A 72,089-nucleotide genomic window follows, 5' to 3' on the forward strand; every position below is an offset into this window, starting at 1 on the left:
TCATGACAATAAATCCCCCTTCTTGAGTGTGATTATGTCATACATTCATAATACAGCCAAATACATTTGTGTGCATTTCTTCCTGGCATTGGCTGACAATCTCATTAACTTTTTATAAATTTATATATGTCATTTAATCTTTGCAATATAAAGTTCTATGAATTTATGACAATTGTATAGAGTCAAGTAACAACCCTCTAGTGAAGTTGCTCAGTTGTGTCCGACTCTTTGCAACTCCATGGACTGTAGCCCCCCAGGCTCCTCCATCCATGGGATTCTCCAGGCAAGAATACTGGAGTGGGTTGCCTTTTCCTTCTCCAGGGTATCTTCCTGACCCAGGAATAGGACCCAGGTGTCCCGCATTGCAGACAGACACTTTAACCTCTGAGCCACCAGGGAAGCCCTGATAACAAGCAAAACAGTTCCTTCACCTTAAAAATTCCCTTAATGTACCTCCTAGTCAAATACTCTCTCCTCCCCAAAACTTTGATCAACTGAACTGAACTCTTTCTCCTAAAGTTTAAGAAATGGAAAGATAAAGATAAACCTTCTCCTGGGAAGAGTCTTTGTTGATATATATATATATAAAACTAATGTTGAAATAGCATTATAAAAACCCAGTACTAACAAGCTGTGGTTAATAACCTCTTTTTATTGTCATTTGAATTCAACCTAATGTATTTTTATGTGGGATTTATACAGAAGATTTCTACTTAGTTAATTTTCCATCATCCCTATACGAAGTAGAAGCCAAGCCATTTTACAATAAAACATAAATGAAACCAGAACAACTGTATTATGTTTGTCATTTAAAGTAAAATTAAGTATGGCATAGTTACAGAATAATTATGTAATTTACTAAGCATAATTCATATAATCCTGATTGATGCTGACAAATTGTAATTATGTCAAGCTTTGAAATGCAAGGATTTGCTGCTTTTCCTGCTTGCTGAACGACTATTTTAATGTATCATGTACAAACAATGTTAGATACTAACACTGCCACTCCACTGTAGTCATTATATTAAAGCTCATAGTTATTCCTGGAAATTGATTTCATAGAGAACTACATGGTAAATTTTACCGTGCAATATACAAAGCAGACTAATATGTGTCCTCACAAACTATATGCACAACAATCTGGTTCAGTTTAGTTCAGCTCAGTTCAGTCGCTCAGTCGTGTCCAACTCTTTGCGACTCCATGAATCACAGCATGCCAGGCCTCCCTGTCCATCACCAACTCCCGGAGTTCACTCAAACTCATGTCCATCGAGTCGGTGATGCCATCCAGCCATCTCATCCTCTGTCGTCCCCTTATCCTCCTGCCCCCAATCCCTCCCAGCATCAGAGTCTTTTCCAGTGACTCAACTCCTCACATCAGGTGGCCAAAGTATTGAAGTTTCACTTCAGCATCAGTCATTCCAAAAAACATCCAGGACTAATCTCCTTAAGTATGGACTGGTTGGATCTCCTTGCAGGCCAAGGGACCCTCAAGAGTCTTCTCCAAAACTACAGTTCAAAAGCATCAATTCTCTGGCGCTCAGCATTTGTCACAGTCCAATTCTCACATCCATACATGACCACTGGAAAAACCATAGCCTTGCTAGACAGACGTTTGTTGGTAAAGTAACGTCTCTGCTTTTGAATATGCTATCTAGGTTGGTCATAACTTTCCTTCCAAGGAGTAAGAGCCTTTTAATTTCATGGCTGCAATCACCATCTGCAATCATTTGGGGGCCCCCAAAATAAAGTCAGCCACTGTTTCCACTGTTTCCCCATCTATTTCCCATGAAGTTATGGGACCAGATGCCATGATCTTAGTTTTCTGAATGTTGAGCTTAAGCCAACATTTTCACTCTCCTCTTTCACTTTCATCAAGAGACTTTTTAGTTCCTCTTCACTTTCTACCATAAGGGTGGTGTCATCGGCATATCTGAGGTTATTGATATTTCTCCTGGCAATCTTGAGTCCAGCTTGTGCTTCTTCCAGCCAAGCGTTTCTCATGATGTACTCTGCATATATGTCGGGAGCCGTGTTAGGCATTACTGACAAAATGGAGACACAGCCCCCAGCCCCCTCTTCTCATTCCACAGGCACAGACCTGGGATTAAGGAGTTAGGCCTTGTAATTCTGACTTGTCTTTTCCTCTCCTCGGCTGAGTTGACTGAAAAGGAATATTAAGGTGCTTATTGTTCTTGAGAGGAGCATGAGAAGGCACAAAGCCTTCTGTAGCTGTGCTCAGAGAATAATTCATAAAGTTAATCATTGACATTTGTTTAAGGACTTTTACAAAAGAGTGTTCCAGAATGAGCACATAGGCCGCAGCTCGAGGCCATAGGAGAGATTGCTATCTGAAGCCTATTTGTGAGGAAAATGTTTATGGGAAAGGAGTTTACTGAATTTAGGGCATAGAAATAATTAAAATAGTTAGAAGTTAAAGATTTAAGGAATGTTGTAAAGTTATCATATTTTGTATAGCTTATAGAAGTTAGGAATTTTTAGAGACACTATAGCTAGAAGCCTTTTTAAGAAATAGTGAGCTCAGGATGTTAGGGGCAAACAGGATTTAAGAAGATAAGTAGTAAACTGAGGAATGTAGCATGAGTTACAATGTAACCACAAGTTAACTACAGGATATGTTAGAGGAGGTAGATAATAGATGATAAGGCTGATTCTGAGAGAATCACTGAAGCAGGAACTCTCTTTGAAGAGCAACAATTTATGGAGATAATAAATCTGGGAGAGGGGGAACTGAAAATGTCAAACCTCTGGCCTAATGTTTTTGTAAAAGTATAAAAGATAATCTTGAACTTGAAATAAACAGGCAGTCCGCAGAAAACTGAGAGGTTGTCTCATTTCTCATCTCCAACACCGTCCATCTTTTCAGGTTGAATCCCTGGTTGCTGGAGCTGGACTAAGCAGGGTGACAATATACAGCCTTGAAAAACTCATTTTCCTATTTGGAACCAGTCTGTTGTTCTATGTGGAGTTCTACTGTTGCTTCCTGACGTGCATATAGATTTCTCAAGAGTCAGGTCAGGTGGTCTGGTATTCCCATCTCTTTCAGAATTTTCCACAGTTTATTGTGACTCACACAGTCAAAGGCTTTGGCATAGTCAATAAAGCAGAAATAGATTATTTTCTAGCACTCTCTTCCTTTTTCGATGATCCAGTGGATGTTGGAAATTTGATCTCTGGTTCTTCTGCCTTTTCCAAAACGAGCTTGAACATCTGGAAGTTCACGGTTCACGTATTGGTGAAGCCTGGCTTGGAGAATTTTTAGCATTACTTGACTAGCGTGTGAGATGAGTGCAATTGTGTGGTAGTTTGAGCATTCTTTGGCATTGCCTTACTTTGGGATTGGAATGAAAATGGACCTTTTCCAGTCCTGTGGCCACTGCTGAGTTTTCCAAATTTGCTGGCATATTGAGTGCAGCACTTTCACAGCATCATCTTTCAGGATTCGAAAGAGCTCCACTGGAATTCCATCACCTCCACTAGCTTTGTTCATAGTGATGCTTTCTAAGGCCCACTTGACTTCACATTCCAGGATGTCTAGCTGTAGGTGAGTGATCACACCGTCGTGATTATCTTGGTCATGAAAATCTTCTGTGCATTCTTGCCACCTCGTCTTAATATCTTCTGCTTCTGTTAGGGCCATACCATTTCTGTCCTTTATTGAGCCCATCTTTTCATGAAATGTTGTCTTTGTATCTCTAATTTTCTTGAAGAGATCTCTAGTCTTTCCCATTCTGTTGTTTTCCTCTTTCTTTGCATTGATCGCTGAGGAAGGCTTTCTTATCTCGTCTTGCCATTCTTTGAAACTCTGCATTCAGATGCTTATATCTTTCCTTTTCTCCTTTGCTTTTCACTTCTCTTCTTTTCACAGCTATTTCTAAAGCCTCCCCAGACAGCCATTTGGCATTTTTGCATTTCTTTTACATGGGGATAGATGGTCTTGATCCCTGACTCCTGTACAATGTCATGAACCTCATTCCATAGTTCTTCAGGCACTCTGTCTATCAGATCTAGTCCCTTAAATCTATTTCTCACTTCCAGTGTATAATCATAAGGGATTTGATATAGGTCATGCCTGAATGGTCTAGTGGTTTTCCCTACTTTCTTCAATTGAAGTCTGAATTTGGCAATAGAGAGTTCATGGTCCGAGCCACAGTCAGCTCCTGGTCTTGTTTTTGTTGACTGTATAGAGCTTCTCCATCTTTGGCTGCAAAGAATATAATCAGTCTGATTTCGGTGTTCACCATCTGGTGATGTCGAAGTGTAGAGTCTTCTCTTGTGTTGTTGGAAGCCGGTGTTTGTTATAACCAGTGTGTTCTCTTGGCAAAACTCTATTAGCCTTTGCCCTGCTTCATTCCGTATTCCAAGGCCAAATTTGCCTGTTACCCCAGGAGTTTCTTGACTTCCTACTTTTGCATTCCAGTCCCCTATAATGAAAAGGACATCTTTTTTTGGGTGTTATTTCTAAAAGGTCTTGTAGGTCTTCATAGAACCGTTCAACTTCAGCTTCTTCAGCTTTACTGGTTGGGGCATAGACTTGGATTACTGTGATATTGAATGGTTTACCTGGGAAACGAATAGAGATCATTCTGTCATTTTTGAGATTGCATCCAAGTACTGCATTTTGGACTCTTTTGTTGACCATGATGGCTACTCCATTTCTTCTAAGTGATTCCTGCCCACAGTAGTAGATATAATGGTTATCTGAGGGTATCCATCATTAATCCAGAATCTTTAGGGATGCAAACTTTTTCTTGCTTTGGACATCACGGTTTGCATCAAATGTCTTACTGTTCCTCTCATCTATGTCTTTTAGGTTCACTATGTATAACTGAAGTTTTGTTTTTCACCTCCTATCTATTCAAAACCTCTGAAAGATATAATTAAAGTATGTGGTGCATCCTCACTTAAATGCTGGACACTGTATATTACTGAGAAGGTAACAGAAATTGCACTATATTGGAAAAATAAAGATAATTCCATAATTCCTTTCTCCCTCATCACTCCCTTCCACCAACCCAACAAAAACTTTTCCATTGTAGAAAATTACTGTTTCCATAAACATGCTGTCTTTGTCCATTCAAGCTACCATAGCAAAATACTATAAAAAAATCAGTGGTTTTTTCATAATAGAAAGTCATTTTCTCATAATTTTGGAGACTGGTAAGTCAAAGATCAAGGTCTTGACCAATTTGGCTCTTTGTAGGAACTCTCTTCCTGGATTGTGTATGGCTGCTATCTAACTGTGCTCACATAGCCTCTTCTGTGTGTGTATGACAGTGTGATGTTTGTGTGTGTTTATATGTAAATAGAGAGAGAGCAAGCTAGTGTCTCTCCTTATAAAGTCACTGATTCTATCATGAGGATTCCATTCTCAGTATTGCATCTAACACTACTTCCCTAAGGACCATCTGCAAATATCATCACACCGGATTTGGGGCCTCCATCTATGAATTTGGGGAGGATATAATTCAATTTATAGCAGACACATTGTTTCCAAATAAATTTTAAAGCCATCTTTTATCTGTACAACATTGTTGTAGACACAGAAGAACTAAGAAAGCTCTCTGGGAGAGTGCTCTTTAAACTAGGTCACCAAGGAAATCAAGTAATGATGGACAGAGACAACCTAAAGAGGAAATGAACTCTTCATGAACATTTCAAAGAATAGGGCAATGATGTTCAGAAATAGATTCTTGGGGGAGCTATATATTTATTTCTTTGAAAGAGATGTAGTTATAAAGTTCACAAGGTAATTTTTTTATCTTTCTTCCAAGGATAGATTTAAATCCTTTTGTTGAACAAAAACAACCACATAACAATTAAAACAACAAATAATTAAGAGCAATTTAAAAACTAGAAAATCTTAGGGGAATAATATCATAGGCAAAATTGTAGACCTGAAGTTCTTCAAAATGAATAATAATGCTAATTGATCTCCAGCCTGCCTTGGGATCCCTTTGGGGTGTGGGCTCTAAGCTTTCTGATTATTTTACTTGCATCATGCTCTAAGTATGAAAGATCCCTTAGGATATGTCAGTGACAAAACCTTTCAGTTTGCTGCTGCCTAGACTTATTTGGAGAAGAAATAGGAACACAATCTGCCCAGGTATAGTTTAAAAGAGTATATTTAAAAATTGGGATACAGATGAACAGTTTTAAAATGAATTGGAATAGAATATATTTTAGAATAAAATATTTTGGATGACATTTTCAAAACAAGGGAAAATAATATTCCCTCTAATCTTATTTCAGTTATGTAGACATGTGGTATTATATAAAATGCATTTTTAGTAGGTAGGAGTGAAAAAAACTTGAAATCTCTGAGATAGAATCTATTCAAACATTTAGACAAGTTAGGCACTTAACTGATTAGATTATAAACTATGTCAAAAGTCTCTTTTCCATTTTAGCAAATCTAGTCATTTTACCCAGAATGAGAGATGAGCACATTAAAATTAAATCATCATTGTGACCCTTAATATATTTGATACAAATAAAAGTATGAATTATGAATTGGGGCATAAATTGAAATAGTATGACAAAAATTAATATTTAATTCATTATCACCAAGAATGTAGAAGGGGCTATATTAAGAAATGAATTAAAAATTCATGGCTCCCACCCCTGGAGTTGACAATCTATCAAAAGAAGAAATATGGAAACAGATGGAAATCATAAATGATATGTAAATAAATGATGTATAAAACGTTTCCAGAACACAAAAATGAAAACGGGTAAGTAACAGAGGAACTGGAATTTAAAGAAGTCTCTTTTTAGGAAAGGTTGAGTTTTGATAGGCTTTGAAGAATAAATAGAAGCTTTTCTTCCAACTGTTTAATTATCATTCACCTGGTAGAGATAAGCATAGGATAAAACACATAAGAAGTAGGGGAAAATGGAAAGTCATACTGTAATTGAGGGTTGAAAAATAATTATTCTGTGTGTTGACTGCAACATAAGAGATGTGAGTGGAATATGGATATAAACTATCATGGGATAGATCATAAAAGATAATATATAATATAATTTCAAATATATTGTCAAATATATGCATGCTCTACCTTTAAGATAAAATACAATGGCATACTGAAGCACTTTCTAACTGCTAAACAGTGAAGTCTTAGCTGATGTCTTGGAAATAGTAAACAAAACTTCCAATCAAATACTTGCTTAACTATTTCAAAGTGGAATTTATCTATTTGTGGGACCACTAACTAGGCTTTTAAACACTCTGCTGACTCACTTCATGTAATGATCAATACCATCAAAAATTATCCTCTTCCCATAGAAAGTTGTAGAAACACCCACACATGCACACTTAAAAAATATTTCTGATTTTGATAAAATAGGCACCACTTTAAATTAGGAAAATGAGTAACAAATTGAATTTTTGATGTGCTAAAATTAATGTATTTTGAGGGTGACAGAGCATTCAGATAAAGATCTCCCAGTTTCATTCAGGGTTCTTCCTGCTGTGCTGTGCTTGGCATAAATCTCAATGAAATGGCACTTTTCAACAGTTGTCTCTTATTAGAAAATCAACTGTTCATTACTGAGACTCCATTGTACTTTTTTTCTTATAGATAGAATAAGTGAAATCAAATAGAAATTTTGCATTTACTCTTTAATTTTTATTGGAGTATAATTTTTATTGATTTACAATATTGTAATTTCCGCTGTTATACATATACATATATTCAATCTTTTGTAGATTCTTTTCTATATAGGCCATTTTGGAGTATTGCGTAGACTACCCTGCATTATAAGGTAGGTCCTTGTTAGTTATGTAATAGTGGGTGAGCTCCTGCATCAAAAAAACACAAGTTTGAAACCCCCTGTGCTACAGACAGGCTGTCTGAGCATACTTCAGTTGCTTTGTCTCTCAGTGTCTCTTCCCTGCATATAAAATGGGCATATAAGAAGCAAAGTAGGACTTCTCTCATATTTAAGTGGTTAAGAATTCACCTGCCAATACAGGGGACATTCCTGGACCTGTTTGATACCTGGTCCAGGAAGAGCCCACATGCTGTGGGACAACTAAGCCCATGTGACACAACTACTGAGCCTGTGCTCTGCAACAAGGAAAGCCAGCAAAATGAGAAGCCTGGGTGCCACACAGAGGAGTAGCCCTGGTCACTGAAAGCTGAGAATGCCTGAGTGCACTGAGGAAGTCCAGAGCAGCCAAAAAAATATATATATATATTATATTATATTATATTAAAAAAAATAACAACCCATGATGTGGGTTATAGTCTCATAAAGTTGCCCATTTTCAGCATTTGCATCATTAACAGATTTGTAAAGATTATGGAGCAATCCACGGTGGCCTCTCTGCAATAAGTAGTGATTATAGAATAGATGGTTAGAGCATACTGTTCATTGCTCTGTCAGCACTGCAGAATGTGGAGTTTGTATTATATATGCAAGTCTGTCAGAATGATGTCACTGCAGGGGGTTCATTTTCTTTTATATTATTAATGTTAGAATATTTTTAATAAAAGCAATGGCTTTAATGTTTTGAAAAAATAACGTTAAATTTTAAATAACATAATGCTGCTGCTAAGTCATTTCAGTCGTGTTCGACTCTGTGAGATCCCATAGACAGCAGCCCACCAGGCAAGAACACTGGAGTGGGTTGCCATTTCCTCCTCCAATGCGTGAAAGTGAAGTCGCTCAGTCGTGTCTGACTCTTCGCGACTCCATGGAGTGAAGCCTACCAGGCTCCTCCTTCCATGGGATTTTTCAGGCAAGAGTACTAGAGTGGGTTGCCATTGCCTTCTCCAAATAACATATTAGCTTTGAGCACAGATTCAATGTGGGCTGAATCCTATCTACAGCTGTTAATTTCATAAAATGCATTTGATTTGGGGGAGAGAAATATGCCTGGACTATAAAATATCTCAATTTACTCTTTATCCCATTGCCAGACTCAAAGATGGTAGCACTTTTACTGTTATCATTTCCATGTTGATAATACCAATTGCTTTAAAGGATAATAAGACTTGAATTTAATTAAGTTGGATTTCATTATCGTCTCTTCATCCAGACATACTAAAGACACATAATCCAGATAAATTGCATCCAGGTAACAGAATTTGTTCCTGTGGGCCTCACAGATCCTCAGGAGTTGAAGATGCCCCTCTTTGTCCTGTTCTTATCCATCTACTTCTTCACAATAGCAGGCAACCTAGGTCTGATCTTAGTCATCAGAACAGATTCAAGGCTCAACACACCAATGTACTTCTTTCTTAATAACTTGGCTTTTGTTGATTTCTGTTATTCTTCTGTCATTACACCCAAAATGCTGGGGAATTTTTTGTACAAACAAAATGTTATCTCTTTCAATGGATGTGGTGCCAGCTGGGCTTCACATGGCCCATGACTGGCCTTCATGACTGCCAAGTGTTTGCTACTGGCTTCCATGGCCTACGACTGGTATGTGGCCATTTGTAACCCTCTCCTTTATATGGTTGTAATGTCCCCAGGCATCTGCATTCAGCTTGTAGCTGGCCCCTATAACTACAGATTCCTGGTTGCTCTATTTCATACCATCCTCACCTTTTGCCTCTCCTACTGCCATTCCAATATCATCAATCATTTCTTTCTATTGTGATGACATGCCTCTTCTCAGGCTCACTTGCTCAGACACTCACTCCAAGTAGCTATGGATTTTTGCCTGTGCTGGCCTCATGTTCATTTTTTCCCTTCTGGTTGTCTTTGTCTCCTACATGTACATTATTTCTGCCATCCTGAAGATGCACTCCACTGAAGGCAGATGCAAGGCTTTTTCCACCTGTGGTTCCCACATGCTGGCAGTCACCATATTCTATGGGACCCTCATCTTTATATACTTACAATCAAGTTCTAATCATTCCATTGACACAGATAATTTGGCCTCTGTCTTGTATACAGTGATCTTTCCCATGTTGAACCCTTTAATCTACAGCCTTAGGAATAAGTAGGTGAAAGATGCCCTGAAAAAAGTTATCATGAATAGAAACCAGGCTTTTATGTTCATGAAATTAAGAAAGTAACTTGAATGAATAAAAATGGAATTTTCCTCACAGTCTGATTTTTTTCTCTTAAGCTACCAAAATGCCTATTCTTAATACTGGATTTCTACATGTCTGTTCATTGTGTAATAAAATTTTCTAAAGATTTTCAATTAGAATGAGATTTCAGATATAAAAGTGTCCATTAGAATTTTTGCCAATTCTCTCATTTTCAAATGAAATTATATTAAAAAATAATTCTTTGTTCCATAAGAATTTATACCACTTTTTTTAAATTTCTCAAATGAATAATTGCATAACAAACAATTATCTGGATATGTAACTAGATATAGGACAAAGGTTTCACCTTTCCACCACTTCAAAATCCCTGGGTCAGGATTCTCCAGTTCCATTAACCATATCCCATATGAACAGCAAAGATGCACATTGCACTTCTTTCCCTGATTTGCTAGTATCTCAGAAAAATATAACATTATCAAGTGAAGTGAAAGTGAAGTCGCTCACTCATGTCCAACTCTTTGTGACCTCAAGGACTATAGCATATCAGGCTCCTCAGTCCATGGAATTTTTCAGATAAGAGTACTGGAGTGAGTAGTCATTTCCTTCTCCAGGGGATCTTCCCAACCCAGGGATTGAACCCAGGTCTCCCACACTACAAGCAGACACTTTACTATCTGAGCTACAGGGAAGCCTCAAAACATAATGTAGAGGGATTTCTCATAGTTATTTAATACTCTCACAAAGATTAGTTTTATCTTTAAACTTTCCATTGATTAGTGAAAAGTGAAAGTGAGGGTCACTCAGTCGTGTCCAACTCTTTGAGGCCCCATGGACTATACAGTCCATGGAATTCTCCAGGCCAGAATTCTGGAGTGGATAGCCTTCCCTTCTCCAGGGGATGTTCCCAACCCAGGGATTGAACCTAGGTCTCCTGCATTGTGGGCAGATTCTTTACCAGCTGAGCCACAAGGGAAGCTTTATAAAACTGTTCCATAAATCAAGTATACTTCAATAAAAATAATTTTAAATTAATGAATGAATTAATAAAACTACTCCATATTTATACATTTAACAAATTGTCTTTATTGTTTTTTCAAATTGTCTTTATTGAGGAGAATAATACCAAATCCTAAGTTTACCTGAGTCACTGATTTAACGTGGCCTGGCATCTGGTCTGATCTCTGAAGACTAATTTTTAAGTGAACTCCATTTTTTAAAGCCTATGAGACCTTGTTATATTTTTTCAAAGTATCTAAAAAAGGTATAACTCAAGAATAGAATCCCAGGTGTATCATATATTCTAAATTAATATACATAAAATAATTGAAGCATCATAGATCATTTTCCAGTAGCAAGGATCCTATGCAGCTATACTGGGCAGATCTCAGGTTAGTTGGTCACCACTGGATAAGGTATAGCTTATAATATGATGACACACTAGGCAATACAGCCTAGCTTGGAAAAGAACACATGCCTTGTAATCAAAGGATGGACTTGAACTGTGTGTGGTCTTCCTGTAGCTTATTTGTCAATTAAATAAGGACAGTATTACAAAATGTGAAGTCTTCTAAAATATTGAACACACAAAAGAGTAATAATAAAATCATAAGCATTTGCATATGATCTCTCTTGCTAAAGAGTTGAGTTCTAGTCTCAACTACACTAACCTTGAGAGGTCAATTTATAAATGAAGATTAACATATACAACAGATAACTATGATATAGATAGCTAGACAGATATAGATATACAGATATGGATATATAATTTCAGATAAGCGTAATGATAATTTTGCAGTTTCAATTTCACAGAAAATGGTTTTGAGATTGTAATTTGCATAAAATTTTAATATATATTAATGTGTTTGTGTGTGTGTGTGTGTGTGTGTGTGCACACACTCAGGCACTCAGTTCTGTCTAACTCTTTGTGACCCAATAGAAAGTAGCCAACCAGGCTGCTCTGTGCATGGAACTGTCCTGGCAAGAGTACTAGAGTGGGTTGTCATTTCCTATTCCAGTGGATCTTCCTGACCAAGTAATCGAATCTGTATTTCCTCCATCTCCTGAATTAGCAGGCATATTCTTTATCAGTAGGGCCACCTGTGAAGAAGTCTATGTGTGTGCGTGTGTGTGTGTGTGTGTATGCCATTTAAACATAACCATGGAAAGGAAATACAGTATATATTTTGGTGAATCACAGAGATACAGGGTTGACTTAATCCACCGTTCTCTAAAGTTTTTATTTGTCTTTTCTTTGAACATATTTACCTACTATTTGAACATTTCAGTGTTACATATCCTCAAAACCTGTCATTAATGTCTTTGAATTCACACCGTCCTGTCTTGGCAAGATGCAGTTTTTACCATGACACACCTCTTCAATTAAAGATCATAGATTCCCTGGTGTCTAAAAGCCCGAATCTGAATGCTAGGTCTGACCTTTTAGGAGTCAAAACATCTCAGAAACTTAAGTATGCCGCCATCTCTTCAACAGTGTGAAAGTGAAACTAATAACAAATACTAAATCTATTGTGATGAGATCAACTATAGATAAAGTTCTTTTCTAAATGTCATAGTACCAAAAATAATGTGATACTATGAACAATTGCACTCATCTCACACGCTAGTCAAGTAATGCTCAAAATTCTCCAAGCCAGACTTCACCAATACATGAACCGTGAACTTCCAGATGTTCAAGCTGGTTTTAGAAAATGCCGGTGCCAGCCAGCAAAGTCGATCAGGTCCCGAGAACATGCATGGCGGGGCTGAGAAAGGAAACTACAGCAAGAGACTACAACAAAGATGGGGTCGAGAGGTTCAGACACGTCTCCACAAAGGGGAGCGGTCTGACACCGACTTTATTCAGCATCTTATATTTATACAGGAGAGCGTGAGAAAGACAAGACGGTTGACATTTTTTCTTGGTTGACCTATACATCTTACAAACAGTCACAAGAAATCTTGAGAGCATGGGAATGGCACCCTGTTATTATTTCTTACACCAGATAACATTTCTCTGTGCATGAGAAGTTTGCACAGAACTCCAGGTGTCTGCAGTAAATAAGCGCCTAATCTCTGGGGTGGCGGGACAGACAGCTATGTTTGCAAGCAAACCCTCAAGGACTGAGGCAGCTCCCAGAGCTGTGTCCTTCAGACAAAGGACCCCGTTCTCACGGGCAGCTCCCCGCATCTCCCCCTTTCTTTTTATATAGGCACACACTTATGTTCTTTTAACCACAGAGCATTTTAATAGATGGAAGCCTTTATCATCCATAGATTATCAATCAGTTTTTTAATTAAACAAGGTGCAAGAAATAAAACAGTTATGGACTGACCCTCCCAGTCCACCGGTTGGAGAAGGGGAGGGTCAGGAAAATAAGCCCAGTAAGCATTTGAATATTTTTCAGAATTTGCAGTATTAATCTGATTTAAGATAATTAATAAGGTTATCAGGAAGCTTAAAGGCGATATCGAATCACCCTGTACAGCAACATGATTTTGTGCCTCTCGCATCAATGTCTGAAGTTGTTGCTGAGATGGTAATTCATCATGTTCTTGAATCGTCAATCTCCTCATCTGGTTTACTAGAGATCATCTCCGCCGTGCGTACCAACCTTTCTGGCAGCCAGTGCGGTGCTTCAGCATCCTGTGGGAAAACACAAACATGCCCTTGTCCCCAGATTAGTACAGGACCTGGTCCATACCATTTTTCCCACAAGTGGATCTTTCTAAAAGACTTTAGGTCTTATTGTTTGTGCATCAAAGTTCCAAAATCGCTGTGCTGTTGAATGGCCACTTATATTCAATTGTAAAAAAATTAGAACAAGTAAAGCATGGTTTAGAGAGTTGGAGGGGGTATTGGGATTCAATTCCCCCTTCTTTAGTTTTTGTAATTGATGTTTGAGAGTTTGATGTGCCCATTTAATAATTCCTTGACCTTGAGGATTATAAGGGATACCTGTTTTATGTGAGATAGACAATTGTGTACAAAATAGTTGAAATTTTTTTTCAATGTATCCTGGACCATTGTCTGTTTTTATGGTCTTAGGGGTTTCCATAACAGCAAAACATTTAATGTAATGAGCTATACAATGTTTGTTAGCTTTTCTGGATTGTAGAGAGGCATGTAAAAAACTGGAGAAGGTGTCAATAGTAACATGAACAAATTTTTGTTTACCACATTTAGGAATATGGGTAACATCTATTTGCCATATATCGTTTGGCAACAATTTTTGAGGATTAACTCTATAATGGGGGACGTTAAAAAATTGAGGACATGTTTGACATTGTTTAACAATCTGTCTGGCAGCTTCTTGGGTAATATCAAACTGAAGTCTTAAGCTATTACTGTTTTGATGGTGTAAGCTGTGGGAAGTTTTTGCCATTTGTTCCAATGAAGGAAATATCATACGTGTAGCTTTGTCAGCCAAAGCATTGTCTTGTGTTAAAGGTCCAGGAAGTCCAGAGTGAGCACGAATATGACCAAAATAGCATTTATTAACTTTGGAGCAAATTAAATGTATATCACGAAAACGAGTTTGGATAGTAGAATTTAGGGTACCAATAAATGGAACAGTCTCAATAGTGTTTAAGGCTCTTATGATATATAGACTGTCAGAATATAAATTAAACGGAGCAGAAATTTGTAATAGAGCCTGAAAAACGGCAAATAGTTTTACTTTTTGAGCAGACTTATAATTAGTATGCCAGGTGGCAGTATTGTCCTATATAATCAAACTAGCTATTCCATTAGAAGAGCCATCAGTAAATACAGTTAGGGCATCAGCAAGGGGCTGAGAAACAACGGACTTTGGGGAAGAGAAATTGGTGATAGTGAGCAAATTGCAAAATTTTATCTGAGGGATAATGATTACCAAGCCGTCCACTAAAACCAGCTAAGGCAATAACCCAATTTAGCCAACACCATTCCCGCCTGCTCATCGCCTATCATTTTACTAATTGTCTCAAGCAGGCGGGCAACAAAATCCTGATATGGTTTATCTGGCCCCTGGCGAATTTTAGATAAATCTTTGGTCTTTTTATCAGAATTTGGAAGCTTTTTCCATGTTCGTAGAGCCGCAGCACTAATCTGAGGATAGGCTCCAGGCAAATAATTAAGTTGATTATTAATGTCTCGATAATCTCCCTCTTCCACCATCATTTCATAAGTGGTGTTTAGCCCCTGTTGTCAATTGATATCGGCTGTGATCCCACACTGTTCAGCAAACTCAGATTTCCATAATAAATAATCTCTTCCAGATAAACAAGCCCGAGCAACCTGTTTTTAATCATTAGGTGGCAGATTTTGATTTCTTAAAGCCTCTATAATAGTCTGAGTAAACAGCGCAGTCGGGCCGTATTGTGCACAAGCCATTTTTAATTCTTTTAGTTGTTTAAAGGGTAGCAGTTTATAATACCTCTATTGTTCAGCATTTTCAAATACTGGATAGATTCCTGAAAACCCGGGAATATGTTCTCCTTCTTCATTAGCTCGCTTAATCGCTTGTTGAAGAGGAGATAATAATATCTCACTTCTAATTTTTATGTTTTCACTGGGCAAAAAAGCAGGGATAGATATAAGCTCTCACGGTTCTACGAAAGGTGGAGGTGGATTGAGCCCAGCAAGAACCGAGGGAGGATATGCTGGAGGCACAGGCTGGCTGGAGTGGGAGTCTCCCTGTGCATCCTTTTTTACTGGTATAACAATCTTTTGAATTAAATTTTCCAGCTGTTTTTCGGAAAGCCCTGAATGTTTTAATTCCCCCTTTTCCGAGGGGGATTGTATGTTAACCATCATCTCCCAAGGCATACCCTCTCTATGGTACTGAGTTGCTTGTTCATTTAACTCTTTCTGTTCATCAGAGCTTAACACATCATCACTCCCTCCAGCCTTACAAGCTGTTCCCTCAGGCACAGCATAAAGCACCTCAGGTGGAGGGGCGGAAGGCTCTGCAACTTCGGGTTTTGTGGAATCCCTGAGAGCCGTTTGAATTTTATGTCCCTCATGTTCAGGATCCAGACAGTCTCTCTCTCTCTTTTTTTTTTTTTTTAATTTTATTTTATTTGTAAACTTTACAATATTGTATTAGTTTTGCCAAACATCGAAATGAATCCATCACAGGTATACCCATGCTCCCCATCCTGAACCCTCCTCCCTCCTCCCTCCCCATAACCTCCCTCTGGGTCGTCCCAGTGCACCAGCCCCAAGCATCCAGTATCGTGCATCAAACCTGGACTGGTGACTCCTTTCATACATGATATTATACATGTTTCACTGCCATTCTCCCAAATCTCCCCACCCTCTCCCTCTCCCACAGAGTCCATAAGACTGATCTATACATCAGTGTCTCTTTTGCTGTCTCGTACACAGGGTTATTGTTACCATCTTTCTAAATCCCATATATATGCATTAGTATACTGTATTGGTGTTTTTCTTTCTGGCTTACTTCACTCTGTATAATAGGTTCCAGTTTCATCCACCTCATTAGAACTGATTCAAATGTATTCTTTTTAATGGCTGAGTAATAATCCATTGTGTATATGTACCACAGCTTTCTTATCCATTCATCTGCTGATGGGCATCTAGGTTGCTTCCATGTCCTGGCTATTATAAACAGTGCTGTGATGAACATTGGGGTACACGTGTCTCTTTCCCTTCTGGTTTCCTCAATGTGTATGCCCAGCAGTGGGATTGCTGGATCATAAGGCAGTTCTATTTCCAGTTTTTTAAGGAATCTCCACACTGTTCTCCATAGTGGCTGTACTAGTTTGCATTCCCACCAACAGTGTAAGAGGGTTCCCTTTTCTCCACACCCTCTCCAGCATTTATTGCTTGTAGACTTTTGGATCGCAGCCATTCTGACTGGCGTGAAATGGTACCTCATAGTGGTTTTGATTTGCATTTCTCTGATAATGAGTGATGTTGAGCATCTTTTCATGTGTTTGCTAGCCATCTGTATGTCTTCTTTGGAGAAATGTCTATTTAGTTCTTTGGCCCATTTTTTGATTGGGTCATTTATTTTTCTGGAATTGAGCTGTAGGAGTTGCTTGTATATTTTTGAGATTAGTTGTTTGTCAGTTGCTTCATTTGCTATTATTTTCTCCCATTCTGAAGGCTGCCTTTTCACCTTGCTAATAGTTTCCTTTGTTGTGCAGAAGCTTTTAAGTTTAACTAGGTCCCATTTGTTTATTTTTGCTTTTATTCCCAGTATTCTGGGAGGTGGGTCATAGAGGATCCTGCTGTGATGTATGTCGGAGAATGTTTTGCCTATATTCTCCTCTAGGAGTTTTATAGTTTCTGGTCTTACATTGAGATCTTTAATCCATTTCGAGTTTATTTTTGTGTATGGTGTTAGAAAGTGTTCTAGTTTCATTCTTTTACAAGTGGTTGACCAGATTTCCCAGCACCACTTGTTAAAGAGATTGTTTTTAATCCATTATATATTCTTGCCTCCTTTGTCAAAGATAAGGTGTCCATATGTGTGTGGATTTATCTCAGGGCTTTCTATTTTGTTCCACTGATCAATATTTCTGTCTTTGTGCGAGTACCATACTGTCTTGATGACTGTGGCTTTGTAGTAGAGCCTGAAGTCAGGCAGGTTGGTTCCTCCAGTTCCACTCTTCTTTCTCAAGATGGCTTTGGCTATTCGAGGTTTTTTGTATTTCCATACAAATTGTGAAATTATTTATTCTAGGTCTGTGAAAAATACCATTGGTAGTTTAATAGGGATTGCATTGAATCTATAGATTGCTTTGGGTAGTATACTCATTTTCACTATATTGATTCTTCCAATCCATGAACATGGTATATTTCTCCATCTATTAGTGTCCTCTTTGATTTCTTTCACCAGTGTTTTATAGTTTTCTATATATAGGTCTTTAGTTTCTTTAGGTAGATATATTCCTAAGTATTTTATTCTTTCCATTGCAATGGTGAATGGAATTGTTTCCTTAATTTCTCTTTCTGTTTTCTCATTATTAGTGTATAGGAATGCAAGGGATTTCTGTGTGTTGATTTTATATCCTGCAACTTTTCTATAATCATTGATTAGTTCTAATAATTTTCTGGTTGAGTCTTTAGGGTTTTCTATGTAGAGGATCATGTCATCTGCAAATAGTGAGAGTTTTACTTCTTCTTTTCCAATTTGGATTCCTTTTATTTCTTTTTCTGCTCTAATTGCTGTGGCCAAAACTTCCAAAACTATGTTGAATAGTAATGGTGAAAGTGGGCACACTTGTCTTGTTCCTGATTTTAGAGGAAATGCTTTCAATTTTTCACCATTGAGGATAATGTTTGCTGTGGGGTTGTCATATGTAGCTTTTATTATGTTGAGGTATGTTCCTTCTATTCCTGCTTTCTGGAGAGTTTTTATCATAAATGGATGTTGAATTTTGTCAAAGGCTTTCTCTGCATCTATTGAGATAATCATATGGTTTTTATTTTTCAATTTGTTAATGTGGTGTATTACATTGATTGACTTGCGGGTATTGAAGAATCCTTGCATCCCTGGGATAAAGCCCACTTGGTCATGGTGTATGATCTTTTTAATGTGTTGTTGGATTCTGATTGCTAGAATTTTGTTAAGGATTTTTGCATCTATGTTCATCAGTGATATTGGCCTGTAATTTTCTTTTTTTGTGGGATCTTTGTCAGGTTTTGGTATTAGGGTGATGGTGGCCTCATAGAATGAGTTTGGAAGTTTACCTTCCTCTGCAATTTTCTGGAAGAGTTTGAGCAGGATAGGTGTTAGCTCTTCTCTAAATTTTTGATAGAATTCAGCTGTGAAGCCGTCTGGACCTGGGCTTTTGTTTGCTAAAAGATTTTTGATTACAGTTTCAATTTCCGTGCTTGTGATGGGTCTGGTAAGATTTTCTATTTCTTCCTGGTCCAGTTTTGGAAAGTTGTACTTTTCTAAGAATTTGCCCATTTCTTCCACGTTGTCCATTTTATTGGCATATACTTGTTGATAGTAGTCTCTTATGATCCTTTGTATTTCTGTGTTGTCTGTTGTGATCTCTCCATTTTCATTTCTAATTTTATTGATTTGATTTTTCTCCCTTTGTTTCTTGATGAGTCTGGCTAATGGTTTGTCAATTTTATTTATCCTTTCAAAGAACAAGCTTTTGGCTTTGTTGATTTTTGCTATGGTCTCTTTTGTTTCTTTTGCATTTCTTTCTGCCCTAATTTTTAAGATTTCTTTCCTTCTACTAACCCTGGGGTTCTTCATTTCTTCCTTTGCTAGTTGCTTCAGGTGTAGGGTTAGGTTATTTATTTGACTTTTTTCTTGTTTCTTGAGGTATGCCTGTATTGCTATGGACTTTCCCCTTAGGACTGCTTTTAAAGTGTCCCATAGGTTTTGGGTTGTTGTGTTTTCATTTTCATTAGTTTCTATGCAAATTTTGTTTTCTTTTTTGATTTCTTCTGTGATTTGTTGGTTATTCAGCAGCGTGTTGTTCAGCCTCCATATGTTGGAATTTTTGATAGTTTTTCTCCTGTAATTGAGATCTAATCTTACTGCATTGTGGTCAGAAAAGATGCTTGGAATGATTTCTATTTTTTTGAAATTACCAAAGCTAGATTTATGGCCCAGGATGTGATCTATCCTGGAGAAGGTTCCATGTGCACTTGAGAAAAATGTGAAATTCATTGTTTTGGGATGAAATGTCCTATAGATATCAATTAGGTCTAACTGGTCTATTGTATGGTTTAAAGTTTGTGTTTCCTTGTTACTTTTCTGTTTAGTTGATCTATCCATAGGTGTGAGTGGGGTATTAAAGTCTCCCACTATTATTGTGTTATTGTTAATTCTCCTTTCATACTTGTTAGCATTTGTCTTACATATTGTGGCACTCCCATGTTGGGTGCATATATATTTATAATTGTTATATCTTCTTCTTGGATTGATCCTTTGATCATTATGTAGTGACCTTCTTTGTCTCTTTTCACAGCCTTTGTTTTAAAGTCTATTTTATCTGATATGAGTATTGCTACTCCTGCTTTCTTTTGGTCCCTATTTGCATGGAAAATATTTTTCCAGCCCTTCACTTTCAGTCCGTATGTGTCCCCTGTTTTGAGGTGGGTCTCTTGTAGACAACATATGTAGGGGTCTTGTTTTTGTATCCATTCAGCCAGTCTTTGTCTTTTGGTTGGAGCATTCAACCCATTTACATTTAAGGTAATTACTGATAAGTATGATCCTGTTGCCATTTACTTTATTGTTTTGGGTTCGAGTTTATACACGGTTTTTGTGTTTCCTGTCTAGAGAATATCCTTTAGTATTTGTTGGAGAGCTGGTTTGATGGTGCTGAATTCTCTCAGCTTTTGTTTGTCTGAAAAGCTTTTGATTTCTCCTTCATATTTGAATGAGATCCTTGCTGGGTACAATAATCTGGGCTGTAGGTTATTTTCTTTCATCACTTTAAGTATGTCTTGCCATTCCCTCCTGGCTTGAAGAGTTTCTGTTGAAAGATCAGCTGTTATCCTTATGGGAATTCCCTTGTGTGTTATTTGTTGTTTTTCCCTTGCTGCTTTTAATATTTGTTCTTTGTGTTTGATCTTTGTTAATTTGATTAATATGTATCTTGGGGTGTTTCACCTTGGGTTTATTCTGTTTGGGACTCTCTGGGTTTCTTGGACTTGGGTGATTATTTCTTTCCCCATTTTAGGGAAGTTTTCAACTATTATCTCCTCAAGTATTTTCTCATGGTCTTTCTTTTTGTCTTCTCCTTCTGGGATCCCTATGATTCGAATGTTGTAGCGTTTAATATTGTCCTGGAGGTCTCTGAGATTGTCCTCATTTCTTTTAATTCGTTTTTCTTTTATCCTCTCTGGTTCATTTATTTCTACCATTCTATTTTCTAATTCACTAATCGTATCTTCTGCCTCTTTTATTCTACTATTTGTTGCCTCCAGAGTGTTTTTAATTTCATTTATTGCATTATTCATTATATATTGACTCTCTTTTATTTCTTCTAGGTCCTTGTTAAACCTTTCTTGCATCTTCTCAATCTTTGTCTCCAGGCTATTTATCTGTGATTCCATTTTGATTTCAAGATTTCGGATCAATTTCACTATCATTATTCAGAATTCTTTATCAAGTAGATTCCCTATCTCTTTCTCTTTTGTTTGGTTTGGTGGGCATTTATCCTGTTCCTTTATCTGCTGGGTATTCCTCTGTCTCTTCATCTTGTTTAAATTGCTGAGTTTGGGGTGTCCTTTCTGTATTCTGGCAGTTTGTGGGGTTCTCTTTATTGTGGCATTTCCTCGTTCTGTGTGGGTTTGTAGAGGTGGCTTGTCAAGGTTTCTTGGTTAGGGAAGCTTGTGTCGGTGTTCTGTTGGGTGGAGCTGTATTTCTTCTCTCTCCTTTCGAAGACTTGGGTTGCTTTTCTTGGTGCCTGATGTCCTCTGCCAGCATTCAGAAGTTGTTTTGTGGAATTTACTCAGCGTTTAAATGTTCTTTTGATGAATTTGTGGGGGAGAAAGTGTTCTCCCCATCTTACTCCTCCGCCATCTTAGCTCCTCCCCCCAGACAGTCTCTTTTGAGAGTCCACAAAGAGAAAGCATCCACAGGGACACGATTGGGACCATGTAAGGAATAATACGTCTGTAATTGTTTTCCTACTTTTTTCAAAGTTTCCAGACTAACTGTTTTTTTCTCTGGAAACCAAGGAGAAACTTCTTTTATAAAAAGTAAAAACTTCTCTAGCTATAACTTATTTACATGAATTCCCCTACCTTTTAACATAGTTTTCAACATATGTACAAATAACTGGCGGCTATTGTCTTGTCCCATGATTTATTACTCTCGACAATAACACTCCCTGTCCTTTACTTTAATTAATTAGGAATTTTTTGTCACTTACCTCAGTCTTGGCGGGCAGCAGCTGTCATCATGCTCCGATTCCTGGGTCCCTGTTCAGGCGCCACCTGCTGGTGCCAGCCGGCAAAGTCAATCACATCCCAAGAACATGCACGGAGGGGCTGAGAAAGGAAACTACAGCAAGAGACTACAACAAAGATGGGGTCGAGAGGTTCAGACACGTCTCCACAAAGGGGAGCGGTCTGACACCGACTTTATTCAGCATCTTATATTTATACAGGAGAGCGTGAGAAAGACAAGACGGTTGACATTTTTTCTTGGTTGACCTATACATCTTACAAACAGTCACAAGAAATCTTGAGAGCATGGAATGGCACCCTGTTATTATTTCTTACACCAGATAACATTTCTCTGTGCATGAGAAGTTTGCACAGAACTCCAGGTGTCTGCAGTAAATAAGCGCCTAATCTCTGGGGTGGCGGGACAGAGAGCTATGTTTGCAAGCAAACCCTCAAGGACTGAGGCAGTTCCCAGAGCTGTGTCCTTCAGACAAAGGACCCCGTTCTCAAGGGCAGCTCCCCACAAGAAAAAGCAGAGGAACCAGAGATCAAATTGCCAACATCTGCTGGATCATGGAAAAAGCAAGAGAGTTCCAGAAAAACATCTAATTTTGCTTTATTGACTATGCCAAAGCCTTTGACTGTGTGGATCACAATAAACTGTGGAAAATTCTCAAAGAGATGGGAATACCAGACCACCTGATCTGTCTCTTGAGAAATGTGTATGCAGGTCAGGAAGCAACAGTTAGAACTGGACATGGAACAACAGACTGGTTCCAAATAGGAAAAGGAGTACGTCAAAGCTGTATATTGTCACCCTGTTTAATTAACTTATATGCAGAGTACATCATGAGAAATGCTGGGCTGGAGGAAGCAAAAGCTGGCATCAAGATTGCTGGGAGAAATATCAATAACCTCAGATATGCAGATGATACCACCCCTACGGCAGAAAGTGAAGAGGAACTAAAAAGCCTCTTGATGAAAGTGAAAGAGGAGAGTGAAAAAGTTGGCTTAAAGCTCAACATTCAGAAAACGAAGATCATGGCATCTGGTCGCATCACTACATGGGAAATAGATGGAGAAACAGTGGAAACTGTGTCAGACTTTATTTGGGGGAGCTCCAAAATCACTGCAGATGGTGATTGCAGCCATGAAATTAAAAGACACTTACTCCTTGGAAGAAAAGTTATGACCAACCTAGATAGCATATTGAAAAGCAGAGACATTACTTTGCCAACAAAAGTCCATCAAGTCAAGACTATGGTTTTTCCAGTGGTCATGTATGGATGCGAGAGTTTGACTATAAAGAAAGCTGAGCGCCAAAGAATTGATGCTTTCAAACTGTGGTATTGGAGAAGACTCTTGTGAGTCCCTTGGACTGCAAGGGGATCCAACCAATGCATTCTAAAGGAGATCAGCCCTGGGATTTCTTTGGAAGGAATGATGCTAAAGCTGAAACTCCAGTACTTTGGCCACCTCATGCGAAGAGCTGACTCATTGGAAAAGACTCTGATGCTGGGAGGGATTGGGGGGCAGGAGGAAAAGGGGACGACAGAGGATGAGATGGCTGGATGGCATCACTGACTCGATGGACATGAGTTTGAGTAACTCCTGGAAATGGTGATGCACAGGGAGGCCTGGCATGCTGTGATTCATGGGGTCACAAAGAGTCCGACACAACTGAGTGACTGAACTGAACTGAACTGATGAATTTATTGGACTTAAACATAAATAACATGAATATATAAGATGAATATAGCAATTTAATATTGCTCAGCTCAATGTTAAATTAAGCTTTATGTTTAAATGTTTTGTTTATCATATGAAGTGGAATTGTGAAAACTATGTTTTCACATTTCGTTGAAGTTTCACATTTTTTGTGAAATTATGTTATAATTTTCTTTACGCAGCACTACGATAGAAGACATTGTTACAATCATAAAAAAAAAAATCCATTATTACCTTTTCACTAAACATATTGATCTAGATACACTTTCATACTTTATACTGGAGAAGGCAATGGCACCCCAGTCCAGTACTCTTGCCTGAAAAATCCCATGTATGGAGGAGCCTGGTGGGCTGCATTCCATGGGGTTGCTAAGAGTCGGACATGACTGAGCAACTTCACTTTCACTTTTCACTTTCATTCATTGGAGAAGGAAATGGCAACCCACTCCAGTGTTCTTGCCTGGAGAATCCCAGGGAAGTGGGAGCCTGGTGGGCTGCCGTCTATGGGGTTGCACAGAGTCGGACACGACTGAAGTGACTTAGCAGCAGCAGCAGCATATTTTATACATAACTGTTTTACCCTTTCCTTCATTGCATTGGCTAGCACATTAATAATAACATTTAGTAAGAGTCACAATTGTCTTAATTTTAGTAGAAATGCCTATTGTTTCTTAATATATTAACCTTAATATATTCATGGTCATCTCTTTAACTCTTGAAATATTTATCCTGCTGTACTACCTATGCAGAGAAGGCAATGGCACCCCACTCCAGTACTCTTGCCTGGAAAATCCCATGGATGAAGGAACCTGGTAAGCTGCCATCTATGGGGTCGCACAGAGTCGGACACGACTGAAGCGACTTAGCAGCAGCATACTACCTATGATGCTGGATTTTTATGTGCATGATATCCTACATTTTAATCCAAAACATTCAGTTTTTCTTAATAAACATCTGGACTACTGAGTGTGTTGGAATTCCTACCTGGAGCAAATCCCTTCAAATCCAAAGCAGGCAGCACTGAAATCTGAGAATGGCCCATTGACCAGTGAGGATTTATCTTTCCAATATGGTCACCATAAAATAAGCATGAGTGAAGTCCTTAATCCACAAAGTGACAGATTATCTGCAATGGGTATTCTGGAGATAAAAGTATGATATGCTTCTATACACAATTTGTGGCCAAACACAACAATTTAGAAGTAACTGAATTCATCCTCTTGGGACTCACAGACAGTCCTGAGCTTCAGGCCCTACTTTGGGGGATATTTTTAGTGATTTGCTTAATTAATATCATGGGTAATCTTGGATTAATCATGCTAATTTGTGTCAGTCTTCAGCTTCGCACACCTATGTTTTATTTCCTTAGCCACCTAGCTTTTGTTGATTTTTGCTATACCTCCTCAGTCACTCCTAACACTGGTGAACTTCCTCCAATAAACTAAAAGAATATCCTTACTTGTTTGTGCCACTCAGTTGTTTTGCTTTATCATGTTTGTGGTTTGCAAATTTTATATGCTCTCAGTCATGGCTTATGACAGGTATGTGGCCATTTGTAATCCTTTACTCTATACCATTGTTTGAACAGAAGGGTCTGTATTCAGATGGAGGTTAGCACATATCTATATAGCTTTTCTGTGGGACTCCTACAAGCAGTTCTTACATTCCACTTATCTTTCTGTCATTCAAACATAATAAATCACTTTTACTGTGATGCTATCCCCTTGGTTGCCCTGGCCTGTCATGAAACCCATTACAAATAGATAAAAAAGCTGTTACTGTTCACACTTGCTGGGTTCAATATCTTTTTCTCTTTTTATCGTCCTTGTCTCCTATGTATTCATTCTATTTGCCATTCTAAGGATTAAACCAGCTGAAAGCAGAAAAAAGGCATTTTCTACTTGTGCTTCCCACTTGACTTCTATCACTATATTTTATGGTCTGATCATCTTCATGTATATGCAACCAGAAACAAGCCATTCCCTTGATACTGATAAAATACCTTCCATATTCTATATAGTGGTAATTCCCATGCTAAATCCTCTCATATACAGCCTGAGGAACAAGGAAGTAAAAATGCTTTGAAGAGAACTATGGCAAAAGTGTATTCTACTATAAAATAAGTGACTTATGTTTTAACTGAAAGCCTTCACATTTAGGAGGCAAAAAAAAAAAAAAGTAAAAAACAAATAGTTTTTCTGCATGATCATACCTTTAGTAGCATGCTTTCTAACACTGCAATATTTAAAAAATGAAAGTGATAGTGTTAATCTCAGTCCTGTCCAACTCTTTTTGACTCCATTGACTGTAGCCCTCCAGGCTCCTCTGCCCAAGGAATCTTCCAGGCAAGAATATGGGAATGAGTTCCATTCCCTTCTCCCATGGATCTTCCTGATACAGGGATGAAACCAATTTCCCACATTGCCAGCAGATTCTTTACCATCTGAGCCACCAAGGGAAAGTTAATTAATTATTAATTAGTTAGTTAATTATTTATTAATTAGGAAGTTAATTAGTTAATTATTAATACAGAAGATACACTTATTTTCTAATTTTATTTTTTATTATTTTGTAAATTATAACTTCTGATAATGCTGAATATGCACTGGAAAGATTGATATTGAAGCTGAAGTTCCAATATTTTGCCCAACTGATGTGAAGAGCTGACTCACTGGAAAAGACCCTGATGCTTGTAAAGACTGAAGGCAGGAAGAGAAGGGAACGACAGAGGATGAGATAGTTGGATGGCATCATCGACTCAATGGATGTGAGTCTGAGCAAACTCCAGGAGATAATGAAGGACAGGGAAGCCTGGCGTGCTGTAGTCTATGGGGTCACAAAGGGTTGGACATGGTTAATGATTGAACTACAACAGCAATATTGAAAGATATAAGATTGAAATAAATTCAGTTGCAAACAGTGGTTTAAATTTTGTTTTGTAGATCACTTAAAATCTCTCTCTTTTTTTTTTTTTTTTCACAGCAGAATTTTTACTTGAATGCTTCAATTCAAAAAACTTACATGGTAAAAAAATATCATATCTTCTTTAGATTATTAAAGCAGCTTTCAACTATCAGAATGGTATAAAATACACTCATGCACACACACATACACAAACACACACACACAAACACACACACACACACATAGAGTAAGAGGAATCTGAAAAGAACTGTTGATTCTGAAACTCTAACATGAACACTGATATCAACACTGACAGAAAATCTCACTTTAAAAGACTGAAACAGCAACTTGAATTTTAACAAGGAAGCATGTCCTTCTGCACAGAGTAAGATCTATGGCTCCAATAATAAAGTTAATTTGCTGATTTCAACTGAAGTTCTTTGGTCTTTAAAGAATGTCCTTGTTTGAGTAACATACACTTATGATTGTATGAAAACAATTACACTGAATATGTAAACTGCCTTGGAGAATATAACTATTTTAACAAGCAGAGGAACCAGAGATCAAATTGCCAAAATCTGTCAGATCATCAAAAAAGCAAGAGAGTTCCAGAAAAACATCTATTTCTGCTTTATTGACTATGCCAAAGCTTTTGACTGTGTGATCACAATACACTGTGGAAAATTCTGAAAGAGATGGGGATACAAGACCATCTGACCTGCCTCTTGGGAAACCTCTATGCAGGTCAGGAAGCAACAGTTAGAACTGGACATGGAACAAAAGACTGGTTCCAAATAGGAAAAGGAGTACGCCAAGGCTGTATATTGTCACCCTGCTTACTTAACTTATATGCATAGTACATCATTGGAAACACTGGGCTGGATGAAGCAGAAGCTGAACTCAAGATTGCTGGGAGAAATACCAATAACCTCAGATATGCAGATGACACCACCCTTATGGCAGAAAGTGAAGAGGAACTAAAGAGCCTCTTGATGAAAGTGAAAGAGGAGAGTGAAAAAGTTGGCTTAAAGCTCAACATTCAGAAAACGAAGATCATGTCATCTGGTCCCATCATTTCATGGGAAACAGATGAGGAAACAGTGGCTAAGTTTATTTTGGGGGGCTCCAAAGTCACTGCAGATGGTGATTGCAGCCATGAAATTAAAAGATGCTTACTCCTTGGAAGGAAAGTTATGACCAACCTAGATAGCATATTCAAAAGCAGAGATATTGCTTTGCTAACAAAGGTCCATCTAGTCAAGGCTATGGTTTTTCCAGTGGTCATTTATGGATGTGAGGGTTGGACTGTGAAGAAAGCTGAGTGCTGAAGAATTGATGCTTTTGAACTGTGGTGTTGGAGAAGATTCTTGAGAGTCCCTTGGACTGCAAGGAGGTCCAACCAGTCGATCCTAAAGGAGATCAGCCCTGGGTGTTCATTGGAAGGAATGATGCTAAAGCTGAAACTCCAATACTTTGACCACCTCGTGCGAACAGTTGACTCATTGGAAAAGACCCTGATGCTGGGAAGGACTGGGGGCAGGAGGAGAAGGGGACGACAGAGGATGAGATGGCTGGATGGCATCACCGACTCAATGGACATGAGTTTGAGTAAACTCCGGGAGTTGGTGATGGACAGGGAGGCCTGGTGTGCTGCCATTCATGGGGTCGCAAAGAGTCAGACACGACTGAGCGACTGAACTGAACTCAACTGAATGAGTACAATATATCTTTTCATTTATTTTGTCTTTAATTTTATTCACAAATGTCATAGATTTCTGAGAAAAGCATCTTTTTTGAAACTCTGAATCTATGTCAAAATAAAAGTTAAATGAGTCATCTAGCATTTGTTTTTTAATTTTAATTTAATGCTTTAATTGAACAATATCTTTTAACATATTTCTTATTTTGATGTTCCAATTCATAATCCTTTGTAACTTTAAAAGAACAGTAATACCTAAAAGCAAGTAATACCTAAATACCTCTTTGCCAGTAATACCTAAAAGCAATATATCTTTCCTTATGAAAATAAATAAAACAATCCATCTTTCCCAAAGTTTAGTTTAACCCAATTGCCTTTTGCTTTATAAGGGCTTATTACTAAGATTGTATTTTTCATTTGTTACAAACTGTTACAAAACAATATACCATAGCTTTTTAGAAATTTTTATTTTATTTTTTAATATTAATTTATTTATTTTAATTGGAGGTTAATTACTTTACAATATTGTATTGGTTTTGCCATATATCAACATGAATCCACCACATGTATACATGTGTTCCCCATCCTGAACCCCGCTCCCTCCTCCCTCCCCATACCATCCCTTAGAAAACTTTAAATAAGCAACCTAGATGTCCATCAGCAGATGAATGGATAAGAAAGCTGTGGTACATATACACAATGGAGTATTACTCAGCCATTAAAAAGAATACATTTGAATCAGTTCTAATGAGATGGATGAAACTGGAACCTATTATACAGGGTGAAGTAAGCCAGAAAGAAAAACACCAATACAGTATACTAACGCATATATATGGAATTTAGAAAGATGGTAACAATAACCCTGTGTACGAGACAGCAAAAGAGACACTGATGTATAGATCAGTCTTATGGACTCTGTGGGAGAGGGAGAGGGTGGGGAGATTTGGGAGAATGGCAGTGAAACATGTATAATATCATGTATGAAAGGAGTCGCCAGTCCAGGTTTGATGCACGATACTGGATGCTTGGGGCTGGTGCACTGGGACGACCCAGAGGGAGGGTATGGGGAGGGAGGAGGGAGGAGGGTTCAGGATGGGGAACACAGGTATACCTGTGGTGGGTTCATTTTGATATTTGGCAAAACTAATACAATATTGTAAAGTTTAAAAATAAAATAAAATTTAAAAAAAAAGAAAACCCTGAAAAAAAATTTTTTAAATGACTGTATATTTGTTAATAACTTTATGATTAGCCTTAAAATTACAACCACAATAATGAATATATCAAAGTCTGTTCTCAAATATTCAACTCTTTTAAGTTAGGAGGATAAATAGAGCTCTTTTAGATTCTATTTCATTACTTCATGTTTGGAAGTAAAGTACTTTGCAGGCATGGCAGAGTAAAACCAACCTCTGTATCCATTGTATCATTCTTATTCTGCCTGAAGTGTTTCCTGGCCCAAGCAGAGAAGTCTTTAATCATAGCCACCACCTGTCAGATTCCTAGTCACTTCCACAGATTCCACTGTGCCTGCATCACTATGTACCATGTGCTATGTACTCCTAAGACAGGTCTTCTGAAGTATGTTTCAAGATATTATAGACTCATGGTGATGATCTATAAAATGTGATTCAAAGCTGAAATAAAATTTAAAAATGGTTAATGATACAGTCTCTTGCTTGAAGGCACAATTCCCTTTAGCACAAAAGGAACTGACATGTTTACATTCTTTATATATTGAGGTAACATTGGTTTATAATATTATATAAGTTTCAAGTGTACAACATTATATTTCAACATCTGTATACATACAGTACAAGGAAAGGGAGATTTTATATATATATATATATATATATATATATATATGCCTGCATGTGTGCTCAGTTGTTTTAGTCGTGTCTCTTTCTGACCCCATGGACTGTAGCCCACCAGGCTCCTCTGTCCATGGGATTCTCCAGTCAAGAATACTGGAGTGGATTGCCATTTCCTCCTCCAGGGGATCTTCCCAACATAGGGATCGAATCCATGACTCCTGCATCTCCTGCATTGCAGGCATATTCTTGAACACTAGAATAGGGACCCCTCTCCAGTATTCTTACCTGGAAAATTCCATGGACAGAGGAGTCTGGTGGATTACATTCCATGGGGTTTCAAAGAACCAGACACAACTGAGCATGCGTACACACAATCACAAGATTCAAAAAAACAGGGTGAGGTCAATCTTGATATAAACCTCAAACATGCTATTCAGGATCCAACCCAAGTCCCCCCAAATTTTACCCAATTTGTAGTATATTTGTGAAAGGCAGATGCCTTTTCACCTGAAATTTTTTCAGTGACCTTCCCTGTTGCCTCATGGCATTAATCCAGTACATCAGGATATGTTAGATTGCAGGGGCTTCACCTTAGCCCATTTGGAGAAAGTCTAAGACAAATTTATCAGCAACCACTACTTCCTTCCACTGTCTGTGGCCACAGATCTCTCTGTATGCAACTTTCCATGTGGCAGGCTAAACAGCTAGGCCATTGGCAACAACCCAGGAACCAAAAATACAATAATTAATACATAGCAAGTTGTTTTTTTTTTTTCCCCCAAGGAATTCAGAATGTTTCATTTAAAAGAAGCTCCTGGCTAAGACTCTCTGGACACCAGCATCTCCTTGAGGATGAGTGGGTCCTCCCTGAGGATGGGTGGGCCCTCCCTAACCCTGCAGACAGGGCGGCTTCAGGAGGGGTCATGCTCAGGGATGGTTGTTGGCTGTGGGCTCTGAGTATTGCCATTCTTCCTCAGTCTGGGTGCCATCCCTTCCTCCCATGGGAGACCACTAGTGGACCAGCATGTGCTGGGCATGGCCTGGAAGATTCCAGTTGACAAGCTGACCGACTCTGTGCTTAGACATGGTCAGACTGTTATCCAGGCTAGCCTTAGAGACTCCTGGTACAGGCTCCTGACGGACTCATTGGTTGGGACGCTGTCTCCACTGGCCATGTGTGCTCACTAGAGAGGCCTGGTGCAGCCCGAGGGCACATCCTCTTGGGTGCCTTTGTCCAAACCTCAGTCAGCTCCCAACTCATAGAATTTTGTTTCTCACTCTTCCTTGACTCTTTCCCTTTGTTTCATTACAGAAATAATCTCACCCTATATCACAGAAAGATTCTTTCTTATTTGGGACAGAAAAGGACAGGTTCAAAAACATGATTATAAAATTCATCTCTGATATCACAGGATGGAGAGCCTATTGAAAAAGAGAGGTGTGGAGAGAAGTATCTAACTGTCTTTTGCTGTTTTGACCAGTTACAGCTTTCCAGCTTCACCACTTTGTCTCATTTTAGTCCATAACTGGAGTAAGGAACCCACTGCTCCATCTTTTGCAAAAGATTCAAACTATATAAGTATTTTCTTGCACATGGGAATCCTCACTCAGTCCCACTCACTCATCACAATAAAAAACCTCAAACCCCATAGCCATTGCTGGCTCCTCCTAGCCATATTTTCAGATCAGATTGGGAGTTCACCTTCCTCTCCCTAGAAAGCCCTATTATGTGAACAAAACTCTTAATATCTTTTCTTCTTAGATGTGCGGTATCATCTGGCTGGCCATCTAAAGCAAGTACACATATATTTATCTGAAATGTAAATTGACCTATGTTTTATATGTTTTGTCTTCTAGATACTGAAGACAAAGAAATGAATACTTTTAATCTTTGCAGCTGAACTGAAATGTCAATCATAATATTGATTTGAACATGAATCTCAGAGGGAAGGAATGAAAGTTACTTATTGGGAAATTCATTTTTATCCAATTGTTTACAAAAACTGCTACCAAATACAAGGCCCATAGATGTAACACTTATCTTAAATAAATTCATAATTTTAATATAAAGCCAATGTGACAGACTTCAAAGCAAATAATCAAAGCAGACATAGCAACTAATCAGGTTGTTCTCCCAAAAGAGATCATGAAAATATTCCTTTACTTTAGATCTTTAACTAAACATAGATGAAAAAATGATCTACCATTTCAAGGGAAATAATTTTCCCCCCAGTTACTAAACATTAAATAATTATGTTCATGTATGTATGTATAATTATATTGTTTTCAACCTTTATTAAAAAGAATGTAGTACAAAAAGAAATCTACCCAAGGGACTACATACATAAAATACAAAGTTGTCTCATAAATACCCAGGTAATTTTAAATGTTACTGGCCTCACAAAGATTCCTGAAATAGTTCAGGCACACTGAACTATTTAGGGGTTTGTTGTTGAACTGAATGATGACATATTGAATATTGAAAGGCATTAGGTAGTAGAAAAATATGCTCAATCCCCTTTTTGGAGGAAGGAATTTGGACTTACAAAAATATAACTTTATCCATTTAATCATTTAGGGATAATTATTTTGAACTGTGGTGTTGGAGAAGACTCTTGAGAGTCCCTTGGACTTCAAGGAGATCCAACCAGTCCATTCTGAAGGAGATCAGCCCTGGGATTTCTTTGGAAGGAATGATGCTTAAGCTGAAACTCCAGTACTTTGGCCACCTCATGCAAAGAGTTGACTCATTGGAAAAGACTCTGATGCTGGGAGGGATTGGGGGCAGGAGGAGAAGGGGACGACAGAGGATGAGATGGCTGGATGGCATCACTGACTCAATGAACGTGAGTTTCAGTGAACTCCGAGAGTTGGTGATGGACAGGGAGGCCTGGTGTGCTGCGATTCATGGTGTCGAAGAGTCGGACACAACTGAGCGACTGATCTGATCTGATTGACCATCTTCTGTATACTAGGTACAGTTGGAGGTAAAGATTAAATTGAATATGAAATAGAAATATTATTGCTTGCCAAAAGGAGTTCAAGCTTCAGATCAGATCAGTCACTCAGTCGTGTCCGACTTTTTGCAACCCCATGAATCGCAGCACGCCAGGCCTCCCTGTCCATCACAAACTCCCAGAGTTCACCGAGACTCACATCCATCGAGTCAGTGATGCCATCCAGCCATCTCATCCTCTGTCGTCCCCTTCTCCTCCTGCCCCCAATCCCTCCCAGCATCAGAGTCTTTTCCAATGAGTCAGCTCTTTGCATGAGGTGGCCAAAGTACTGGAGTTTCAGCTTTAGCATCATTCCTTTAGAATGTGTTATAGACATATTAATAGTTGTCTTCAGTATAGTGTGGTGAATATTATGAAGGAATCAGTGGCTGCAAGAATGTATATATGAGGAGGACTTAAACTCCCTTGAAATTCTCTAAGAGGAAGTGATTTAATAGAGTAGAGAAAATTAAGTAAAAGGAAAATCAGGCAAATAAAAACAATGATGGCAGAGGAAAAGTGTTCTAGGAGGAGAATAAAGGATGTACAAAATTCTGTCTCATATTTAAATTTGGAATACTTGTGACATAGAAACTAGATTAAAAAAAATAAAAAATGTTTCAGGAGGTGCCTGATCTGAGATGCAGAAATTTTCAAGGGCTATGTTAGCCATGAGAAAGAACTTGAAATTTATCCAAACGGCAATGGGAAGATACTGAAGGGTTTCATCAGGACAAAATAAGAATAAAGTTTCTGTAAAATCTCATATAAGCTGAAAACTGAGGAACAGAGAAAAATAAGACAGATTAGAGGCAAGACTAAAAGTAAAAAAAAAAAAAAAAAAAAAGGCATCATTGTGCTTGGACCAATAAAGCAATATATATGACAAGATTTGAAAATTGTGTGAGGGATAAAATTGTTAGTCTTGTCATTGTTTAGTCTCTCAGTCACAAAGGAGCCGAATTCCCAAGCAAGAATACTAGAGTGGGTTGCTATTTCCTCCTCCAGCAGATCTTTCCAACACAGGGATTGAATGCGCATCTACTGTGTCTCCTGCATTGACAGGTGAATTCTTTATCAGTAGTAGGGGGGCAAATTGAACATTGGCATGAGGATCAGGAAAGCATAGTAAAAGAAATTGCTCTCTGATTTGGAGAGCAAATGGATAATGACACTGTTCATTGCGACTCTTTGTGACCCCCATGGACTAGAGCCAACCAGGCTCCTCTGTCCATGGAATTCTCCAGGCAAAAAAATACTATAGTGGGTTTCCATTTCTTCCTCCAGGGGATCTTCCCAACCCAGGGATCGAACCTGTGTTTCTTATGTCTCCTGCATTGACAGGCAGATTCTTTATCACTAACACCATCTGGGAAGACCATTCATTGCTCTAGAAAATGTATATGCCAAGTCTTGGGTTTTGGGTCCCATGTGCAGAAATATCAAGTTGTTTTCTGTGTGTAATACTTTGATAAATATCTAAATGGTAATTTCTGAGAGATATTTAGTTGTATAAAACTGGAGCAGAAAGAGGTAGTTGGAAAAATAATTTATTAATAGATTTGTTCATAATCAGCATATAGATGCCTATTGAGCACATAGGATTGGATAATTGATCAAGAAGGTGCCAAAATGAGAGGAAGGAGCTTTGGAGAGAACATGAAGAACATGCCATCTAAAGCATAGTAATAGAAACAGACTCCAAGACTGAGGATCAAAATAAACAAACTCAGAAGACTGCTTTGCTTTAGAACTCAAACTTGTATTCAATCGAGTTCAGTGCTACAGTGCTGCCAAAAAATACAGGTTTTATTGAATTCAAAAATAGGGAAGTAGATAATAAACATGCTCAGGAATTTTTTTGTTTTAATGAGAAAGATAGGTGGATTACACCTTGTTAAGTTATAAATGGAGCTTCCAGGATGGCACTAGTAGTTAAATAGTCTGCCTGTCAGTGCAGGAGACATAAGAGATGCAAGTTACATATCTGAGTTGTGAAGATCCCTTGGAGTATGAAATGGTAACCCACTCCAATATCTTTGCCTGGAAAATTCCATGGACAGAGGAGCCTTGTGGCCTACAATCCGTTGGATCACAAAGAGCCACTCTAATGGCAGAAAGTGCTTCTTGATGAGAGTGAAAGAGGAGAGTGAAGAAGCTGGCTTAAATCTCAACATTCTAAAAACTAAGATCATGGCATCCAGTCCCATCATTTCACGGCAAACAGAAGAGGAAAAAGTGGAAACAGTGACAAATTTTACTTTCTTGGACTCCAAAATCACTGCTAATGGTGACTACAGCCTTGAAATTAAAAGATGCTTGCTTCTTGGAAGAAAAGCTATGGCACATCTAGGCGGCATATTAAAAAGCAGAGAAATTACTTTGCCAACACAGGTCTGTATAGTCAAAGCTATCATTTTCCAATAGTCATATATGGATGTGAGAGTTGGACCATAAAGAAGGCTGACCACCGAAGAACTGATGCTTTCAAATTGTTGTGCTAGAGAAGACTCTTGAGAGTCCCATGGGCTGCAAGATCAAGCCAGTCAATCCTAAAGGAAATTAACCCTGAATATTCACTGGAAAGACTTATACTGAAGTTGAAGCTGCAATAATTTGGCAACCTGATGCAAAGAGCAGCCTCACTGATAAAAACCCTGATACTGGAAAGATTGAGGACAGGAGGAGAAGAGGGCGAGATAGGATAAGATGTTTTGATGTCATCAATGACTCAAAGGAAATGAATTTGAGCAAACTCTGGGAGATAGTGAAGGACAGGGATGCCTGGCATGTTGCAGTCCATGGGGTCACAAAGAATCAGACACAACTTAGCAACTGAAAATAGTTATATATTTGAGAAGTTGGGGACAGATACCTGTTCCAATAAGTTTGGTTGAAAACTGGTGATGGGGACAGAAAGAGAAAGGAGTAACCAAGATAAGTTTTCAAGGGGATGTAAATCCAAATTTAACGTGGGAGGAGCTTTTATATTTATTTTATCATGTTTTTTACTGTCCTGAAAATCTATAAGGTGCATGTAAAGTAACCTGAGAAAATACAGTGATAAAGGAAAATCATGTTAACTTATATTCTGCCCTGTTAAGAAAGGATGGGAACAAATTCAATTGTACCAGTTTTTGAGCACTGAGAAGCCACCTTGGGTTTATATAAATTTTCTGTGAAGTGAGGTTCCTCTAAATTCTGTCCAAATGCTCTTCACTTGGGACCATTTGATACTTCAAGATAGAGCTTAAAAACATATATCTTAATTACTTAAAAACATTTTACAATCTGGAAAATTGTTCACTGGTGTGTATTTTCCCAAAAGATAGCCAGAAAATTTCACAATGCCATTTTCCTAAATATAAATATTATGTATATATTGAAAAAAAATAGAATATGAAGAAAAAACAAGGTGAAGAAACTTTTACGATTATACCAAACTGGTTCCCTAAAGATACATACTGTTAGTATTTTGATTTTTTACTTATACTTTCCATGCTTGATTTTGCTTATTTTTAATATTCTTATGAAATGATAAAATGACAGTTCTGTGAAAGAAATATACAACTTAAGAAATTATGTTAATGTATTTTCTATCAAAGCCACTTTGTATCCTGAATGCTCTTTTTTGTTTCTTTAAAGAAAAGCACAACACAGTCTTTGCTATTGTATTGATTATAAAATTTTAATTGAAATTCTCTCTTTCTTCTTTCACAGCTTCTTAGTGGAATTTCCACCTGGACCAAATGTTTTTACAGTAAATTCACAATAAATCTACACATAATTCAGGGTGCTTATCAAGATTCTACTTTAACTGAATTTAGCATGACAGCCTGAAGTGCCAGGGCTGCCTTCTCACACTTAATCATTCCTTTCAGAGTCAAGATTATTCAGAGCATGTGATCTGGTGGGATTTACTATAGAATTGCTTATTTCATGGCAGAAAGCAATCGTTCAGTGGTTACTGAGTTCATCCTTTTGGGCCTCACAGATAACCCAGAGCTTCAATTCATTTTCTTTTGCATTTTATTGTTAATCTACTTGATTACTGCCTTGGGCAATCTTGGTTTTATTGTGCTAATACAAGTGAGTCCTCAACTTCACACACCCATGTATTTTTTCCTCTGTCATCTGGCTTTTGTGGATTTTTATGGTTCCTCCACCATCACACCAAACAAGCTTATAAACACTTTTCATGAAATTAAAAGTGTATCACTTTATGCATGTGCCACTCAAGTGTGTTGCTTTATCACATTTTCAGCTTGGGAATTGTTAATGCTGTCTGCCTTGGCTTATGATCAGTATGTGGCCATATGTCACCCTTTACTCTATGTAGTTCTTATGCCTAGGAAACTCTGCATCCAAATGGTCACTGGCTCTTATATTTATGGATTCCTGGTGGGATTCATACAAGCAGTAGCTACATTCCACATGGCTTTCTGTGCCCCTAATGTGATCAATCAGTTCTACTGTGATGATGTTCCCTTGATCACTCTGGCCTGCTCTGATACCCAAGTCAAAGAGCTGATGTTATTAGCCCTGCAGGATTCAATGTCTTCTGTTCTCTTATCATTGTACTCATATCCTATGTATTCATCATCTTTGCCATCGTAAGGATCCGTTCTGCTGTAGGGAGACAGAAAGCCTTTTCTACCTGCACCTCTCACCTGTTTTCTATTGCTATGCATTATGGGTCCCTCAGTTTTATGTACCTGAAGCCCAGATCAAGCCACTCACTATATAAAGACAATTTTGCCTCCGTTTTCTATACTGTGGTGATTCCTATGCTAAACCCATTGATCTACAGCTTGAGGAATTGGGAGGTAAAAAATGATTTGAGAAAGATTATTGAAAAGATGTATTTGAATAAAAAATAAGAATTGTGTTGTTACTAAAGAAATGCTGGGTATAGTTTTCAGTTCAGTTCAGTCTCTCAGTCATGTCCAGCTCTTTGCAACCCCATGAACCACACCACACCAGCCCTCCCTGTCCATCACCAATTCCCAGAGTTTACCCAAACTCATGTCCATTGAGTTGGTGATGTCATCCAACCATCTCATACACTGTCGTCCCCTTCTCCTCCCGCCCTCAATCTTTCCCAGCATCAGGGTCCTTTCCAATGAGTCAGCCTCTTTGCTCAGGTAGCCAGAGTATTGGAGTTTCAGCTTCAACATCAGTCCTTCCAATGAACACCCAGGACTCATCTTCTTTAGGATGGACTGGTTGTATCTCCTTGCAGTCCAAGGGACTCTCAAGAGTATTTTCCAACACCACAGTTCAAAAGCATCAATTCTTTGGCACTCAGCTTTCTTTATAGTCCAACTCTCACATCCATCCATGACTACTGGAAAAACCATAGCCTTGACTAGACGGACCTTTGTTGGTAAAGTTATGTCTCTGCTTTTAAAAATGCTCTCTAGGTTGTTCATAACTTTCCTTCCAAGGAGTAAGCATCTTTTAATTTCATGGCTGCAATCACCATCTGCAGTGATTTTTGGAGCCCAAGAAAATAAAGCCAGCCACTGTTTCCCCATGTATTTCCATGAAGTGATGGGACCATGAGCTAAGTTTTCTGAATGTTGAGTTTTACGCCAACTTTTTTACTCTCACTTTCATCAAGAGGCTCTTTAGTTCTTCTTCACTTTCTGCCATAAGGGTACAGATTTAGGACATTTTAAATCAAGACTTGTACAATGATTCAGTATCAATAGGCAGAGAAGCCTTTGGCCTTTGTGGCTCAGTTTGCTGATGTCTTATTTCCTCCTTGAAAATAGATATTTTCCTATTTTAACTTACACATAGTAGATATAACAAATATTTTAATGGTCAAATTCTAAGAAAGAGATAGAAACTATCCGTTCTCTTTGAACATAAAATGCTTTGTCAATAGAGATGAAAAATAAAGCACTTTAAAATCATAATTTTGCCTCATTTCTCTCTAATATTGAGGATTTTAGCTATCTTGAGAGACACAAGCTATGCAAATAGTATAAACACCATGTAAATTTTTTCCTTCAGGTTGAACCAAAGTTAAATATGATATGTTGCTTGGTTAAAATGTTTTGGTTTTAAAATGTCCATAAAATGAAGTTATTATCTTTACAGTGTTACATGTATATGGTCAGACATTTTTTAAAAGGCTTTATTTTTTAGAGAAGTTTTATGTTTACAACAAAATTGAAGAGAGATGCAGAGCTTTATCTTATACCCCCTTACTGTCACAGATACATAACCTCCCAGTTATCAACACCACTCACCAAAGTGGCAGAGAAGGCAATGGCAACCCACTCCAGTACTCTTGCCTGGAAAATCCCATGGACAGAGGAGCCTGGTGGGCTGCAGTCTGTGGGTTCGCTGAGTTGGACAGGACTGAGCGATTTCACTTTCACTTTTCACTTTCATGCATTGGAGAAGGAAATGGCAACCCACTCCAGTGTTCTTGCCTGGAGAATCCCAGGGAAGGGGAAACCTGGTGGGCTGCCGTCTATGGGGTCGCACAGAGTCGGACACTACTGAAGCGACTTAGCAGCAGCACCAAAGTGGTGCACTTGTTACAATAGATGAATCTTCATTGATGTATCTTAATCATGCAGTGTCCATAATTTACCTTAGGTTTCACCCTAGATATTGTGCATTTTGTGATTCTGGACAAATGTGTAATGATTTAATCCATCATTGTACTGTTGCACAGAGGATTTTCATTGCCCTAAGCATCCTCTCTGCTCTGTTCATTCATCTCATCCCCACTGCCCTCACCCATGGCAAACATGGATTTTCTGATCATCTCTCATGTTTTGCCTTCTCCAGAATGTCATAGAGTTGTAATTATATAATACATAGCCTTTTTTGGTTGTCTTTTTTCACTTAGCAACATGCATTTAAGGTTCCTCTGTGTCTTTTCATAGCTAATAGCTCATTTCTTTTTAGCTTGGAATAACATTCCTTTATCTGGATGTACCAAAGATTATTTATCTGTTCACCTACTGAAGGACATCTTGGTTGCTTCAAAATTTTAACAATTATGAATAAATCAGCCATAAATGTCTTTATGCATATTTTTATAGAGATGCAAGTTTTCAAATCCTTTTGATAAATTGTTGATTTGTATGGTAAAAAAAATGTGTTTATTTTTGTATGAAACAGCCAAACTCTTCTGGTTGAACATTTTACCATGATCATTTAAGCACTGTCTCTTCTATATTCAGCCTGCATTTTAGCTCCACTGATTAGTTCTGGGTGCAGTGACATAATTTTTATTCTGCATAATTACTGAGAAATTAATTGCCCATTTTTGTCAATTTATATTAATAGTTTGTGCAGTTTCCCACTGGCAGTGGCATTATCACTGGACACAGAAGTTCTAAAGATGCCATATGAATTCCTATGTTTCATATATATATATATTTTTTTTTCCTTGCTCCATTGTGCATGGGTACCCCTAATTTCTTAAGTTAATCCGAGTTCATTACCTTAACTGGCACATTAAGTCTTTCCTTGTCTGACAGTTGGTTGGTGTGAAGTAGTCAAAGATTCCAGTTTCTTAAAACACTAATTGAGCTGCTAGTGCAAATATTTGCCCTCTGGGATTCTCATACTACAATCCAGTGAGCCTAATATTATAGGAATAGGAGACATAAAATCAGAAAATTATTCACAAGATGTAATGATGAGAAGGATCAATTCTACTTTCACGTCTTTGTTTCCAGATGCATGATCCTATGCTGTTAGGGACACTATAACTTATGTTCTCATCAGTTCATTACCTACAGTGTATCATGGAGGATGGTGCACCAATGTAGCCAAATCATTTTCTGAGCTGGTGACTTGGCTGTGTTGTCAGGTTGCCATTCATAGATCCAGTCAAGCCAACTGAGTCTTGACAAGAGATAAACTATTAAGACCATGGCCATGTCAAACTTTCATTGCTATAGAGTGAGTGTATTTCTTCTGAGGGAATATTGTATGGCTTATACTTTCAAGAACAAAACATCCTTTAAACTATTGAAAAATAACACATCTTAGGATAATGGGTCTTGGGAAGAAAAATTCCTTTTCAGTCTATTGATTTTAGTGGGGACAAACTGCTGTCCCATTCAACATTGAAGGGATTTGATATAACTGTTGTATCACGTGTTTCTGATTTTTATCTCAAAAGATGGGTGCCACACTCAGGACTTGGCATAGGTCTCTGCTTCTAACAGATCGGACATTCAGCATTGGTAGCAGTAGGAAGGAGTCATGTTTTTGGTAACACATGGTCTTCATTCCTTACACTGTGACTATGCTGCCCATGGTGTCCCTGGGGCTGTGAGGGAGAAGGGAAGGGGACGAGTATGCATATGATGGGTTTTCCAATCCTTCTTATCAGTGCAGACATCTTCTGTTGTAGTTACTCCTTTCTGTTTAGTCACTAAGCAGTTCAATTCTTTGTAGCCCCACAGACTGTAGCCCATCAGTCTCCTCTGTCCATGGGATTTCCTAGGCAAGAATACTGCAGTGGATTGTCATTTCCTACCCTAGGGGGTCTTCCTAACCCAGGGATAAAACTCTTGTCTCCTGCTTAGCAAGAAAATTCTTTACCACTGAGCCACCTGGGAAGCCCAGTTACTCCTTAGTAGTTTAAAATATATATATATATCAAATCAGCATGCTTTGTGCCTCTTTCACAACTTCATCTAAAGTCCTCTTCCTCAAATGCCATGTTCTTGGACCCCTGCTATCCTCAGTCCATAAATGAGTGTCCAGCGCTGTTCATCACCATCTGTGGGTCAGAGAGTGGCCACCATCTTCAGGCCACACTCTCTCAATTTGAAATAGAAGACCACCAAGACAAACTGCCTTCACTGCTATCATTCAGAACCACCACTGTTTCCTACATGGTGTAAAAGCCCTTCTTTGCACTTGGCTCAAATCTTATTTGTGTGTGTATGCTCAATCATGTCAGACTCTGTGACTTCTTGGACTGTAGCCCACCAGGCTCCTCTGTCTATGGAATTTTCCAGGCAAGAATACTGGAACGGGTTATCATTTTCTACTCCAAGAAATGTTCCCAACCTAGGGACTGAACCCCCATCTCTTGCATCTCCTGCCTTGGCAGGCAGATTCACTACCACTGTTGCCACTCCAACCTTATTTGGAGTCTCCTTTTTTGGATCTGTTTAAGCTCCAAATATTATTTGGGGCCTCTTAATTTGAAACCCCTAGCTTATTAAACTGTAGCATAGACTGTGTAAGGGTCTGTGTGGCAGAGACAGGTAATATAAAAATCCACATCCTTTGTTCATATAATTTGTTACTAACATCTCAACCTAATTTAACCAGGTTGTAAGTGAATGACTCCCATTTCATGGATTGCTATTGTGCTGGACCAAAATTTGAGTTGGTGGATCATGTAAAACCCAGCACAGAATAGACAGCAGATGCTAAATGTTTACTTGCTAGCTCATCATCTGGCACTTAGTTTCTACTAGGGCACACTAGAACACACAAAACCATTTTATTTCTTCATCAGAATATCCGGCTTTTCTGTAAAGTCTGTGCCGTGATGCTGATTTCAGCTTCCTAGAGACTCAGACATCATTCTTTCCCAACATAGATATTTCTAATATCTTTGGATTACTTGCAGAACCTACTCTTTCTGAGGTTAAATCAAATCTGGTAGTCTTCAGAAATATCCAACACATAGCTCAGAGCTATAAGCCCTGTGACATGCTTTTTTCAATAGAATGCTTAAAAGTGTACAGCTTCTAAGGCTAGAACTTTTTTCCAGGGAAATTTTAAATGTTTGAACTCAACCACCATGTTTTCACTGGAAGTCTAAGCCAGACACTCATTACATGGATCACATCCAGCTGTCAGCCTCATCAAGTATAATATCAGCCCTTTGACTGAGGTCTTCATTGACCATACAGCCAGCCTACTGCTCAGCTGACACCACAAGTGGAGAGAGATTGTTCTTAGCCCATGTAAACATGAGAGATAATAAATCCTTTTTGCCTGAGGGCTCTAAAACTTAGGGGTTTTCTTTTAAAAAAATGTTATATAGTTGAAACAACAGTGATCATAGAATGAATTGCAAAACATTTTAAAGTGAAATTAACTCTAATAAGAAATCCTGAAGATAGATTTTATGATTTGACAGAAGGAAAATGTTGAAAAATTTTTTTCTAAAATAATTGAGGAACGTATTTTAGACACTCATAGCTTTGTGCATGCTGATAGATCTCTTTTAAACTTTCTTGAATTTCTACCAAGCCTCTAAGAAAAACTACAGAGTTAAATCATTACAGATTGATTAGAAATAAAATGCAAACAAATATGATGACTTCTGTACAATTTATGTTTGAGGTTCTTTGTCATTTATTCTACTAGAGAAAATGGTGTTATAAAAATCATAAAAGTCTTCCTAGGACAAAATATCCACATTTAATAATAATTGTTCTTTCTTTCTTTGTAATAAGCATTGTCTATGGATTTTCTATCTGTATGTCTTTCTATTTATCACTTTATACATGTGTGGAATGAGGAGAATTTGTTAGAGAGTTTGAAGAAAAGAAGTGTTCATTTCTCTCTGACTTGCATGCCTTTAAAAGCTTTCCATCAGACTTCAGAAAAAAAACAAAGTTAATTTTAAATTATTTTATTTTTTGAACAGAATGTTCAAACAACAATTTTTTTTTAATTTTATTTTATTTTTAAACTTTACATAATTGTATTAGTTTTGCCAAATATCAAAATGAATCCACCACAGGTATACATGTAATCTATACATGTAATCTTTGCTGGTAATTATTAATGTTTAATTTTACATAGATTCAGCAGAATGATTTGAAATTTCAAGTGATCAGTCCCTGTCTGTTAGGCAAACTGAGTCCCAAAAGATTAGGCATAATGATTGTTTATGCTTGTGAAACATCATTACGTTGTTTTGTTCAGAAATTGCTTAAAATTGTGCAACACAGGGAACACATTCTGGAGGGACCAACAAATGATACAAAATATACTCACTACAGTTAAGTAAAGTTAAATGTTGTTGACATTCACAGAGTTTGCCACAAGGTATATTGGACACCTTTTTTGTTTCATTGTGGTTTGCTCAAAGGCAGCAGGCAGTGAGGAAAAATCAAGGTAACTGAAGTAGTAAAAAAAGGGTTTCAGTTCAGTTCAGTTCAGTCACTCAGTCGTGTTTGACTCTTTGCAACCCCATGAACGGCAGTACACCAGCCCTCCCTGTCCATCAACAACTCCTGGAGTCCACCCAAACCTATGTCCATTGAGTCGGTGCTGCCATCTGACCATCTCATCCCCTGTAGTCCCCTTTTCCTCCTGCCCTCAGTCTTTCCCAATATCAGGATCTTTTCCAATGAGTCAGCTCTTTACATCAGAGGGCCAAAATACTGGAGTTTCAGCTTCAACATCAGTCCTTCCAATGAACACCCAGGGCTGATCTGCTTTAGTATGGACTGGTTGGATCTTGTTGCAGTCCAAAGGACTCTCAAGAGTCTTATCCAACACCACAGTTAAAAAGCATATATTCTTTGGCACTCAGCTTTCTTTATAGTCCAACTCTCACATCCATACATCACCACTGGAAAAACCATAGCCTTGACTAGACAGACCTATGTTGACAAAGTAATATCTCTGCTTTTCAATATGCTGTCTGGGTTGGTCATAACTTTCCTTCCAAGGAATAAGTGTATTTTAATTTCATGGCTGCAGTCACCATCTGCAGTGATTTTGGAGCCCAGAAATATAAAGTCAGTCACTGTTTCTGCTGTTTCCCATCTATTTGCCATGAAGTGATGGGACCGGATGCCATGATCTTAGTTTTCTGAATGTTGAGCTTTAAGCCAACTTTTTCACTCTCCTCCTTCACTTTTATCAAGAGGCTGTTTAGTTCCTCTTCACTTTCTTCCATAAGGGTAGTGTCATCTGCATATCTGAGGTTATTGATATTTCTCCCGGCAATCTTGATTCCAGCTTCTGCTTCATCCAGCCCAGTGTTTTTCATGATGCACTCTGCATATAAGTTAAATAAGCAGGGTGGCAATATACAGCCTTGACATTCTCCTTTTCCTATTTGGAACAAGTCTGTTGTTCCATGTCCAGTTCTAACTGTTGCTTCATGACCTGCATACAGGTTTCTCAAGACGCAGGTCAGGTGGTCTGGTATTCCATCTCTTTCAGAATTTTCCACAGTTTATTGTGATCCACACAGTCAAAGGATTTGGTATAGTCAATAAAGTAGAAATATATGTTTCTGGAACTCTCTTGCTTTTTTGATGATCCAGCGGATTTTGGCAATTTGATCTCTGGTTCCTCTGCCTTTTCTAAAACCAGCTTGAACATCTGGAAGTTCACAGTTCAAGTATTGCTGAAACCTGGCTTGGAGAATTTTGAGCATTAGGCTATGGTTTTTCCTGTGGTCATGTATGGATGTGAGAGTTGGACTGTGAAGAAGGCTGAGTGCCAAAGAATTGATGCTTTTGAACTGTGGTGTTGGAGAAGACTCTTGAGAGTCCCTTGGACTGCAAGGAGATCCAATCAGTCCATTCTGAAGGAGATCAGCCCTGGGATTTCTTTGGATTTCTTTTTAAAAAATAGACATGCAACAAATGTTTACTGTGTAGCAGGGAACTGTACTCAGTATCTTGTAGTAACCTTTAATTGAAATAATTTCAAAAATAATATATTTGTATATATATTTTTAAAAAGGCAGAAAATTACCCTAACCTGGGGAAGAATACAGACTCTTTGGTACAGAAAACAAGCTCCTCTCAATTCTTTTCAGTTTCTTGAGTAACAATTGAATTATTTTAAAAAGGAGGGTACACTTTCTTTATAACTTATTTTTACATGATATATTTAAACAAAGACCATCACTCAGTTATACAATTTATTTACAGCAACAAAGAAAAAGAAGAAAAATGCCTGACCTTTATTGAGTGCTTACTTTTGCTTAGCCTAATTTTGAATTTTATCAACTCATTTAATCCTGTTACCAATGCTAAGAAATAAGTCATATGCATTTGTTTAGCAATGTGAAAATCAGGATTTACAAAATAAAGAAAGTGAGATTTAACCCATAACTTTTAGAAAATTATAAGTAGAAAACATATTAAGTTAAATTTTCTTGAAATTATGATTTAATAATTTAACAAAATAAATTGTAGAAGCACTAAATTTTCAAGAACATGTTTAGAATGTAAATTCTCTGATGAGTTTAATATTTTGCTGCTTACATATACATACCTCATATTCCCTCAAGTATATTTCTTATTTACATATTAGTTCAGAGAAGTCCATATATTAATATAGTTTGACTGCTTCATAGTAACATTACAGTGTCATCTGTGAAGAAAAACCATTAGTGATTATATATTTCACTTCAGTTCAGTCGCTCAGTCGTGTCCGACTCTTTGCGACCCCATGAATCACCACATGCCAGGCCACCCTGTCCATCACCAACTCTCGGAGTTCACTCAGACTCACGTCCATTGAGTCAGTGATGCCATCCAGCCATCTCATCTTCTGTCGTCCCCTTCTCCTCCTGCCCCCAATCCCTCCCAGCATCAGAGTATTTTCCAATGAGTCAGTGCTTCACATGAGGTGGCCAAAGTACTGGAGTTCCAGATTTAGCATCATTCCTTCCAAAGAAATCCCAGGGCTGATCTCCTTCAGAATGGATTGGTTGGATCTCCTTGCAGTCCGAGGGACTCTCAAGAGTCTGCTCCAACACCACAGTTCAAAAGCATCAATTCGTCGTTGCTCAGCTTTCTTCACAGTCCAACTCTCACATCCATACTTGACCACTGGAAAAACCATAGCCTTGACTAAATGGACTTTTGTTGGCAAAGTAATGTCTCTGATTTTCAATTTGCTATCTAGGTTGGTCATAACTTTTCTTCCAAGGAGGAAGCATCTTTTAATTTCATGACTGCAATCACCATCTGCAGTGATTTTGGAGTCCCCTCCAAAAAAGTCTGACACTGTTTCCACCATTTCCCCATCTATTTCCCATGAAGTGATGGGACCAGATGGCATGATCTTCATTTTCTGAATGTTGAGCTTTAAGCCAACTTTTTCACTCTCCACTTTCACTTTCATCAAGAGGCTTTTTAGTTCCTCTTCACTTTCTGCCATAAGGGTGGTGTCATCTGCACATCTGAGGTTATTGATATTTCTCCCAGCAATTTTGATTCCAGCTTCTGCTTCTTCCAGTCCAGTGTTTCTCAAGATGTACTCTGCATATAAGTTAAATAAGCAGGGTGACAATATACAGACTTGACATCCTCCTTTTCCTATTTGGAACCCCAGTCTCTTGTTCCATGTCCAGTTCTAAATGTTGCTTCCTGACCTGCGTTTAGGTTTCTCAAGAGGCAGGTCAGGTGGTCTGGTATTCCCATCTCTTGAAGAATTTTCCACAGTTTATTGTGATCCACACAGTCAAAGGCTTTGGCATAGTCAATAAAGCAAAAATAGATATTTTTCTGGAACTCTCTTGCTTTTTCAATGATTCAGCAGATGTCGGCAATTTGATCTCTGGTTCCTCTGCCTTTTCTAAAACCAGCTTGAACATCTGGAAGTTCACAGTTCACATATTGCTGAATCCTGGCTTGGAGAATTTTGAGCATTATTTGACTAGCGTTTGAGATGAGTGCAATTGTGTGGTAGTTTGAGCATTCTTTGGCATTGCCTTTCTTTTAGATTGGAATGAAAACTGACTTTTTCCAGTCCTGTGGCCACTGCTGAGGTTTCCAAATTTGCTGGCATATTGAGGGCAGCACTTTCACAGCATCATCTTTCAGGATTTGAAATAGCTCAACTGGAATTCTATCACCTCCACTAGCTTTGTTCGTAATGATGCTTTCTAAGGCCCACTTGACTTCACATTCCAGGATGTCTGGCTCTAGGTCAGTGATCACACCATCGTGATTATCTTGGTCTTGAAGATCTTTTTTGTACAGTTCTTCTGTGTATTCATGCCACCTCTTCTTAATATCTTCTTAATATCTTCTGCTTCTGTTAGGTCCATACAATTTATGTCCTTTATTGAGGACATCAAATGTTCTTCACATCAAATGTTCCCTTGGTATCTCTAATTTTCTTGAAGAGATGTCTAGTTTTTCCCATTCTGTTGTTTTCCTCATTTCTTTGCATTGATCACTGAGGAAGGCTTTCTTATCTCTCCTTGCTATTCTTTAGAACTCTGCATTCAGATGCTTATATCTTTCCTTTTCTCCTTTACTTTTCGCTTGTCTTCTTTTCACAGCTATGTGTAAGGCCTCCCCAGACAGCCATTTTGCTTTTTTGTATTTCTTTTCCATGGGGATGGTCTTGATCCCTGTCTCCTGTACAGTGTCATGAGCCTCAGTCCATAGTTCATCAGGCACTCTGTCTATCAGATCTAATCCCTTAAATCTATTTCTCACTTCCACTGTATAATCATAAGGGATATGATTTAGGTCATACCTGAATGGTCTAGTGGTTTTCCCTACTTTCTTCAATTTCTGGACTTGGCAATAAGGAGTTCACGGTCTGAGCCACAGTCAGCTTCTGGTCTTGTTTTTGTTGACTGGATAGAGCTTCTCCATCTTTGGCTGCAAAAATATAACCAATTTGATTTCAGTGTTGACGATTTGGTGATGTCCACGTGTAGAGTCTTCTGTTGTGTTGTTGGAAGAGGGTGTTTGCTATGACCAGTGCATTTTCTTGGCAAAACTCTATTAGTCTTTGTCCTGCTTCATTCCATATTCCAAGGCCAAATTTGCCGTTTACTCTAGGTATTTCTTGACTTCCTTCTTTTGCATTCCTATCCCCTATAATGAAAATGACATCTTTTGGGGAGCAACCCCATGTCCAAAAAGCAGTGCCTGCACAGGCACAGGAGGGCCTAGAGGAGTTATTCCACGTTCAAGGTCAAGAGTGGTGGCAGTGAGGAGATACCCCTCTTCCAAGGTAGGAGCAGAAACTGAGCTTTGCTGGGGCAGCTGTGAAGAGACACCGCACATCAAGGTAAGAGAAACCCAAGTAAGACGGTAGTTGTTGCAAGAGGGCATCAGAGGGCAGACACACTGAAACCATAATCAGAGAAAACTAGTCAATCTAATCACAGTAGGACCACAGCCTTGTCTAGCTCAATGAAACTAAGCCATGCCTGTGGGGCCACCCAAGACGGGCCTGTCATGGTGGAGAGGTCTGACAGAAAGTGGTCCACTGGAGAAGGGAATGGCAAACCATTTCAATATTCTTGTCCTGAGAACCCCATGAACAGTATGAAAAGGCAAAATGATAGGGTACTGAAAGAGGAACTCCCCAGGTCAGTAGGTGCCTGATATGCTACTGGAGATCAGTGAAGAAATAACTCCAGGAAGAATGGAGGGACGGAGCCAAAGCAAAAACAATACCCAGTTGTGGATGTGACTGGTGACAGAAGCAAGGTCCGATGCTGTAAAGACCAATATTGCATAGGAACTTGGAATGTCAGGTCCATGAATCAAGGCAAATTGGAAGTGGTCAAACAAGAGATGGAAAGAGTGAATGTCGACATTCTAGGAATCAGCGAACTCAAATGGACTGGAATGGGTGAATTTAACTCAGGTGACTATTATATCTACTACTGCAGGCAGGAATCCCTTAGAAGAAATGGAGTAGCCATCATGGTCAACAAAAGAGTCCAAAATGCAGTACTTGGATGCAGTCTCAAAAACGACAGAATGATCTCTGTTTGTTTCCAAGGCAAACCATTCAATATCACAGTAATCCAAGTCTATGCCCCAACCAGTAATGCTGAAGAAGCTGAAGTTGAACGGTTCTATGAAGGCCTACAAGACCTTTTAGAACACCCAAAAAATATATATATACATATATATATATACATATAAATATACATATAAATTTTAAAATTTCAGTTATTATATTCAGTTTTGTTGCTTCTTTCTTATATTTTCTGTCTCTGTTGATGTTTCTCACTGAATTTCTCCATTCATTTTCTGAGTTTGGTGAGCCTCCTTTGATCATTTCTTTGAACTCTTTATCAGGTAAACACTTATCTAAAGACCATTTCATTAGGGTTTGTTCTGGGGTTTTATTTTGCTCTTTTGTTTGGAACTTATTCCTTTATCTCCTCATTATGTTTGACTTTTGATTTCTGTTTTTATGAATTAGCAAAACATCTACCTCTCCTTGTCTTGAAGGAGTATCTTTGTGTGGGTTCATCTCTTGTGTCCACTGCTTGCAAGTGGTGACTTTGGCAGGTTGACTCCAGCTAGAGTGAGTGCAGGCCTGGGATAGACCTGGGGAAGCACTGCTCCAAAGACTGCATAAGAGTGTGGATTTTGATATTTTAGCTGAGGGAATGATGTTTCACAGTACAGTTTTAAAGGCTGCACATAATTGTATGTGTCTGTTTAGGAAGAAGCTGAATAACATAGCTATTGATTATATGTGAATTTCTCCTTGAATTTCCCTGAGAAAAGTCAGGATTACTTTAAGAAATGACTGCTAATAGTAAGGGATTAAAATTGTGTATATATGAAAACTCCAATTTGTGTTTCAACATTGCTATTGTAAATAATCATTGGAATCAAAAAGGTAAAGTGAAACTCCAGAAGAGCAGAGTTCCTCAAGTGAGGCATTAAGATTCTTTAGGTTTGAACTTCTTTTCCTGTGAAGGGGAACCTTCTTATGTTGTTTCTATGTGTTTTATATGTGATATGTGAGAATATGTGTGAATATCCATCATATAAATATGTACTCACAAGACATAGTGCAGTGAATAGAAGCACCATGTTCTCTGTTAAACCTAATTTAAAAATCTGAGAATTCATTCAACTCACAAGGTTCCAAACATATTTCATGGCAACATACATGGGTTCTTTACAAATTAAGTTCAGAAGAGGAAATAATTCCCTTGTACAATACATCTCAAGGCTTCCCTATTGGCTCTGGGGTGAAGAATTCAGCTGCCAATGCAGGAGACTTAGGTTTGATCTCTGATTGGGAAGATCCCCTGGAGAAGGAAATGGCAACCCACTCCAGTATTCTTACCTGGAAAATGCTATGGACTGCTGGGGTCCAGCCCCGGTGGATCCAGAGAATTCGAAGCGGGGACGGCGTCGGCGAGGATCAGGAAACAACTGCTTAATTAAACGTTAATTAAGGATATAAAGAGTAATAGAATAAGGATAGCTCAGTGAGGAAATTCAGTGGAGAAAACAGGCTGAAATAAGGATAGCTCAGTGAGGAAATTCAGTGGAGAAAAGAGGCTGAATAATTCAGCCAGAAGGTAAGAGAAAGAACGACATGGTGAGACCAAGTTTCGGTGAACAAGGCCCGCACTTTATTTTCCAAAGTAGTTTTTATACCTTAAGTTATGCATAGAGGATAATGGGGGAAGGGGTAGAGTCATGCAGTAAGCCAGGCTTTCCTCCTGCAAACTTATCATATGCAAAAGTTTAGGTGATTTGCATCATCTTCTGGCCCGGAGGCCTTTTCCTCTAAAGGTGATTATTCTAAAGTCAGGCGCCAGCCTCCAAAAAGCATTAGATAAAGTTGCATTCCTACAGAGCAAAGGTGTGGTGGGCTATAACAAGAAAAAGAATTAACTCAAGGGTCCCAGGTTACAAACATTAAAGCTACCATTTACACCAGTTATATTAATCAATACACTGCCAGGGACACAGCAGGTAAGGGATATGGAGACTTAGCAGCAAATATTGGCCCAACAAGTGAAAATCCCTTCACCAATACAATTTCTAATCAATCTTTTGACTGCTCAAAGGAATCTGTATTTAGACAGTTTAGAACATCTCATGCCTCTCACAGTTTGGAGGCTCTGAGCAATCACATGTGGCCGGAAAAACCTATTCAGGCAGGCTAGAGGACTTCCAAGGGAGTTTGTAGGTTTAAACACTGTCACACCCAGGAATTATTAACTGGAGCTATAAGCTAACTCTTTTTTCAGAGAGAGGTAGTGGGGGACAGCCCCCCGTAAAGTCAGAGGTGTAGGTGAAAGCACAAAGCAGAAAGTAGGCAGACTCTGGTTTGGGGGGTAGATTGCTTGAGAATTTTCAGGGAGACTCCTGAGGCTTGATCCCGCCTTTGCGTATGCCAAGCCTCCTTCCTCATGACCTTTGCCAGGGGCGGAGCTCGCTCCCCGCAATGGACAGAGGAGCCTGGTGGGCTAGAGTCCATAGGGTCACAAAACAGTCAGACATGAATTAGCAACTAAACAACATTACAAACCTCAAACTGTATTTTACATAATGACTGTAACTACCAAAATCGCCTTCCAAAATGGTAAAATAATAATACTAAATCCGTAATTTAATTAACTTTATGAACTGGCAAAATAATAAAAGAACTTAGAATCACTAACTTCTACATTTCATGTCACAATCCTATATGGGTGATTAAATAAATGACATTGTAGCCTAAAATTAGTTCTATTTGAACATATATGAATTTTTTCATTTTTAAAATATAATTTCTTATAAACCATGTTTTCAAAGTATACCTAAAAATCTAATAATGACACATTTAAGTATAGATAACCTAAATTAGGCTTCCCAGCTGGCTCAGTGGTAAAGGATCTGCCTGCCAATGCTGGGGACCTGAGTTTGATCCCTAGGTCAGGAATAACCCTGGGAGAAAGAAGTGGCAACCCACTCCAATATTCTTGCCTGGGAAATCCTATGGACAGAGGAGCCTGGTAGGCTACAGTCCATGGTGTCACAGAGTCTGACAAAACTTAGCAACTAAACAATAACACAATGACCTGTAATTAGGGCTTCCCAGGTGACTCTAGTGGTAAAGAATCTGCCTGCAGTGCAGGAGACACAGGAGAGGCAAATCCAAGCACTAGGCTGGATTCCTACTCCTCTGGAGTAGGAAATAGCAACCTACTCCAGAATTCTTCCCTGGAGAATCCAATGGACTCAGAAGCCTCGTAGCATACAGTCCAAAGTGTTGCAAAGAAATGGACATGCCTGAAAGACTAAGGGTGCAATCTATAATACTCTTAACATCCAAACTGTTAAGAAAACAAAATTCAAATAGACTTGAATTTGAACTTAGACTATTCCTATTATTAGTCATGTGACCTTAGACAATTTATAAATTAGTGAGACCTAGAAGTGAAACCTTACACTCCAGTAGATTTGATACATAGGATTAAGTAGAACTAGGTGATTAAAATCCTGGCAGCATAAATCTATCTAGGTTCTGACTTTCTTATTTAAGACTGATGAACTTTTGAGAACTTAATTGATTGATTTTTAATTACACATAAAAGCATTTATATAACAAACACATAAAGGCATTTATATAACAAACACATAGAACTTATGGGCTTTCCAGGTGGTACCAGTGGTAAAAAATCTGCCTGCAGGAGACATATGAGATGCACGTTTGACTTCTGGATCAGGAAGATCCCCTAGAGGAGGGCATGGCAATCCACTTCAGTATTCTTGTCCAATAAAGCCCATGAACAGAGGAGCCTGACAGGCTATAGTCCATGGAGTCACAAAGAGCTGAACATGACTGAAGTGACTTAGCATGCATAGCACTTACTATAACAGGATACTGTTCTAAGCCTTTCATAAACATTAACCTGCTTAACCTTCAAAACCGGATCAACCAGTTGGTTCCCATTATTTTGTAAAGTTGGAAAGAGAATCATGCAGAGTCCAGGTCAATTGTCCCAAGTTTCACAGCTAATAAAAGAAGACAGAATTCAAACTCAGGCAGTCTTGGTTCTAAAGTCCTGAGTTCTAAGAAAAAGATGCTGATACCTTTGTTTGGGATACATGTGTATGTGTTTGGGAGTGTATTTGTGTTTGTATTTGAAGATGATTTCATGGTCTTTAAATGCTACAATGTCCTGAGCAAGACTCAGAATCAAACTGACTTTCCAGAATTGACCTGGGTCTTTGTAGTAATTATCAAGATCTTCTGAAGGAAATGGCAACACACTCCAGTACTCTTGCCTGAAAAATCCCATGGACGGAGGAGCTTGGTGTGGGCCACAGTCCATGGGGTCACAAAGAGTCGGGCATGACTGAGCGACTTCATTTTCACTTTCACTTTCTGAATTAACAATCACATTTTCAGTTTATTGGTAAAAAAAAAAAAAAATTACAAGCAATGTCAAAAAGGGAAAGACTGACTTATTTCTCTTCTTGTATGTAATAAAATATTATTATTATTATTTTCTTAATTTTAATATATTTAAAGTTTCACAACTTTTTCCCAAGACTTTCTTGGAGGCATCTTTTACCTCTTTGTTTCTTAGACTATAGATAAGTGAGTTCAACATGGGGATCACCACTGTGTAAAACACAGATGCCATTTTGTCTGTGTCCAGGGAGTAGTTTGACTTGGGCTGTAGGTACATAAAGATCAGTGTGCCATAAAAAAAATAGTAATAGCCACCATGTGAGAGTCACAGGTAGAAAAGGCCTTGTGTCACCCCTGGGTAGAGTGGATCCTTAGGATGGTGTCGATGATGAAGAGGTAGGAGGTGAGGACAATGGAAGATGAACAGATCATATCAAAACCAGCAAAGGCAAAGATCAGAATTTCCTTCATGTGTGTGTCTGAGCATGACAGAGCCAAGAGAGGAAGACCATCACAGTAGAAATGCTTATTAACATTGGGCCCACACTGTTAGATGGAAGGTGATGATGGTATGGAACAGGGCAACTAGAAATCTGTATACATGTGGAACTGCCACTAATCGAATGCAGACTCTCTTTGACATCAGTGTGGAATAATGCAGGGACTGCAGATGGCTACATAGCTATCATAGGCCATGAAGGAAACACTCCATGATGATGAAGGTGAGAAAACAGCCCAGTTGCATTGTACAAGCATAGAAAGCAGTAGTATCATGCTCCACAACAAAGTTTACCATCATCTTTGGTGTGACAGCAGAGGAGCAGCAAACATCAACAAAGACCAAGTGACTGAGGAAATAGTACATAAGCGTGTGGAGTTGAGCATCAATTCCAATAAGGGTTATCAAGCTCAGCACCATGACCAGATAAATGACCAAAAACACCACGAAGCAGGGGACTTGAAGCTCTGGCTGGTCTGTAATTCCCTTGAGAATGAATCAGTGACAAAAGTAAGATTCACTTTAGCCATTTAGTCTGTGGATTTGGCAGAGTTTTTTGCGAGTTGAAGAATAAAAATGATACCTTCTATGGCTTCTTCTAGTGCTGGGGAAGGTGATCATTAGCATCTTCTATCTGTGAGTCAAAGCATCTTGTGGGCACAAGGTAGCTACAGCTCTCCAATGGCATGCCATTCTAGCCCCAGGGAAAGGAGTCTATTACTCTCAGAGTAGTCCTCTTAAGCCTTACTTTGCTCTACAAATAAGCAGTACTTCTTTGCTTTGTGATGTAGAAAATATGGGAAGATGCTGATTAAAAATTAAATAGTATCTGAAAGAAAGCACTTGAGATGACTGATAGTAATATTCCAGTGTTTTTGGTGCCACCAAGGCTTTGATGCCCATGTATACGTTACAGGGAAAAACTTACTCCATGTTGGATATATTTCTTTTCTTTAACCTTTGTTTCCTGTGCTTTTGTTCACTGAAAGAATACTGTTCATACATATTGGTCTACCTCAGAAAACCCTTCCCCTCTGCCTGAATGTTAAACCAAAGTGCATTTGTTCAGGACCCTGTCCACCTGTGGATGGCTATGGGAGGGAAAGAATTAACACATCCTCTGCCCAAGACTTGAGACTCCAGGAGATGATTGCAAAACTAATGACCTTTTAAATTTACTTCTTCATCCTCCCCTCATCTCTGTTTTATAAAAGAACCTGTCATCTGGACCCTGATTAGATGATTATTTTGAGACATCAGTCTGCTATCTTCTTGGCCTGCTGGCTTTCTGAATAAAGTCAATATTCCTTGCCTCAATACTTAAGCTCACAGTTAATTGGCTTGCCTTGCAGTAAGCAGAGTAAGCTTCGATTTGGTAACAAAAGTGGCAGTTAAAAATACATAATAGATAAATGAAAATACACTTATATTTCCCTGTTTTTCAATTTTGTGTAAGTCCCGAAAGCTTTAAAATATAAAAATGATCTAGCATGACTTACTTACTTTTATAAAATACATACTTGATGCTATGTAAGTTAAAAGGAAATTAATCAGATCTATGTGAAAATATAATTTTATTTGCATAATAATTAAAGAGACTTAGGATTATGTTCCCATTCAAAAATTTACTACATTTTGTACTTTGTTTCTGATAGATAACACTAATTAAGTAGTCTGTTAGATAATGTATTCTATACTATATGTAGATAACATCTTTTCCCATAAACATGTGTCAGTATATTTCAGGGGCTTAAAACATCCAAAGTACTTACCTTCAATTGTAAACGAAGTTTTGTGGAAGGATGTATAGTAGTTCTTGATGAATGCTTCCGAATAATTACTTTTATTTTTGGCAGCTCTGGAAAAATAAGACTAGTTTCACTAAATCCAATGTTAGCCTATTTGAATTTTATTTTTGATCCTGTTTTTATTTCCCACATAGTGGAACCATGAAATATTAACAAAAAAGGAGCCTCAAGACATGACTCTGTATAATTCCTTCGCATTTCAAATTTTATTTATTAATACTATAATTATTTATCTGTTGAAGTTGAGGACTGTCCTTACAGATATTCTACATAGTGCAAAACATGAATTCACTTGTGCTATGGGCTTCCTTCACAGCTCAGTTGGTAAAGAATCCACCTGCAATGCAGGAGAACCCGGTTCAATTCCTGGGTGAGGATAATCCACTGGAGAAGGGATAAGCTACCCACTCCAGTATTCTTGAGCTTCCTTTGTAGTTCAGCTGGTAACAAATCCACCTGCAATGTGGGAGATCTGAGTTCAATCCCTGGGTTGGGAAGATCCCCTGGAGAAGGAAAAGGCTACTCACTCCGGTATTCTGGCCTGGAGAATTCCATGGACTGTGAAGTCTATGGGGTTGCAAAGAGTTGGACACAACTGAGCGACTTTCACTTTCATTTTTCATAGTTTCTTGCTAACACACTCTGATGAAATTTCTATCCCATCATGTCTGAGTAACAATGGAAAAAACTCAGGCTTAGAGCTGTGGTCACAGAGAATAGGGACTTCCCTGATGGCTTAGCAGTAAAGAATATGCCTGCCAATGCAGGAAATGCAGGTTCTATCCCTATGTTGGGAAGATCCTGTAGAAAAGGAAATGGAAACCCATTCCTGTATTCTTGCCTGAGAAGTCCCATGGACAGAGGAGTTTGGTGGGCTACAGTCCATGGGGTTGCAAAGGGTTGGAAATGACTTAGCAACTAAACAGCAACAGCAACACAGAGAGTAGATGGTACAGTATGGATGTAACTGGGTTTGTTTGACTGCAGAGTCCATATTCCTAATCCATCAAGCTATGCTGCCCAATGTGTAACAATACTGGCAGATATGCCTATTTTGCTCTGGTATGAACCTAATGTTTACAGAAGTCAAAAATGAAAACTATAGTTGAGCCAAATTTCAGGAGATCAAACTTCTAAAAAGTCTTTTAAAAGTATTTGAAGTACCAATAGATATCCTGTAGAAAGGACTGAAATGCAGACAGTATGAAAGTAAGAAATGCAGTTAAGAGGTATTAGGATTCCATTCAATACCTCAGCATATAAAGGAGAAAGGTTTCTAGTGGAAAGCTAAGTTCTAGGTGGACGGTTGACTATTCACTCTACAAACTTCACAAGACTCACCTGCTTAGCCATGATTCTGGCTCCAAATGTACTCATTCCAAAGTTGTCTGGGTGATGTAATAGTTCCTAGATCCCTTTGAGTCTAAATTTGAACCTCGAGAGATATCTGTTTCTTTCAAAGTATGATGAGCTGAACAAATTATAACTGGGGATTTGAAAAAAATATATAATTATCTGTATTCCTAAAGAAGCTATATTTCAAGTATACCTATCAGACAATTTCCATAGAAGCAAAAGTAGGCTGTATTAAAGACAGCAATGTAAAAAGACCATACACTTTCATTCATTTAAATAAGAACTCAAGCTTTGTGAAAGGATAAGACCAGAATTTAAATTCTGAGTAAAGTATAAGAATGTGGGTAATGTCTTATTCTTTTTAGATCTCAGCTTCCTCAATTGTAAAATCAAGTAAAACATGTTTTATGTTTTAATGAACATTGAATGTATTAATATATGTAAAGACTCAGTAAACTCTATGATAAATAGTGAATACTCAAAAGATATTTTCTTTAAAAAAGGAAGTGCTGCTGCTGCTAAGTTGCTTCAGTCGTGTCCAACTCTGTGCGGCCCCATAGACGACAGCCTATGAGGCTCTACCGTCTCTGGGATTCTCCAGGCAAGAACAATGGAGTGGGTTGCCATTTCCCTCTCTGGTGCATGAAAGTGAAAAGTGAAAGGGAAGTCACTCAGTTGTGTCTGACTCTGAGCGACCCCATGGACTGCAGCATACTAGGCTCCTTCGTCCATGGGATTTTCCAGGCAAGAGTACTGGAGTGGGGTGCCATTGCCTTCTCTGAAAAAAGGAAGTAAATCAGAACATTAAAAAAAATAAACATACTCCAAAAAACTACCTGAAAAATGGAACCACTTCAACACAGTGTCAAACTCTATCTTGGTGAATCTGCACAGTAAAGGAAATGTTACCATTAATGGTGAAATCCAGAATTTTTTTCACAAATTTCAAACTAGAAAATCAACTTTAAACCAATTTCAAAATATGTTTGTGCATGAAAACGTTACTCACAGCAGTACACCAACTTCCTGAAAAAGCTGTCAACTGCTTCCAGTTTTTCCTAAACCTTGTCCTTTCCACCCAGTTTTTTCCCACAGCACTGACACCAGTCCTTTCTAGCTTATATGATTATTATATGATTGATAAACACAATAAACTTTTGTCAGTCTTAGTTAGATTCCTCTGAAATTTGAAAATGTTGTACATTATCTCACTTCTTGTCATTTATGATACCATGATTTCTTTGATTTGTTTCTTTTTTATGATATTTTTAATTTATTCATTTTGGTCTACATTGCAGTGTGTGGGTTTCTCATTCCAGTGGCTGTGCTTGTTATGGAGCATGGGCTCTAGGAACATCAGTTCAGTTCAGTCACTCAGTCATGTCCGACTCTTGCGACCCCATGAATTACAGCACGCCAGGCCTCCCTGTCCATTACCAACTCCCAGAGTTCACTCAGATTCATGTCCATTGAGTCAGTGATGCCATCCAGCCATCTCATCCTCTGTCGTCACCTTCTCCTCCTGCCCCCAATCCCTCCCAGCATCAGAGTCTTTTCCAATGAGTCAACTCTTCACATGAGGTGGCCAAAGTACTGCAGTTTCAGCTTTAGCATCATTCCTTCCAAAGAAATCCCAGGGCTGATCTCCTTCAGAATGGATTGGTTGGATCTCCTTGTAGTCTAAAGGACTTTCAAGAGTCTTCTCCAACACCACAGTTCAAAAGCATCAATTCTTCAGCACTCAGCCTTCTTCACAGTCCAAATCTCACATTCATACATGACCACAGGAAAAATCATAGCCCTGACTAGACGGACCTTTGTTGGCTTCAGTAATTTGTGAGTTTGTGTTGCACAGGCTCAGTTTCTCTGCAACATGTGGGATCTTTCCAGACCAGGGATAGAGCCTGTGTCCGCTGCATTGGCAGGCAGATTCTTAACCACTGGGCCGCCAAGGAAGTCCCTCTTTCTTTCTTTCTTTTTTTTTTTACCTGTAGTAAGGACACTTAACATAAGATCTACCCACTTTAATTTTTAGGTACACAATAAGATATTGTTAACTACAGACAAAGTATTGTACAGGAGATCTCTAGAGCTATTCATCTTGTATAACTGACACTTTTCTTTCCTAAACAGCTCTTATTCACCCCTCCTCCCAGATCCCGGCAACCACCATTCGACCATTTCTTTGAAGGACTATTTTAGATACATTATATAAGTGGAATAATGAGCAATTTATCCTACTCTAACTGGCTTATTTTACTTACAATATCCTCCAGGCTCATTTATGTAGTCACATATGGCAGAATTTCTTTCTTTTTAAGACTGATATTCCTATGTATGTATATGCCACATTTTCTTTTCTTTTTTAATTAAAGGATAGTTGACATTTCTTCAGAGGAAAGTGATTCATATCTGTGTGTATATACACACACAGATATATATATATATATATAAAGTGCCTGAAAGGCTACAGTCCATTGGGTCACAATGAGGTGGACATGACTGAGTGACTGAGCATGCATTTTATATATATATATATATATATATATAAATATAAATATTGAGCATGCAATATATATATAATATTGAATAATATATATATATATATAAAATTATATATTTTATATATATATATAATATATATTATGAGGGATTGGGGGGCAGGAGAAGGGGACGACAGAGGATGAAATGGCTGGATGGCATCACTGACTCGATGGACGTGAGTCTCAGTGAACTCCGGGAGTTGGTGATGGACAGGGAGGCCTGGCGTGCTGCGATTCATGGGGTCACAAAGAGTCGGACACGACTGAGCGACTGAACTGAACTGAACTGATAATATATAATATAATATATAACATATATAAGCATGCAATATATATATAATATTGAATAATATAATATATATGAATATATAATATATAATATTATATATAATATATAATATTGAATATATATATTCTTCATGTTCATTTCTATTATGGTTTATCACAGAGTATTGAATATAGTTCCCTGTGCTATACAGTGGGAACATGTTGTTTATCCATTCTATATGTCCTTACAATTAAAATATATACAATAGAATACTACTACTGAGCCATAGAGAAAAAATGAAATAATGCCATTTGCAGCAACATGAATGGACCTAGAGATGAACTGAGCCACTGAACAACAAGAGGTATGGATGGAACATATCTAACAATGAACAGACATGTTAAAGCTGGCAAGTTTTATGGAGGAAATTATTGTATCAAATCTTGTAATTATGTATAGGTTTGAAAATTTCCATAGCAAAAATCCTGATTACATGATAGTTAGTTTTTTTAGTAAAAAGATAAAAATCATTGAAAGTCTGTTAGTAGTTGTTTCAGCTTGTGGTTTGAAATATTAATACATCTTTATTAAAACTATTATCATACAGGTCAGCAAATCTTTACACAAGAAAAAATATATATTACATATATACCTTCAAACTGTGCTTTACAGTTGCTAGCTCCGAATGTGATAGAAAAAATGGAATTCAAAATGAAAAAAATATATATTATAGATGCTGTGTGTGTACTTCAAAAACAAGAGAATTTAGAGATGTACTTTCATAGTTCATTGCTCTCTGGTTTATGTTGGTGTGATAAGGGGTTTTATAGTGGGATTCTTTTTGAGGAAAGAAAAATAATTTCTTTGGTTGAGATATTTAAAATAATTTAATGATATATATATGTATATATGTATGTATGTATTTGTCTATCATCTATCTAATATACTACTACAAATGACAAAAGTATCCAAGAATTTTGTTAGACATTCTGAAAGGGACATAATAATAGTACATTCTTGAGAATTTTAGATAGCATTAATTTTGAAATATATAGCCATTCTGCAGTTAGACCTTGATTCTTGATACTAGCTAATGATTTAATCAGCTGTGACTTGAGACAAATTATTTAAATTATCTGAGTTTCTCTTATCTAATATATGGGAGTATTTTTCCTGCACCATTGTGTTTTGCAAGGAATAACAATATAAAGTATGTAGATTTTTTAGTACCTTTCTTGTCATATAATTAGGACCCAATAAATCTTAGTCACAGTTATTATCATTACTATCATTCTACTTGCAATTATTATAGCAGCATCAATTTGCAGTCTGCAAAGTGACTGAACTGAATTGAAAGGTTTACTCATCAAAAGTGCCTGGTGTTATAAGTATTTTTCTTTCTTAATTGGGACTCAGAGTTTATGACTTTCCCAAGTGTGTGTAGGGAGGTAATTGATGAGCTTGAGTCAAACCTACATCCTGCTCCAAAACCTGTAATCTTCCCACTGCAGTCTGCAGTTTGATCTCTTAAAGGAAGATGCTTCAAGGCTGAGGACATAGTCATCCCTGAGGAATCAGATGATTACTTCAGCACACTCAAACTGAACTCCATATTCATTAATCCTGAGTTGAAACTTTATTTGTTGAAATTGGTTTCTGTTAATACATCACCAAGAAAAAGCTGAGGAACATAATTTTAATAAGTCTCCTTGAAACTGATTAAAAGGTAAATCTACCTTTAGCAATTACAGTAGGGAATTCTGTTTGCAGGGAAGAGTTTTGTAATAAGACCCAGAGAGACAGTTTCATCACTGAAACTTAAGCACACTCTGACTTCAGTTTCTCTTTACTTAATGATCAGCAATTTTTCATAAGTCCAGTCAGCGCCAGTGCCCAGTGTCCAGTTTTGTCCAACTCTTTGTTACTGTGTGAATTGTAACCTGCCAAGCTCCTTTGTCCACAGACTTTTCCAAGCAAGAATACTGGAGTAGGTTGCCATTTCCTAATCCAAGGAATCTTCCCAGCTGAGGGATTGAACCTATGTCTGTTGCATCTCCTGCACTGGTAGGCATTTTCTTTATCATTAGCTGGGAAGCCCTCAAATCAACTTACTCTGTGAAAACAAATAAATAACTTGCTTCAAGGAATGTCAAATTTTCAGCTTAAAAATATCAGAGAAATAATTGCGTATGTGTGTGTGTTTAATACCAGGGTCTTCTACACTGCAGGCAGATGCTTTACCATTTGAGTTGCCAGGGAAGCCCAAATAAAAGCTGCTGCTGCTGCTGCTAAGTCGCTTCAGTGATGTCTGACTCCACACGACCCCATAGACGGCAGCCCACAAGGCTCCCCCATCCCTGGGATTCTCCAGGCAAGAACACTGGAGTGGGTTGCTATTTCCTTCTCCAAAGCATCAAAGGGAAAAGTGAAAGTGAAGTCTCTCAGTCGTGGCCAACTCTTCACGACTGCATGGACTGCAGCCTACCAGGCTCCTCCGTCCATGGGATTTTCCAGGCAAGAGTACTGGAGTGGGTTGCCATTGCCTTCTCTGAAATAAAAGCTAAAAGAATACAAATGAAGGTATATGTAGAGAATTATTCATGAATAGCAGTATCCTCCTTCATAGTTAAATAAGAAAGATTGAACCTAGGTATATTAGAAATTAAGTACCAAAAACTGGGCAAAGAAAATAAAAAGCCTTATGTAACTTGATTTAGAAATTTAAAAAAAAACAACAAAAAAGAAAACATTTTTGAGCCACTTTATCTGTAGTTCCTGACACAACTGGGGACTTAAATTATTGTTGAGCAATAAATGAATTTCTCAAAAAGTTTTGGCAGTTTGACTCCCAACAATACCAATCTCATTATTTTCAAAGGATGTTTCCTCTTTTATGTTAATTTATTTAATTATTAGTAAAATTTAAATTTTACTAATGATAAACATATAATTTACTAAAGATTTAATGCTTCCCTGGTGGCTCAGTGATAAAGAATCTGCCTGCCAATGAAGGAAACACAAGTTCAACCCCTGGGTCAGGGAGACCTTCTGTGGAAGGAAATGACAACCCACTTCATATTTTTATCTGGAAAATCCCATGAACACAGGAGCCTAGTGGGTTACAGTCCTTGGGGTTGCAAAAGAGTTGGAAATGACATAGCAACTAAACAACAACAATGATTTAATAGGCATAAGAAAGAAAATATTATTTTTAAAGAATGAGCTTGGCAAGTGAAAACTACATATATAATTATTAATGTTAATGCAGAAAAAAATAAAAACGATTACAACTCTGTTGAGAATCTTTACTGAGTCTCCAGTTTGTGTCAACAAACACATATAAAGAGGCTGATAAGAGACCAAAACTTCTTCCCATATGATAAACAACAGAGAAGACAAAGGAACAAACCAACTAAAAGTTTGGTATAATGATAAATGATATTGGGGAAAAAACTTAAATTAGGGAAGAGAAGTAGTGCACTAGCAATTAATGCTGATGTGGCATTTATGATAATACAGACATGATTCTAGATCTTTTACACAATTTATATCCTTTATATTTGCATAGTTCACACACACATTTAATCCTCAAAGCCACACCAGAAGCAGTTACTATGTCCATTTTTGTTTCAAAGATGTTGAAAGCAAAACATAGGGTGTTACGTGAATAAGTATTGTCATGACTCATACCAACAAATCCAAAATTTGGGCCTAGATAACCTAACTCTAGTGTTCTCACATTTCACACTGTGAAAGTGTCCAGGGGGCAAAAGATTGAGATGTCAAAGAAAGGTATCCTAGGCAGAGGGAACAAATGCAAACATGGTGTCTCCCAGGTGGCTCTAGTGGTAAAGAACAAGTTTGCCAGTGCAGGAGATATAAGAGACATGGGTTTGATCCCTGGGATGGAAAGATTCCCCCTGAGGGAGGGCATGACAACCCACTCCAGTATCCTTTCCTGGATTATCCAATGGACAGAAGAGCCCAGAACACACACATGCAAGCTTGCATGCCCCAAAATACTAATATATAGGTAGATAGATAGATAGATAGAAAAAAGGGAATGGGGGAGGGGGAAGAAGTAAGATAAGTGTAGTCAGAAAGCCATATACAGCTCAATCATTCCCAGTTCTGTGGACCTCTGTAAAATTTTTGAAGTGATGTTGATTAACCTAGAGCCTGTTATACAGGATGAAGTAAGTCCGAAAAAGAAAAATAAATATCATATATTACTGCATATATATGAAATCTAGAAAAATGGTGCTGATGAACCTATCTGCAGGGCAGAAATAGAGACAGATTTAGAGAAGGGACTTGTGAACACAGGAGGAGAATAAGTTGTCGATCAGCCCCTAAGCATGCCCGGCTCTTTTCAAACCCATAGACTGCAGCATGCCAGGCTTCCCTGTCTTCCACCTTCTCTTGGAGTTTGCTCAAACTCATATCCATTGAGTCAGTAATGCCATCCAGCAATCTCATCCTCTGTCACCCCTTTCTCTTCCTGCCCTTAGTCTTTCCCAGCATCAGGGTCTTTTCCAATGAGTCAGTTTTTCATATCAGGGGGCCAAATCATTGGAGCTTCTTCCTTAGTCGTTCCAATGAATACTCAGTGTTGATTTCCTTTAGGATTGACTGGTTTGATGTTCTTGCAGTCCAAGGGACTCTCAAGAGTCTTCTGCAGCAACACAATTTGAAGGCATTGATTCTTTAGCACTCAGCCTTCTTTATGGTTCAACTGTCACATCCTTATATGACCCCTGAAAAAAATCATAGCTTTGATTATATGGACCTTTGTCAGCAGAATAATGTCTCTGCTTTTTAAGAAGTTGTCTAGATTTATTATCTTTTCTTCCAAGAAGCAAATATCTTTTAATTTTATGGCTACAGTCACAGTCTGCAGAAATTTTGGAGCCCAAGAAAATAAAATCTAGCACTGTTTCCACTTTTTCCCCATCAATTTGCCATGAAGTGATGAGATTGGAGGCCAAGACCTTAATTTTTTGAACACTGAATATTAAGCCAGCTTTCTCACTCTCCTCATTCACCTTCATCAGAAGGTTTTTTAGTTTCTCTTTCCTTTCTGCCATTAGAACAGTGTCATCTGCCTATCTGAGAGAGTGGGGCAAATTGAGAGTGTGGCATTGAGATGTATACACCACCATGTATATAATAGATAGCTAGTGGGAAAATGCTGTAGAGGACAGGGAGCTCATTTGGTGCTCTGTGATGACCTAGAGGGATGGGATGGAGAGGCAAACTGGGAGGAAAACTCAAGAGAAAGAGATATATGTCTACTTAAAGCTGATTAACATTGCTGCACAGCAGAAATCAATACAACATTGTAAATCAATTATATTCCAATTCAAAATAAATTTGAAAAAAAAAAAAAAACATAAAAAAGAATCTGATTTCTATACAGGGTAAAATGGGCAACTGTTGGAGGATTCTGTACCAGGGAGTGAGATAACCTAATTTACTTTTTAAACAAATTACTCTGCTTTACAATCAACTGAAGAGAGAAGGGATGGAAACAGGGAACCTAGCTGAAAGGATGATGGATAAAAACATGGAGTAGCATTCTAGCTGGTAAAATAAGTTTGATGACAGATAAATTGGAATAAAGCACCAATCTGATTTCCTCCAAGTCAAGAGTGACTCAAGGTATTTGCCTGGAGCAACCATAGGATTCAGAGGAGTTTGAGAAGAACAGACTTGAGAAAGGAAAGAGAATGGTATTAGAAACTCAGTTTTGGACACTAAATCTAAGATGTTTAGTGCACTACCAAGTAAAGACATCAATCTGATGTTGAATATGAGAGTTTAGAATTCAGAATGTACTAAGGTGAAGAGTTATATTAGGAACAATTTGCATATGGGCACTGTTAAATGGAATAAGACTGAATGAAATTAACAAATAAAGGAAAATGTGTAGATATAATCAGATGAAATTTACAAGGACTTGAACTTGTATCTGTCCAACATTTTAGAGGTCAAGGCAATGAAGAGAAACCAGCAATGAAACTGAGGATGAACATTCAGGAAGAAATTCAGGGGGCATGAAAATTCAAATGTAAGAAAATTCATCAAGGAAGGAAAAACTATGGCAAATATGGCTGATAGATTAATAGCATGATCTTGTTAAGTGGACTTTATATTGAATAATGGGAATAAAAGGATGACTGGAATGATTTCATGAGGAGTGGGAAGACATACACTGGAAGCAGCATACAAACACAAACAACTTTGCAAAGAACAGTGCTGCAAAAAGATAATTTTGAAGCAAAGTAAGTACAAGTCTATGTTTGTGTGTTTGTTTGTTTGTTTGTTTTTTCCAGTAGTCATGTACAGATGAGATGGTTGGACTATAAAGAAGCCTGAGGGCCAAAGAATTTATTCTTTCAAACTGTAATGCCAGAGAAGATTCTTAAGAGTCCTTGGACTGCAAGGAGATCAAACCAATTAATCCTAAATGAAATTAACCCTGAATATTCATTGGAAGGACTGATGTTGAATCTGAAGCTCCAATACTCTGGCCATCTGATGTGAAGAGTCAACTCATTGGAAAAGAGCTTGATGTTGAGAAAGTTCGAGGGCAGGAGGAGAAGGAGGTGACAGAGGATGAGATGGTTGGATGGCATCACTGACTGAATGTACATGAGTTTGGGCAAACTCTTGGAGATAGTGAAGGACAGGGAAGACTGGCAAGCTGCTGTCCATGGGGTTGAAAAGAGTTGGACACAACTTAGTGACTGAACAACAACAGGAAAATGTTAAAGTAGACTTATTGTTTTATTCAGCATTTCTATTTTTCATTATTTAATCTTAAAAATATTGGATCATTCTAAACCAATCTTGAGTAAGAGAATTTATCATAGGATTAGTATTTTCTAATTTGTTGTTGGTTAGTTACTATGTCATGTTGACTCTTTTGATGACAAGTCATGTCCATGGACTGTAGTCAGCTAGCAACTTCTGTCCATGGAATTTCCCAGGCAAGAATACTGGAGTGGGTTGCCGTTACCTTCTCCAGTGGATCTTCCTGCCATTTTCTTCTCCTTGGATTCTATCCCAGGGATAGAATTCATGTCTCCTGTATTGGCAGGTGGATTCTTTACAACTGAGCCACCAGGGAAGCATTTTACTAACTAGAAAAAGTGACAAAATATTAAAATTGGATATATAACAGAGTATTAGAAACATTTTTGAAATAATCTTACATGGTATATAAAATCCTGATATTGTAGTAATAGTAGTGTTAATAGCTGGTGTCCAACTCTTTGCAACTCTGTGAACTATAGTCTGCCAGGTTACTTTGCCCATAGGATTTTCCAAGCAAGAATACTGGAATGGGTTGCTATTCCCTTCTCCATGGGATCTTCCTGACCCAGGGATTAAACCCAGGTCTTCTGCATTACAGGCAGATTCTTTACCATCTGAGACACCAGGGAAGCCCAGAATCCTGCTATATCATCAGGCTTTTATATATGAGGACCCTGAATTTGGCAATTCATCCAGGAACCATGGTTGGTGAATCCACTGATGCAGAACCTCTGAATTGGAGGGACAACTGTGCTGTGCTATGTCATTTTGTATAACGGACTTGATCACCCCTTCATTTGGTGGGGAGGGAGGAAAGTTGTCCTTGAACCATTCCCCCCTGAATATTGATGAATGACTGACTGGATGGGAAAAAAAAAGAGGGGGAGGCAGTATAAGTAGTAAATCATCATATACTCTATGAACATATTTTAATAACGTACATAAATTATGAAGCAAAATGAATTGTCTTCAAACTTAAAGAGTAGTTACCTGTACTGTATGATTTATACTGTATATTTTTTCATATTTTTCTATATATCAAATTTTATTATGATGCATACATATACATTTGACCCTTGAGCAATGTAGGATTAGGGACATAAACCCCACTTGTTGTAGAATTTGCCTCAATTTTGCATTAGATATGCAGTTCTTCATCTGAAGAGTCAAACAACTTTGAATGGAGTAGGACTGTAGTAGTATTTATTGAAAAGAAAATGGCATATAAGTGGATCCATGCAGTTCAAACCCATATTGTTCAGGTGTCAACTATACTTTATTTATGTTCTAAAAAAACATTTTATTTTCATAAAGTCAAGCATATATAAAAATGCCCTATACCTATCAAGTTTCTGAAACTCTAAACTCATGGATTTTATTGAGTTAGTTTAGTAAATGAGGTGATATTTTTAAAATCATGTTAATTATAAATTAATAAGAAAGGGACAGATTATTAAATTAACAATGTTAGGGAAGTTAGTTTGCTGTGTGGAAAAACAATAGCTTAGATTCTTGCCACAGGTCACAGAACAAATTAATGCTATGTAATTTTTAAAGTTGAATTTTAATGATATATGATGTAGACAGAGGGTATTTATTGTTCTTAGGTCTACACATAGCAAAGAATAAAGAAAACAACTTATGATTTATAACATCTAGGTGAAAAACACAGTTAGTAGAGGTAAAGCAAATAATTTGAATCAGAATCCCCTCAACTAGGAAAGTCACAGGGAATGAAAGAGACAAATGTGAACAAATGATGACAATGCATCGGAAACAGTTGGGATATTTAAATAGTTTACCACTTTATTTATTTATTTATTTATTTGCTTTTGCTTGTTTTGTTTCAAGCAACTGAATTGGACATGCACAATCAAGGATAACCACTTCAGTATTCTTGCCTTGAGAACCCCATAAACACTATAAAAATGCAAATGGACAGGACACTGAAAGGTAAACTTCCTAGGTTGGGAGGTGCTCAATATGCTACTGGAGATTGGTGGAGAAATAACTCCAGAAAGAATGAAGAGACAGAGTCAAAGCAAAATCAACACCCAGTTATGGACATAACTGGTGATGGAAGTAAAGTCTGATGCTGTAGAAAGCAATATTGCATAGGAACCTCGAATATTAGGTCCATGAATCAAGGCAAATTGGAAGCAGTCAAACAGGAGATGGCAAGAGTGAGTATGAACATTTTAGGAATCAGTGAACTAAAATGGACTGGAATGGGTGAATTTAACTCAGATGACCATTATATCTACTACTGTGGGCAAGAATCCCTTAGACGAAATGGAGTAGCCATTATACTCCATAGGAGTCCAAAATGCAGTATTTGATGCAATCTCAAAAACTGACAGAATGATCTCTGTTTCCAAGGAAAAGATTCAATATCACACACACACACACACAAAAAAAAACACCAAGTCTATGCCTCGACCAGTCATGATGAAGAAGCTGAAGTTGAACAGCTCTATGAAGGCTTAAAGCTCAACATTCAGAAAACTAAGATCATGGCATCTGGTCCCATCACTTCATGGCAAACAGACGGGGAAACAATGGACACAGTGACAGACTTTATTTTGAGGGGCTCCAAAATCACTGCAGATGGTGGCTGGAGCCATGAAATTAAAAGACGCTTACTCTTTGGAAGGAAAGTTATGACCAACCTTGACAGCATTTTAAAAAGCAGAGACATTACTTTGTCAACAAAGGTCCATCTAGTCAAGGTTATGGTTTATCCAGTAGTCATGTATGGATGTGAGAGTTGGACTATAAAGAAAGCTGAGTGCAGAAGAATCGATGCTTTTGAACTGTGGTGTTGGAGAAGACTCTTGAGAGTCCCTTGGACTGCAAGGAGATCCAACCAATCCATCCTAAAGGAGATCAGTCCTGGGTCTTCATTGGAAGAACTGATGTTGAAGCTGAAATTCCAGTACTCTGGCCAACTGATGAGCTAACTCATTTGAAAAGACCCTGATACTGGGAAAGATTGAGGGCAGGAGGAGAAGGGGACTATAGAGGATGAGATTGTTGGATGGCATCACTGACTCAGTGGACATGGGTTTGGGTGAACTCTGGCAGTTGGTGATGGACAGGGAGGCCTGGCGTGCTGCAGTTCATGGGGTAAAAGACTCAGACATGACTGAGCGACTGAACTGAACTGATGAAGACCTACAAGACCTTCTAGAACTAACACCCAAAAAAGATGTCCTTTTCATTATAGGAGACTGGAATGCAAAAGTAGGAAGCCAAGAGATACCTGGAGTAACAGGCAAGTTTGGCCTTGGAGTACAGAATGAAGCAGGGCAAAGGCTAATAGAGTTTTCCCAAGAGAACACACTGGTCATATCAAACACCCTCTTCCAATTAGACAAGAGAAGACTCTACACTTGGATATTACCAGATGGTCAATACCAAAATCAGATTGATTATATTATTTGTAGCTGAAGATGGAGAAGCTCTATACAGTCAGCAAAAACAAGACTGGGAGATGACTTGTGGTTCAGAGCATGAACTTCTTATTGACAAATTCAGGCTTAAATTGAAGAAAGTTGGGGGAACCACCAGACCATTTAAATGTGACCTAAATCAAATCCCATACAATTATACAGCAGAAGTGACAAATAGATTCAAGGGAATAGATCTGATAGACAGAGTTCCTGAAGAACTGTGAGCAGAGGTTCATAACATTGCACAGGAGGCAGTGAACAAGACCATCCACAAGAAAACTAAATTCAAAAAAGCAAAATGGTTGTCTGAGGAGGCCTTACAAATAGCTGAGGAAATAAGAGAGGCTAAAGGTAAAGGAGAAAAGGAAAGATACATTACTTTGAATGTAGAGTTCCAAAGAATAGCAAGGAGAGATAAGAAAGACTTCCTCAGTGATCAATGCAAAGAAATAGAGGAAAACATTAGCATGGGAAAGATCTCTTCAAGAAAATTAGAGATACCAAGGGAACGCTGGAAGGACTGATGCTGAGGCTGAAACTCCAATACTTTGACCACCTGATGCTAAGACCTGACTCACTAGAAAAGACCCTGATGCTGGGAAAAAATGAAGGTGGGAGGAGAAGGGACCGACAGAATATCAGATGATTGGATGGCATTACTGACTTGATGGACATGAGTTTGAGCAAGCTCCAGGAGTTGGTAATGGATAGGGGAAGCCTGGCATCCTGCAGTCCATGGAGCTGTAAAGAGTTGGACATGACTGAATGAATGAACTGAACTGAATCAAGGATTAGTGTTTTTATGATGACATCATTATAGTTTGTATTTCTAATTTTTAAAATTTATTTATTTATTTTAATTGAAGGCTAATTACTTCACAACATTCTAAGTTTAAAATAAGACCTACTGTTACCTTTATTTTTTAGACTTTTTAAATTTATTTTATTTTTTAACTTTACAATATTGTATTGGTTTTGCCATATATCAACATGAATCTAATTGAAGCTTTCTAATCACAGTTGCACCCTTGAGGGTCAGTGAACCTGGTCCAGTCATGTCTGGTTAATATTAGGAATTAACTCCCCAAGGAATAGAGACTGCATTTTATAAAGGCCTACTTCACACATTCAGGTAACCTCAGTATTCCAACCTTCAGGGGAAGATTTCTTCTAC

The 72,089-nt window shown here is 38.1% G+C and overlaps 5 pseudogenes; 3 read left to right on the forward strand and 2 right to left on the reverse strand.

The window, feature by feature from the left end:
- The first annotated feature begins 6,717 nt into the window (after positions 1 to 6,717).
- On the forward strand, positions 6,718 to 10,055 carry LOC109569373 (olfactory receptor 8U9-like; annotated as a pseudogene).
- Positions 10,056 to 14,916: 4,861 nt separating this feature from the next.
- LOC139179900 (endogenous retrovirus group K member 10 Gag polyprotein-like) lies at positions 14,917 to 23,886 on the reverse strand (annotated as a pseudogene).
- Positions 23,887 to 24,791: 905 nt separating this feature from the next.
- On the forward strand, positions 24,792 to 25,722 carry LOC139179901 (olfactory receptor 5AL1-like; annotated as a pseudogene).
- Positions 25,723 to 32,564: 6,842 nt separating this feature from the next.
- LOC139179907 (olfactory receptor 5AL1-like) lies at positions 32,565 to 37,930 on the forward strand (annotated as a pseudogene).
- Positions 37,931 to 54,258: 16,328 nt separating this feature from the next.
- LOC109579136 (olfactory receptor 8U3-like) lies at positions 54,259 to 55,199 on the reverse strand (annotated as a pseudogene).
- Between the last annotated feature and the right edge of the window lie 16,890 nt (positions 55,200 to 72,089).

Source organism: Bos indicus, chromosome 26, assembly GCF_029378745.1.
Source record: "Bos indicus isolate NIAB-ARS_2022 breed Sahiwal x Tharparkar chromosome 26, NIAB-ARS_B.indTharparkar_mat_pri_1.0, whole genome shotgun sequence".
NCBI classification, from domain to species: Eukaryota; Metazoa; Chordata; class Mammalia; order Artiodactyla; family Bovidae; genus Bos; species Bos indicus.